At 37.9% G+C, this 72,089-nt stretch overlaps 1 protein-coding gene across 1 annotated transcript; it reads left to right on the top strand.

Moving 5' to 3' along the window:
- The first annotated feature begins 11,497 nt into the window (after positions 1 to 11,497).
- Positions 11,498 to 40,300, top strand: RASEF (RAS and EF-hand domain containing). The gene is made up of 17 exons (XM_064736030.1): positions 11,498 to 11,913; positions 22,091 to 22,237; positions 23,022 to 23,112; positions 25,588 to 25,683; positions 26,679 to 26,756; positions 27,268 to 27,383; positions 28,065 to 28,133; positions 29,010 to 29,094; positions 30,432 to 30,523; positions 33,317 to 33,551; positions 34,565 to 34,702; positions 34,790 to 34,937; positions 35,841 to 35,922; positions 36,958 to 37,072; positions 37,926 to 38,045; positions 39,030 to 39,106; positions 40,192 to 40,300. Exons 1-17 carry the CDS (start codon positions 11,546 to 11,548, stop codon positions 40,298 to 40,300), a joined length of 2,166 nt encoding a protein of 721 aa, XP_064592100.1. The 5' UTR covers positions 11,498 to 11,545.
- Positions 40,301 to 72,089: the final 31,789 nt, after the last annotated feature.

The raw sequence follows: 72,089 nt of genomic DNA, 5'->3' as shown, positions 1-72,089 counted from the left end.
GCTACCTGAATTTCACTTGTGAAACACTGACATGCGAGCACAGACCCTCTGTAGCGGCCAGCAGAGAGGCAGCAAGTGGAACAAGATGTGAACCCACGGTGTTAGCTGTACGGATTGAGTACACAAGGAAGGGTCCAACGCATGGAAGAAGCGCGGGCTCACTGCAGGTGCCGCCTCTAATTTGCAGGACCCTGGCATGTCCTAATGTCTGGTAACCACAGAAAGCAGCTGCTTTGGGCAGACTGCCAGGCATGTGTAAAATCCCATCCATACGGACAAATCACAATTTCAATTTGTACAAAGTTTCTGGGAAAAAAAAAGGATCTCTTAAAGGAAGGTGGTGCACGTGGATTACACATGGTAGTGCCCTACTAAGCGTCATCTCCTTCTTTTTAGGACTTCATGCTTTGAAACCCACAGTGGGGCGGTATCGTGTAGGTCTTATGAATTTGAAAAGCAGTTTTCTGTGCAAAAAGGAGGAAATATCTGATCTTTCTTAGAGTATGTAATTAATAGTTACTAAAGGCTGCATTTTGTAAAAGTTTTTGGGAATTTCATGATATTTTTAGTTGGTTTCAGTTAAACTAATTGTGAGAAATTGAGCAATAGGAACAAATTTTTGTCTGTTTGAAGCAGTTCATACTTGAGAAATCAGTTTATGCATTACTTGTTGGTAAGGATGACATACTTCAGATATTGTAGTAATATCATCCATTTCCACTTGTGCTGCACATTCCAGGGAAGGATTTTTTTTCATAATCCAACAGTTTTTTGTTTTTTTCTCTGGCATATTCCTTAAAAAAATTACACTAGCAAGAAGAGAGTACTAGTAATCAGCTGCACTGTCCTCAGAGCAGTTCTTCAGCATTCTATGCAAGGAATGTGTGTTATAAATTAGGCTGATGGAAAGAAATCTTTGCCCATAAATCTGATTTTCTTCAACAAAGAAATCATGCATGTTTTAAAAGCTCTGAGGTTGCTTAAATATTTTCTGTTAAGGATCATCTGACTGATTTATTTATTTAGACTGACATGATTCTTTGATTCTATAACAGAAAATTGTTTTTATAGGATGGACTGCTGATCCTTCATTTGATCTTCCCATTTCATACCACAATATTGGATATGATCATAAATTAGTGTATATCAAAGCATAAGACAGGACTATGCTCCTCACAGTCACCTGGAATTGTTCATGATGAACTAGAGCCCTGACCAGTCTAAAGGAAACCCAGCAGGGTACAAGTCCTTGCCACAGGAGCATCTAATTCTCCAGACTGCCTCTCAGGAGTCTATCTGATTTTTTTCTGCATGTGGTTTTACATTTCTTCATGGCAGGCTTCAGTTAGTTTTAGTGGTAGGAAATACAACATAATGAAAACATTATCTTCCTTTGTAATTATGACACAATCTTTAGTCTGAGTTTCCTCTTCCAAGGTTAGGTATCTAAAACAAGTTACTTACATGACAACTTTAAGATTGGCCTGATTTTCACAGCTGGCAAACACAATCTGTGTAACCACTGTATGTTTCACAGGGCTAACTGAATTTCACAGTTTAAGAAAACAGAAGCACTGAGTTGATTTTGGAGTGGCCCACAGTGACATTAGCAGGTGCCTGAAGCAGTCTGGATTGAAATAGGGCACAGGGGCCCTGCAGGCAGCCCTACAGGGCTGTGCTCCAGCAGCATCTAGGCAAGCCAGCACAGGGAAAATTCTGCTTTCCTGAGCTGGATAACTCACTCACAGTTATCCCAGGAAACTTCACCATGACTGGTAATATGTCCTTTAAGGATATCTGGCTTTAAACTAGCTTTGTTAAGCACTGGACTCAATGTTCCAAGTTGAATCCTTCAATTGAATCCTTCAATTTCCTATATGTCTACATATGGCTGCATGACAGGTGGTTGCCAACTGCAACCAAATATAAACAAACAAACCTGACAGGATCCATATCCTGTAATTAAAGTTTCAGTGGCTCTCCTGACACTTCTTCTCCAACTTCTCTTTCATCACTTTCAAATACCTGCTCCTCTGCTTCCATGTAGGTCTTGTATTAAATATGAATCCTCTCTTCCTTCAGTCCCTTGAATTTTGTAAGACAGAAATTACTCCAGTCTTGCAAAATACGAAGACAGATGGAAGTAGTTATGCAGTGCATGGAGAGGGGAGCTCCTCTTGTTCTTAAAATAATAGAAATGGCATAGAAAAAATGGCATTAGAGAATATGAAAGAACTGATTTTGTCTCTTTTCTTCTTCAGATGGAATGAAAATACTTGGAAGAGGCAAAAAAAAAAATTGTGATAATTTCAAAAAAGTTTTTTTATCAGAGAGAAGGAAATATGTTAACAGAAACTGGTAATAACAACAAAGAATAACGTTTGAAGTAATACAAGACATACAAGTAACATAATTCTCTTCAGGAGAAATGCTCTTTTGTATGCTCCTAGTTTCAGGAAATAATCACACCGAGTTTCCAGTACAATGCAGGTTCAAGATTATGATGAGAAATTTGAACAGGGACTTTCTTATCTGGGTGTACATTTGCCATGTGAAAGCAGCTGTAAAACCTATCACCTTGTCCTGTGTGACTCCTTTGGGATGAACGGACAGTTTAAGCTGCAGTCTGGTTTGTTGCAGAATACAGAAGGTGTTCTGTGAATAAATCTAGTTTTTCCCTAACTGTAATGCGTATTTTCAAGGCAGTTTGATCACTATGAAGCTTGAGTTGCAAGTGAGATCCCTGGTGGCTCCTGTTACACAGCAGTAGCTTTAATGGTAAACTACTAGAGAAACAAGTGCAGAGTTGCAACTAAAACAATGTCTTTTGCCTTCTCTTTTATGTCACCCTTAGGAAAAGTAAAAGAATGTAAGATGGTGTTACTTACCTATTTCTCAGAAGAATTGTAAAGGGATTTTAAGTTGCATTTGGAAGACCTTTTTCAAACTCCATATATTGAAACTCTCCCTTTGTTAAAATTTTCTTCAATCTTGATATTTTCCAGAGGTTTTTCCTTTGACAACTTATATATTATTTCCTTTTATTTCCTTTGATTTTTCTAAAGCATACAACATTACATTCAAACGTTATCAACAGTAATAATGTTGAAATATTCTGTATTTAATATTTATTTATGGTTTTCCAAAAGTAAAGCTGACTCAGCCTTTAAATGGTGTTATGTGTAGGTCTCTACGCCTATAGAACCTATGAAGGTGTTTTTAAAGACACCTGGAAGAATGCAGGGTTAGCTTGGTTTTTGTTTGTGGGTCTCTCGGCTTTTGTTTGTTGGCCAGCTTTTTCTTGGTCTGTCTGGAATGTGTGAAGCTCAGTTTCTGCAGAGATGCCACTCTAGGTGCCATTAAAATACAGTAACCACAGAAGACAAGCGAGGGCTTAGATATCCTTCAGTCTTAGACTATGGCTACAGCATTTCCTTTCAGATTGTGAGGACTTAATTCAAGTATGAAAGCATTATTATTGTAATTAAGGTCAAAATGCAGTCAGTTTTTGTTACTCTTACAGGAATTTTTTTGCACTTCAGGATGCTATATTCATGTTATACTAATTCATAATGACTGTTGTTATTCGCTTTTATATGCTGTCCATTACTTTTTCAAAATTTCAGCTCTCATAGGTTTTTTTTACAGCATTATGATATAGTTATTTTAAGTAGTGTATTATGTTTTTATTAAAATAACATAGCACAGAAACTCACAAGAGATTTTTTAATAAAACAATGTGTTTTATTTAAATATCACTTTTTAAAATTTATCATGAAAGTAGGAATAATTATAAAAATCTATGGTACTGTTACAATAAGATCTTTTAACAAATTGCTAAGAGTATAACTTTTTCTGTTGCTCTGGATTGCTTTTGAATAGTTTTCTTTTTTTTCTTTTTTTTCCTCCCTCAGATTGCTGTGTTCAAAATTATCTACTGGTTCATCCTTAGTTTTGTTTGAAAGTTATCAGCTCACACAGACTATTAGAATTTAGAGCTGTCCTTACTTTTACTGAAGACAGTCACATGATGTGTTTTTCCTCCTGTATCAGGTGGGAAAACTCGATGGCCTCTTTGTGCTGAGAGAAACCCCAGGAGTCAGCAGAGCGCATTCAACTGTCATACAGCTATAAAGTGGTATGAAATATAATATCCCAAAGCTTTTAGCCATGTAGTATAGTCAGCTAAAGCACTTAGACATCACCATGGTTAGAGCCTAGTTCAGCGCAGCTGAGCTGAGCTGTTATTTGTGTATGGCTGTTTCAGAAATCAGGTGCTTTTGGAGGAGGGTCAGACTGTCACCAAAAGCATTTATGTTACAAACAGAATTAACTTCTCATAGGAGTTCTTGAGTATTTACTTAGAGGCAACTTCATCTGTAGAAAAAAAAAGTCATTATAATACTTATTTTTGTAGTCTTCTCCAGTTGTGTAAATATTGAGGAAACTGCATATACAGTCTTAATGGATTCAGGCTCATCAGAACATAATATTTTTCTTTATGCTTTGAGGACAGGTGAAAAGCAACCCTCTTTTAATAATAACCCTTTAGTGGAAGAAATGTTCAATAGAATTAATTCTCTTTTTTCCACACTAAGAAAAGAAGATTCCTTAAATTGGTAGAAATGAAAAATTAGTGTGGCTTTATAACTAAGTGATTATTTTATGATTTGTTTTACTTTTCTTCTCTGAGTCATGTAATCTTTAATCTCCTTTCATTTAAATCCCCCATTAATTTTGTTTGATGTTTCCCTGATGTCTCCTGTTTAGAAGATCCTTTAGGAAGGCTTTACTACATCTCCATTTTTATCCACCTCTCCAATATTTTGTGGCAATATTTTTTGGTCATTGTAATAAGTAATAACTTAAGGGTTTTTATTACACTTATTTTATTTCTCTCATGATAAAAAACCCTCCTTAGGTGAAGAAAGGTGAAATTGGCCATGTTCACAATTATTCAGCATTTAGATTTGACCTACTGTCAAAGTGTGATGTATTCAGGAAGTAAATTGTAATAGGATTATAATCTCAAATGTTATTCTGACCTTTTATAAATAAAAAGGCTACACAGGTAATTTTTCTGCTCTTGTAAATTAAAAAAAAGGACTGTTCTCTGGCAATGAGGTCAGTGGACACGGCAGTGTCTACCTTATTATTGAACTGGATGTGCCTTCCAAAACAGAGTGGCCACATTAAAACTGGATTATCCCATCTCCCAAGCAGTGTTCATTGAGACAGAATCATGGGAGATGCTAGCTGTGCTGTAACCAATGCCAGAGGTTGTTCTAAACAATAGAACAGCATAGGTAGGTGAGTTTCAGCGTCTTTGTCTGGGAACAGGCACTTACAGAATCATTAGTTGCAGTTAAGGGGACTGACAGACACCATCGGGTTTTGGCTAGGGAATGTTAATTTTCTTCACATGGCTACCACAGATCTTTGTTTTCCATTTGTGCTAAAAACAGGGTTAATAACATAGAAATCGTTAAAGCTGAGCAGAGCTTACACAGAGTGAAGGCTTTCTCTGCTTTTTCGTATGGCCCCACTGGTAAGGTCTTCAGGGGTGTCTAGGAGCTTGTGAGGGCAAACAGCCAGGACAGGTGACCCCAGCTGGCCAAAGGGATGTTCCAGACCATATGACATCATGCTCAGTACATAAAGGAAGAAGAAGGGGTGCTTGGAGTGATGGCATTTATATTTCCAGGTCACTTTATGTGTAATAGCGCTCTGCTCTCCTGGAGATGGCTGAACACCTGCCTGCCCTTGGGAAGCAGTGAATGAATTCCTTGTTTTGCTTTGCTTGTGTGTGTGGCTTTTGCTTTCCCTATTAAACTTCTTTATCTCCACCATGAGTTTTCTCACTTTTATGCTTCCAATCTGTCCCTGATTTTGCTGGGGGAGGAGTGAGTGAGTGGCTGTGTGGGGATTGGCTGCTGGCTCGGTTTAAACCTTCTCCCCATCCAAAATTGTTGTCAATGGGGCATTGATCAGGGATGTTTTCCCCAGGAATATTGCCCAGAAGGCTCGAAATGTAGGAATGTCCAATGGCCCTATGGGCACTGAGCTGCTCAAAAGCAAACATCCCTCTTGGGATCCACAGGAAAGACATTCTTCCCTCATTCTTAAAAGTCCTTAAAAGTCCTGCCCTGTTAATGGTACACAGAGGTTGCCTAACATGAATAGCAGAATTGATGTGAAACAGTGGCAGACACTTTTGCTAGGATAACTGACTATGTGCGTCTTCTTTAAGGAGGAACCTGAAGGTAAGAGCATTACACACAAGATTAGAAATTAATTCAGTCTTCCTCTCTGTCTGAACAGATTTAAGTATTTCTTGCTCTAGTTAAGCAAATATCTTTCAGACAGCAGCTCAAGTGATTGGCTACCATTTAGTCAGAATCTGTGAAAATAATGTAAGATTTTTTTGACCAGACAGAGAGAAATAAAAGATGGATTAGAGATCAACTGGCATATGGAAAATTGTCATCTAGCATTTTCACCAAAGTCTATTTTTGTCTAGTTATAATGAACTGTAAAACAAAGATGCTTGGCACAGTGGCTTTGAGCAGATGGGTGCTTCTCAATTCCATCACTGTCTCCAGTATCTTTGTGGTTAGGACACTTGCATGAGGAAAAAAAACGGTAACCCTAATTTCCTTCAGGCAAGGCAGTGATTTAAACTTGAATCTTCTGTTTCTGGGGAAATGTTCCAAAACATTGAGCAAGAAAGGGAGATAGGTAGAGGGTGAAACAGTGACGATTGTGTTCACAAGGGAAACCTGGACCTTGCTGTGTTTTTGAAGGAGCTCTGGCATCATTTTGCAGAAAAAGGTCAAAGCTAATCCTAACTGGAAGGAGGCATGTCTGTTTGACCTAAAACTGTTTATCTCTCCCTTCAAAAGGACACTTACATCCTCTGTTTTCAGCAGTGCTCATTGTTAACAGGATTTGCACATGGGGAATTGCATTTTGAGATGTCCTTTTCTTTAAGAACAAAGAAGCTTAATCAGTAGATGTGATTTGACTATTAGAATTGAAAAAAACTATATAGACTACCCAAATCAAGGAAGGCTTCCTATAAACAAAATGAAATTTGTAAGTATTTTGTAAGTAATCATACGATTCATAAGTAATTGTATTGCTAGCTGTTTGTGTTATTCAAAAACACTACAGTTTTTGAGAATTGGCAATATAATAACATGTCTTTAAAACAGTCTTGTAATGTTATTTTTTTGGGGGCTGGAGAACATTAGACCAGCGTGAGAGTGATAGCTAATATGTCCAAACTAGGCCCAGCAGTCATTATCAGTCATTTCAGCATCTCCCTGGCTATTCAGTTGATCATACAGACAAGCTTTTAAAAAGACTGCCAATACTTAATAATTTCTGCAAAAGCACCTTGGGTACTTTGATATTTAAATATCAAGGGTCACTTTTGTCTTTTTCAGGCTGAAGATACTTCACCCGAAAGGTTTATACTTCATGATCTGGAGTCATCATCTGAAGTTTGTTAAAGTGTTATAACACCATAGAGTCTTTTAAAACTTCATTGTCTGAACTGCTAAATGTTTAGGAGAATAAAAAAAAATCTGTATATCCTGAGAAACATTTTTGGCTTTTAAATGTACCTCTTCTTAGACAAAAAACTTTTATTGTCACTTTTTGTATCATTTTATCACAAAGTCAAAGCACAAAATTATGTTCTCTCAAAATACTATTTTTTAATTTCCTGGACTAAGTTTTTAAAGACATAGATTATGCCTTTTGAGGGTGAATCATATTCAGTAGTATTAAAATTATGCAGCAGGGAATGAGAGCATGCAGAAATGTTCTATGATCTGTCCAGACTTGGCATTTAATATGTGCACCTATCCTATGTGTTTCACACAAAGTGCATGCCAGGATAGAACCAGGTAAACAGTAAGCTTAATGCTATCAAAGCACAGTTTAATGCATGAAAGCAAAGAAAATGCCATCTAAGTAATAAAGAGTGCAAAGGAAGACACATTGGCAGTAAGAGGATGGCAGAAAATGGAAACCATTAGGAAGAACCACTACCACAGCCCATCTCATGGAGAACTCCCAGACTCTGCTCTGCACATCATCACCCTCCTCTGCTTGTCCTTCATGTGCCTGTGCACACTGTGCTCCCCTTCCTGATGGCAGGGGTGATGAAGAGGTCCTGGCCAAGTAGTTACCAAAGGTACAGATGGAGTGCCACACTGGAATTGTGATGCTTTGAGATCTATAGTGATTTGTAGAGATGCTAAAGTTTGTGCGGGGGTGGAGGGAAGAAATTGGAGTAGGTTTATATAAATTAGTTTTCAGTTGTGATACCTGTGTATGGTATGAACTGCTTTCAATATCACTGGTTGATTCTATTTTATTTATGCTCTCTTGATGTCATGTGCTTTCCAAGTAGATTGCACAATTTATGCTCAGCTGCGTAAATTGTCCTAATGTAAAACAGAAAAAGGTGACTAAGAGAGTAATTGCAACCACAAAGGGATACATTTTCTTTCTTAGCCAATCCTAATGTTGGGAAATTTAGCTAAAATGTCCAGAAACTATCCAGAATATACATTCTGTCCTTGGCAGAGTAGAATAGTATTCATGACATTGTAGATAATGCCCAAGTCCACAAACAATAATGATGAAAAGTAAATCAGTGAATAATTGTTCCAATTTATGTTTTATTTCCTAACTTTTAAATGCTGGATGTTCCTAGTTAAAAACCTTCCTTTAATATGTATGTAAGGTTCCTAAGACAACATATAGAGAGGGATGGGAAGAGGGCTGTTATTTCAGGCATTGAATCTGCCTGGAGCAGAGTACTCTAGCTTTTTTGGGCTTCTGCATAGCTCCCTTCAGAGACCACGTGTATTCAAATAGCATTTCCACGTTCCACAGCTTATCCCAGTGATCAGCTCACCTCCTCTGCTTCTTTGCTTCCTGGGACAATAGGTCTTGATGTCATGTGTTGCCAGCCTTTCTTTTCTGACTTACCTGTCTCTTCCAATCTGTAACATTTAACCTCTGTCTCTACAACAGAGTCAAGATCCACTTTTTCCCACTCAGTAAAATAGGACACTTTAGTAGTGACACAATCCTTTCTCGTTCATCTGTTGCCTTAGGTGTCTCTAAAGTTCCTAAGAATGATTTAATTTTCTCTTCTGCCTCTTCAGCCAAATAGATGCTTGAGCTAGCTTGTGAGATTCATGGCACAGTGAAGCAAAACAGATGATAGACTGAAAATTGAAGGCATGCTATACCTGTATCTTCAGTATCTTATGCATGAATTAAAAACTTCTCTTATGAATTTAAGACTACTATGCCACATAAACAGCGCCTTGTATTTGCATATTTATTTAATTTAGAGCTGGATTTAAAGAGCAGGTCATTCTAAGAACAGGGACATGATCTCAGAAGAAAGTATGCCATTGCCTGCTGGTAATCCTGGTCTCACCACTCTTTGGTCCATTAAGACCATTCTTTGGTCTTAACAAATAAACCATTTATTATCTTTGTGTGGTTGTGTCAGAACTATTCAGCTAACCCATGTCCTGCCAAGCAAGCATGGGCTGTGTAATATCGTGCACCATTGCAAGCATGATCTGTTTTGCAGAATATACCTATGCCATGGCAGTGCTAAATGATAAACTGTGCTTCATGACAGTGCCTGAGATTTGTGCGACAAAACTGCTCTAACAGAAAAAAGACAAGGAAAAAAAGCCAACAGGGCGTGTCCAAAGTCTATGCCCTCTGCTTAGCAGCCCAAGGTAGTGACTATTAGTAAAGATACACACAAGAGTACGTGAAAGAGTGGGTAGGATAGCTGACCAATGTCAACTCATGACTCTGCAGCCACAAAAAAAAAAAAAAAAAAAAAAAAAAAGAAAAAAATAAAGAGAAAAAATAAAGCAAATAAGCCATAAATAAAGCACATAAATAAAGCAAATAAGCCATAAATAAAGCAAATAAGGTGAGCACATTGATTTGAGCGGGAATGGGAACACCCTGTCTGGCTAGTCAGACACACTCAGACCTGGATGAGGCTGCTCCAGTTCACCTCATGAACTTGTCCACTCTGAAAGCCAAATGTCCCAGCTCCTATAAAGAGAGCTGGGTTGTATATACAAGTTTCTCTCTTTTGATGGCTGAACAACCCCTTAATGACACACTTTAGTAATAAAAAATTGGTGGATAAATAAAAGACCATAGAACTGGAAGAATACTTTTGTTAAATTAATTCTGTTTTACTAAAACACTAAGAAACTGATGATGAGCCACTTTACTATTATTAGTAGTTTTGCAATTGTGTGGTGGAAATGTAATAAAATGTGTAAAATCACAAATTTAGGTGTTTCTGCTATCTTATATTTTAAAGCTAAAATTTACATTTCAAATTGCTTAACAGATACATTTCCTTAAAGTGTGGGGAACATCTTACAAAACTCTTTACTCTCTAGAGAAAGACTGTTGGCTGTCTGCCTAATCCTGAAGGATTAATAATCAAAAGCTGCAAAAAAAAAAAAATCAATCCACTTGAGGGCATTCTACGTCTTAGGCAAAGGAGCTTGATAGTTCCCATTTACGTTATGTACTTCATTCAGAGCAGAGGTAAGATGGACTATTTGTGCATTTTTGGTCAATAAGGAAATGCTGCTTTGACCGTTACATTTGTAGTCTGTTTATCACAACTGTGGTACAACACAATTTACATTTGCAGATAGACATTAACAAGAATAAAGGCAGGGAAATAATAATTTTAAAATATCCCTTAGATTGAAATGGAATCTGAGTCTTGAATTTTGACTTCAACAAGGAAAACATCTTGACTTCTGTCAAGAAAGACACTAGGTCTTCACAAAGCACAGAAAAGCTGTCTCCTCTAGTTTATTGATTTGAATAAAGCTTTTGCATTTTCAGTTTAAGACGAAATTTAAATATTTCATCTAATTTAAACATGAAATTAGGGATTTTAACAGTCCACATTTCGAAATCACCGCTGGGGAGACATCTGTGAGCACATACCCACAAGGTATAACTCCAAGACTATTCGTGCCAGAGAGAACTTATCTGTTCAAACTTTGTGTTATCATGTGGCTTCTGGGTTTTCCATGAACTTGAAGAGTATTTTTATTATGTTGGAAAACGGCCGTTAGGTTTAACACCTTATACGGTGACCGCCCAGTGTCGGGACTCACGTTGGAGTGCTGCAGGGGGGTGAGACGTTTTTTTACCCTGCGTTGCTGTCTGTAGTTACCTGTGCCGTTCGTAACATGCTGGGTCAGAGGGGAGCCCGGGGCCCCTAGACTCCGTGAGGAGCGCGCCCAGCTGTCCCGGGGGTTCCGCAACCCGGCCCGGGACCTGCCCCGGCCAGAGCCGCCACCTGCGTTCCGCCTCCCGGCCGTGCCCGGCCCAGCGGGGCGCCGGGGCGGAGCGGGACCCGGCCCGCCCCGCCGAGCCGCAGGTAGGGCAGCGGCCCACGCCATCCCATCGCGTTCCGTCCGCGGTCGAGTCTCCGCGCCCCCGGCGCTGGCCGATGGATCCCGAGGCGGCCGGGGACGAACTGTCCCGCCTGCGCGCCCTCTTCCTGGCGTGCGACGCCAACGGCTCGGGCCGCATCGAGCGGGAGGACTTCGCTGCTCTCTGCGCCGAGCTGCGGGTGCAGCCGGCCGAGGCCGAGGCCATCTTCCAGCGCCTCGACAGCGACCGCGACGGGGCCATCACCTTCCCGGAGTTCGCCCGTGGCTTCCGCGGCGCCACGCGGCAGCAGCCCGCTGGCAGCGAGCCGGGGGGCGAGGACATGGAGGAGGAAGAGGCGTCAGCGGTTTGGGTCGCCGCGGGGCTGGAACAACCCTGGAAGGACTTCGAGGTGCGGCTCGGGGACGAGGCGAGGTACATCCCCAGGTAAGGTCCGGACCCGCCCGCCCCGTCCCACGCCGATTCCGGTGGGGGGAGCGGGCCCGGGCCACAGGGTCGACGAGCTGGGCCGTGGGCACCCCGGCCCCGCCGCTGCCGAGCTGGCCCCGCCGTCCTGCGGGGCGGGAGCGGCTCTCCTGGCGGAGCCGCCGCCGGCGCTGATGCAATCCCAGCCGGGGAGCGACCGAGTAGGCTGACCCCGAGCCCCCGTGGCTGCAGGTGCAGAGAGCCCTCCGCACACCTGCCTCCCCGCTGCGGTGGTTTCCAGCGGTGTTCTTCCAGCTTGCCGCCGCTCCTGGCTCCCTCTGCCCTGTTATGCACGTGGGAAAGTCTGGCTGCTAGAACGCACGAGATGTAAAGTTCTGCCGGCTCCGCAAGAACTTTCTCCTCGTGTTGTTCCCCGACCGGCCCCCAGCATTTTGCTTCCAGCCCAGTCAGTCTTTTCCTGGTAAAGCCTCACCAGCAACATCGTTGCCTCCACGTTAACGGTGTTGGTAAATATTGCCCTCTCTGTGATGAGCGCCCTGAAGTTTGTGAGAGTCTTTGTTCCCGGTCTCAGTGAAATGAAGACGACTGATGGTAGCTTTGTTGGAGAGGAAGCCCGTTTACCGCGGGTCTGTCAGTACGCGGCTGGTTCTAGTGTACAGAGACACGTTTTGGTGACTCTCAGGAATCTGCCTGAAAGCTGAGGTGTTCAAAATAAATTTGAAATTGTTGGCTATAGAAAGTACAGAGTGGTTCTGCTTCATTTTAACGTTGTAATTTATGATGGAAAACAAGTAATCTGAGTTTCAGGACTTGGCGGCTAGTCAAGAGAGTTTAAAAAAAGTTGTGCACTTGAATATAGATAGCTCCATGTTTTTTCTATATAGTGCTCTTTAAATTCCTACCTATACCAATTTGGTTCCAGCCACATTAAAAATACTTTGGATTATGAGGCAAAATTTTTTTTCAGAAAATTTTTCAGTTAACCTACTAGTCATGTGTAAATCCAGAGTAAATTTTCTTTTCTTTGGGGACTAATACACTTTAGTCTTATTGGACTGCCCCATTTCAGACAGATCAGTATTTTTGTACATGTTTTAATTTGTTCATGGTGCTTTCCTTGTTAGACACTTGCTTTCTAAAGAACAAAAGACTGTTTGAAAGCTTGCAGACAAAGTTAATAACCTGAACTCAGAAACTCAATAGGAGCTGGAGAGAAATCTGACTCATGAACAGTGGTAACTTGTGAAAGCATCTGTCTCCTCTTGGCAATAGTTCCGTTTCAGTACCTTGGTTACTGTTTGCAGCAGCAGTTTCAGTATAGTCTGTGTCTAAAAGGATAATAGGAAGGGGAGCAGCTTTAATTGGCTCCACTATGCGGACACATCTGGTAGTTTTGCTAAATTCATCCTGACATAATGTAATTTGTGTTATGGTTCTTTTACATAAAAACTGAAAACTAAGTTTTGATGGTTAAATACTATCAGGTAGGCAGTAATTTGATGTAAATGTTTCTTATTCAGATTCAGATTTGAACATCCTTCACAGTTGGCTATATTTATTGAATATGTGTCACTGTCAACTGAAAAGCAATGTGCCCTTTGTTTTTTTATTCTCCCACATCCTGAAGTGCTAGAAGCAGGTGTGTTCTACAGCTCAACTTTTTCCATTTGTAGTTCATGTCTTTTTCTGTTGAAATGTACATGTAAGGTTTTTTCCCATGTAAGTAGTCCCACTAAAATCATTAGGACCACTTACATGAGTAATAAATAAATTGAAATTCTTTGAGAATTTCAGTAGAAGAATATAACAAAATCAAGCAAAGTACAAGCTGGACTTCAAAAAAGATATTTATCTTTTTGTTTAAATGATTTAATTTGTTTTAGTTGTTTGTCACTTCAAGTTTTTATTCAGGAAAAAGCAGTACTTTGAAAACTAGAACAGGCTTGGAACACACCTGAATCTTTAGTGCTATAAAAGAATTGGTGTTCTTATTGCTGGGATTTATTGCTCTTCATAGATTTGTTGTGGCATTGACATCTGTGAGAAAAGTAATTACAAAAGCCTGATGAGTGCAGTTGGGAGTCCATGTTTTTTAATCTCAGTTGTATAGTTTTTATCTTGATCCGTTTGGGGTTCAGTTCCTCGGAATGCTCTGCCTTGTGGCCACAGGCTGTGGCGCAAGACTGTGGCCAGCGAGACATTGGCACATGTGCTTTGATGCTGTTGGGGTGTATACAGAGAGAAACAAGGCATAGCAAATGGAAGTAGTGAGCTAAGGGTTGAAGTCAGGAGAAGATGACACGTTAAACATCTGTAGTCTCTGTCCCTCTTCAGCTTGAGTGGAAATCATGGAACCCATGGAAATCAAAGGGAAAATGTCCACAATGCACATGGTCCTGTCTCCATTGTTTTAGAAACTGGAAGTTCAGTTTCTGTGACTGAACTTTTAGAAGGCATAAATACCCTCCATAACGGGGTGTGAAACCCAGTAACAGGTCTTTACCTTGCCCCAGTCCTCAGTGTAGTATCAGGCATTTAATGCAGAATTGTTTACTGCCAGATACTAGAATAAGCATACATTAAAATAAGCATATTTTGAATTTAATTACTTCTTTGCAAAAGGTAATTTTATTATGGGATGGATCATACTTTTGCTGTTTGGTGTATCAGTTGCACAGTCCTTTAAGATTATACTTCAAAATATTCAAGTCTGTGCTGAAGCTGTCGTTTTATTGTTTGCAGTTAAACAGGCAGAGTCACATTAAAGAGTCTCTTTACAGCCTTGCTCCTTTCCTCCTCACTTGAACAGATTTTTTGAACTAAATTAAGTTAGATTTCTTGGTTAGGTGGTTACTGTGAGTCAAAGTATTGTTTGCCTTAGTCTTTACTTGTGCTTGGTGGGCAGTTTGCCTCTAAGGAAAAAATGGTGGAAGGTCTTTGCAGGCTGATAACCCAATATGTGAAGTCAGACTTTAGTGGAATTTTACAGAGGGTTGTTTGTTGTTTTTTTTTTTCTTCTTGTTACTGTTTTGATTTGTTTGTTTTTAATTTTTAATTTCATTTAAAATGCAGCTACCCTTCTGCATTGCTACATTCAATCAGGAATAGTGAGTAATTAAACACAGAATCATGCAGTGCCTTTAGTTTATATGTATTTATAGTGAACTGCCAGTTGGAGATCTGTTTTATTGAGAAGTCAGCCATGTTCATTAGTTTATTCTTCTAGGAAGTATTTGCAATGGTACGGGAGTGGACAAAAAATAAAAGTACCTTTTTGGTGCTCCAGACAGTGAGTGCTTCAGTGCTCTGCTGCCCTGGAAATGTTTAGTCCTTGATGGTGTTACTGGACTGTTGCATTCTTTCTTGTGGCCAGTCTCAGTTTGAATTTCAGTGGCAAGACTTAAAGGTTCCCTCCATGCTCCTGATAGACAGATGTTTCCTTTCAGTGTGTGGGAATGTCTCCCTAATGACAATCCTTTTCCATTCCTCAGCTTGAGCAAGGAACAATCTAACATCCTCTGATGCTACAAGAAAAATCCGATATTTACGAATGCTATGGCATTTCTCTCTCTGTAAATAACAGGCAAAAAACTTCCTGGAAAACAGATTTTTAAATTTCAATGTCAACGACTTCAGTCATGAAGAACAAAGGCTTGGGACTGTCAAAAAGATTAAGCCCTACCAGGCAACTTTTGTGCAATATTTGGCAAATTGGATAATCTTATTGGAAAATGAACTAAATTAATTAGAGCATGAATGGGTGGATTAATCTGAAGCAGAAAGTTTGTATCCCTGTTTTGAGTTAAATCTGCTGCCGCTGAGAGGCCTCATACTCCATTGCTTTGCTTTTTAGTCTTTGTTTTATTTATGTGCCTTGTACTTTCCGCCAAGCTGACTATTCATCAGACTCAGATTTCAGTGCTGCCTGATTGTGAGATTTTATGCCTCATACAATTCCAAAGTCTCTTAATGTGATTATAATAACAGTGTGCCCCCAGTCGTGTCATCTGGAGCTGTATAGAAAATGTGGATCTGGGGGATGTGATAAAATGAGAAAAGCTTGCTGTTCTTAATGTGAGCTACTTAAACTGTGAAAACAGGCAGTGCTCATGGGATATACTGCTGTACTACAGCAAAGAAGAGAAGCTCTGCTGCATAAAAAACCCATCCAAAACCTGTCTTGCTCTTGCTGTCATAAATTAGGATGGATTTTTGCCAAAGTCAGTATAGAGCACAGTATTAATTTTTGTCAGAAATTTGTGTTTACTTCCATGAGATGAACAACCGTGATGTCAGAACTGGAGAGGTTTCCTTGGAAGTTGAAGCATGTTCGCTGGAGAGGGGATAAAGGCAAATCCTGGGGAAAGCCAAATGCTGTCTCCTTTTTATTCACCACCATGCTGGAGAGGGGGATCTGTTCTGTGGGAATGTTGTGTTGTCTTTTAATACATATCATGACAGGAGTTTGAGAGATGTGCTCTGCTGGAAATGTGATGAATGCCTTTCTGTGAGCTAGAAGACTTTCTGAGCTACTTTAAATTTTACTGCTCTTCTGATTTTTGCTTTAATCAAAACAGCGTCTGTGCCAACAAACTTAAGCTCTGTAGCATTTGTTTTCCTGGATTATTTTCCTGGTATCATCATGTGATCATTTGCCATAATGTCTTTGAGGTGTTCTCCTTTTCCCCAGACTTAATCTTTTCCTGCTTGTCCCACAGACTTTTCCACTGCTGCTCCACTGGCTGTAAATCACACCTGTAAGGGAACAGCATTCATGCTTTGGAAATATTAAAAATCTTTCCTCTGGGAATCAGACCTTGGCTAGGCTGTCTCATCTGGAGGTTACTGATTTGATCATCTTCCTTTAATGCAGCCTGTTTCTGAAGGGACAGAAAAAGAAAAGGTAGTATTAAAAAACCCATTGTGCTTCAAGTGCACAAATATTTTGAATTTTACACCATGTTAAAGTTCTGTGTAGTGTATTTTTCCTTCAGGCACTCAATCTAGAGTAAGTGTTAGGCACTCAGCTGTGACTAAATTAGATCCTTTCTAATCTGGATTAGATTTGGTTGTTCTTTTCTGCTGGCTGGTACAGTGGCATATCCAATGTGTCTGCTTTTCAGCAAAAAGTACCTGTTGATCTCTTGGGGAACACATAGGCTGTTGGTCTCCAGTGTAAGGACAGGTATCAGATACATAATGCTTGAGCTTTGTTTTGTTCTGACCACCCAGCTCTGACCTTCCCAGCTCAGACCACCTTATGCTTCATCTCTTCATGTCCATACCAGAACAGAACTTCTACAAGTGATCAGAGCAATTTAACCAGCTGATGTACAGTAGAAAGGGATCATTAAAATAGTGTTCTTAAAGCAAGTACTGCCCTTAGCGTCAGACTGGGTGGCCTGTGTAAAACAGTGTATTCTTTCTGGTGACCACACGTGTAAGATACTGAGCAACTCTGGGGTTGTTATTAGTTGAAAAATTCTATCATCTTTCTCTGAACTCTGAACAGAGTGTGGATTATGAGTCAAATGTTCACTGTATAGTCAGCAAACCAGAAATAATACTACGAATTGATAAGGATTAAAATAGTTGTGTGGATTAAAGGAAATTATAACACAATATAATCTAAATATCTTATATAGCCAGAATTAGTGTTGTGGGTTTTTTGGTGTGAGTTGTCCCCCTGTCTCCCTTCTTCTCCTCTTCTGTTCAACCATGGTATTTTAAATCTATCATATTAGAAATTATGTTATAATCAGAGCAGTTTTATTTTCTTTATGCAGTTTTCACAGGAACTCTCTGAAACCATGTGAATACTGTAACTTTGCTTAAGTTAACTCATGTGAAGCTGTGCAAATACTGACTAATTACTCTTAGTAAGTACTAATTTTACAGATGGTTTATGCTATAAACCATACTTTGAGGTGAGTAAGGTAAAGCCAAAGTAGTCCTTGGCCACTTTGTGGATTACGAGTATTTGGTGTCTGCACTTTGCAGAAGCAACAGAAATAAATGCATATATGAGTAGTATAATCATAGTGCCAGGTGAACAAAGTTACAAATTTTCATGCCATATATTAGAAAATGCTCTTTCTATGCATTAGTATTTGTGAATACATTTAAGTTCCACACTAACTGTTAGTGCCGAACTTACAGGTGTGCAGCCAAATACACTGAAAAATTAATTTAGGATTTCAAGGAAAACAAGTTTTAAAGAGCCAGTCCAAGCATTTGAGATTAGTTTGCTGAAACATTTTGTCTGGCAAAAGGACACACTGTTTAGAGTTCAAGTCAGCTTGGTGAAATACATTTGTAAAATCTTCTTTGATAATTAATTTTGAATAACTAATGAATTTGCGGAAAGAAATACCGTGTATTCAAGAAGTGGCAACAAAAAAATTGGGCAATATTCATTGCAGCTAATCTGCCCTGCTGGAGCAGTGTCACTGATATTCACCAAATCATGTGAAAGCAGAGGAACGATTAAAAATAGAAAAATGACAATTTGGAACAAATAATCTTCAAATACTTACTGCATGTTGATACAGAGTCCATATAATTGCTGCTATCTTTATCATGGATCCATGGATACTTGGAGTGACTAAATTACTGACAATCTTTGCAGTTCATGAAAGTGTATTACATCTTCCTGAAATCATAGGTGATTAACTAATCCTGCTAATTTTTTTTTGTTGCATGACTTTGCATTTTGTTGCATGACTTTGATTTCTCATCTGTTTTGTTAATGTGTTTTTTGGTGGTTTTTTGTGATTTTTTTTTTGATTGATGTAGTAGTTGTGAGTCTACTTTTTAATTGAGACATTATGTATTGGTGCTGTAGAAGCATTCATCTAAGTATCATTGAGAATTTCGGTGACCAGCTGTGATCTTTCCAGGCCCTTTCTGGACTCTTGTATGGTTGTGGTTGTATTGATATTGGATATGAAGACTTCTTGAACCTAAGTGCTGCTTCCTGAAACGGTGTTACTGAAATATTTTGAATCCAACTGTGTGGTAGCTGGTCATTGGGCTAAACATTTTTTTCATCCCAGAGGGAGAATAAAGCCTCACAGTAACTACTTTGGGTTTCTGACTACTGCATCTTAGAGCAGACTTAGCTGTGTGGCAGAGGATCAGCATTACAGGCCTACTGATTTCTAGCTTAAATTCAGGCATGTGTATTTCCAGATCACAGAATATTCTGAGTTGGAAGAGACCAACCAACAAGGATCATGAAGGCCAGCTCTTAAATGAATGGCCCATACAGGTATTGGACCCACAACCTGGTGTTATTATCACCATGCTCTAACTAACTCAGGTTTGCATATACTTGGAAAAGAATTACAGAGTGGTTATGGTTGGAAGGAGCCTTTGGAGATCTTCAGTCCAACGCCCCTGCCAAGGCAGGGTCAGCTAAGAGCAGGCTAGACAGGAATCTGGCCAGTTTTGAATGTCTCTAGAGAGGAAGACTTCACAATATCTTTGGGCAGCCTCTTTCAGTGCTCTGCCACCCTCAATGTCAAAGAGACTTTTCCTCATATTGAGGTGAAACTTCTTCTGTTTTAGTTTAGGGCCATTGTTCCTTGTCCAGTTGATGGACACCACTGAAAAGAATCTGGCACCATCCTCTTGGCACCCACCTTTCAGATATTTATGTGTTAATGAGATCCTCTCTGTCTTCCCCAGATTAAACTGGCCCAGTTCCTGCAGTCTCTCCTCATAAGAGAGATTCTCTAGATCCCAAATTATCTTTGTGACTCCCTGCTGGACCCTCTCCAGTAGCTCCTTGTGTCTCTTTTACTGAGGAGCCCAGAACTGGACACAGCACTCCAGGTGTGGCCTCACCAGGGCTGAGCAGGGACACAACTCCCTCCATGACCTTCTGGCCTTGCTCTTTCTGATGCAGCCCAGGACCCCTTGGCCCTCCTGGCCACAGGGGCACTGCCAGCTCATGGATGGCTTGTGATCCAGCAGGATCCCAGGTCCTTCCCCACAGAGCTGCTCTGTAGTAACAGCCCCAGGCTGTGCTGGCACTTGGGGCTGTTCCTGCCCAGGCACAGGACCCTGCACCTGCCCTCGTGGAGCTCATTGAGCTTCTCTCTGCCCAGCTCTCCAGCCGAGCAAGGTCCCGCAGAATGGCAGCAGAGCCTTCAGGTGGATCACCACTCCCTCAGTTTAGTGCCATCAGCAAACTTGCTGAGGGTACATTCCATCCCTTCATCTGGCTCATTGATAAACAAGTTGAACAAGACTGGTTCCAGTATTGATTGATCCCAGAGAATGACATTGACTACAGGCCTCCAGGTGGATTCTGGAAGTGTCCTTAACAGTTTTTTAAATGCAAATCATTAATTGAATAAATACACATTTGAGGAGCTCTTTAATGTTGCATTATTTATACAGAGTTTGGATAAATAATGATGATCAGATAAATCTGTTATTGCTACTGTTTATAAACTTCAGCATTACTCTCTTTAGAATACATTTTGAAAAAGAAATTGTGTGCATACATTGGAAGATACTGAACTTACTAAATACAGGTAATACAGGATTAGCCTTTGTAAAGGAGATCCTTTGCAAGACAAAACCACAGAAATTTCTCAGGCATCAGTAAATCTTTATCTCTTTGTGCTGGTTTTAGGTTTCTCTATCTCAAAATGAATGCCAACATATCAGCTGGAAGCAAATTTTACAGTGTCCTGAAGTTGTTAAATTGTTTAAAACGGAATTTGAGCTATAGTAACATTTGTGGTACTGTTTTATTAAAGTAAGTTAGACATTCAGTGGAGAAATCACATACGAGAAGCAGAGTGCTGCAGCATTGATAATCAAAGCTGTGGAATTGCTTCAAGTGAGGAAAAAATGAAGAGAATACACACTTGTTGGATTGCACAGTTGTTATATCATGTGTATGGTGAATATATTAAGTAGTACTACCTCCACTGAAGATAGGAAAACTTTAGCTGTCTGACAAGGAGGATTGGTTAATCAGAGTTGAAGCTTTCATTCACAACAAAAAGAGAGCATGTATTTGTAATGTTAGATATGGTGTTAGACTTGAACTTGCAAAACATTGTTTCTGGCTTCTGATAATGTGTATTTCTTAATTACTGGCCTGTTTTCTCCACCTTTCTAGACTTCATCTTCTCTGTTCCTTTTTTCCATTTGGTTTTTAAGTTGTTGAGTATGTGTTCATGTTCTAGCATATAGTCTATGTCAGTCACATTCAGTTTTCCTTAGGACAGCTAAATTCTGTTCCAGAATATTTTCTGCTATGTTGCCTAATGTAATCCAGGAGTTGGAACGTAGCATGTAAAACAAAGATTTGCATGACATACCAGTAGCATGAACAGAAATCAGTGGTATTTGTGTAGTAGACTTTGTAATAGAGGTTTGGCTCTTACGCTGCTATTTTTATTTTGGTCTTGTAAAGGTTCTTTGCTCCAACAATTAGAAAAGCATGCAATCTATGTAAATTAGTCCAGATTAAATAGAAATCAGAATATACTATTCCTGCATTGAGGCAACTTTTCACTGTGAAATTCAGGAGAGCTTTTAACAACTGAAATACCAACGGAAATGTTTTCTTTCTTCTTTATGAGATATATCTGTCATTTTTCACATGAGAGTAATATACAGAATTAACTTCTTATAATGACAGATTTATTTGGATGTAGACCAGAATAATTTGTGTGAGACTGAGGAGCTGTATTCTTATTTTGCCTGCAGTCCACCTGCCTCTGTCTCTTCTTCCCCTTTTAACTTAGGTAGTTGGCATTCATACCTGTTTTCAGTTCTTATGCAACCTCCTGAAATCTTATGTTTCTTCACAGATTATGATTAACATTAGAGCAATTGAGAAACTTGATATACATTGTGGGCTACTCCAGTGGCATTCTCTTCACTACACTATGAACAGAAGTAGGCAGTTTGTTTTTTTGTTGGTTTTTTTTTTTCTTGCAGTAGCAATATTAAACTAGAGAAGTGGAAATGGTAAACATAATTTAAAGAATTTAGACATACTGTCTTGAGTGTTGAAAGCCTGTGTCTAGCTTGCCAAATTTTAAAAATAGGTAAAGAGGGGAATATCTTAATTTGTTGTAAGTTTCTCAAACCTGTAATAGAACTTTGTTCCAAATAAGTGCATTAAAATGTGCATATCTCTCTTTTTCAGACAAGAGCAGGTCAGTGTTCTGTATCAGAACATACACATAGCAGAACCAAGATTAATCCAGCCATATGAGCATGTCATTAAGAACTTCATCCAAGAGATCAAACTTCAAAGCACAGAGATGGAAACTCTGGCCATAGCGGTAAAAAGGTATAGTGAATTGTGTTTCTAGTTCAGTTCTGTGGTTTCTTTTTTATTCCTCTTCTCATGCTTTTATTGATTAAACTATTGAGAGCTAATGCTAAAATATGCCATGCAAAGTATTTCTGTAAACTGAGTTCTGAAGTTAGTTAGTGTGCATCCCCTTGTGCATAAGCACATATAGCAGCTTGCAAATGACTGCCTCTTCATACTTTTGATAAATTCTGGACCAAATTTTTGCAGACTCTGTTGTTAGTTAAATGCCTTAAAACATTTTGACTCCTCTTCCTTGGCTGCAACTTTGAGTTTTATCATACATTCCCACTATACTTTAATTTTAGAAATCATATTTTTGCTTTGTGAGTTTCAAGGACTGTATTTACCTGTTTTAACTACTTGGCACTGTCAGTCTCACATCATAACTGCCAAAACCAAGCAGATTAGCTCAGAACAGAGATCTTGTATGTGTGGGTGATGCAAGTTGCTTTTGAAGTCTCTTCATAGGATAATGAGGGGCACCTTTCATCTTTGTAAATTAATTTTAAAAGTGCAGATGTATTTAATGCTAATCATCAGCTTGCAGCTGTTATTTGAAATCTAATTTGCCAGTATCTTCAAAATAATTTGGGATTTAGGTTCCTAGCCACACCCTTTTCAAGGCCTGGGCAATGTTAAACTGTTTCCCTGGCTTTCTGTCTAATTTTTTTCAGTTGAGGTGGGCAGATAGTTTCTCACTGTGTTTCTTTCAAGCCGGAGGGCAATTCCTAAGAGAATATTTTCTTCTAAATTTTAGGGCTCAGGACAAAGCAGCAGTTCAACTTAGTGAGTTAGAGGAAGAGATGGAACGACGGATACAGGCTGCAGAGCATAAAGTTAAAAAGGAAGTGAGTATTTTATATTTACAGCATTTCATAATTACTGAACTCTCAGTGATCCTAAGCAGGATTGATGGCCACGTGTGGTTTTGATGCTGATGGACTGACTCAAAGCTGTTCTAGGCAGGGCCTGGATGAAAAAATGCTATGCATGAGATGAGAGAATGCATGATCTTAATGCTTTCCTAAAGGTGCTTAGGTGTAATAAACCAAGAAAAAAAAGTCTGTCCCTTTTGTGGAACGGACTGGCCAAGAAGAGTTTCTTTCTGAGACCAGTATTGAAAACAGACTGGAGAAAATTATATTTCAGCACTAAAGAATGTAATCTAGTTCTCCTAGTAAAATGATTTATGTATCATTTAATGCTTTGATTATTTGGTCCTGCTTTGTATGTCTGCTTGGAGTAATGATCTTTCTTTTCTCCATTCTCCTGCAACTACATTTTAGAGACTTGAAAGAGGGGTAACTGTGATAGCAATGTGTGAGGGCCTGGGCCCATCAAACTTAATGGGGAATTCTGTTTTGATCTGCTCAGTTTTATCCGTTGTTTCAACCCACTTGCAGTCTATATGAAAAGGAGTAAAAATCCTCTTCTCTTACCCAGGGAGAGATATATTAGAGCCACATGTGACTAAATAATTCAAAGGAGAATGACCAGCTTGCTGGTTTGTTTTGAATTGTTACTACATTCATTTGAGATAGGCCAAACTTTATATGGGCATAACAGTTTGTGAAAGTGTTTTAATGAGGGCATAAGAAATGCTTTAATTAATACTTATAGTATGGGCATAATTATTGCTTGGTTGGACACGTGGTATACTGAACATCTATATGTATTTGCTATGGGTTGTTTTACCAGAGTACTTGCAGAAGCAGAAGTAACAAACTGCTGTCTGACAACTTGCTGATTTTAAGTAGTTCACACTAATTGATATGTGAAGGTAAATGGTATTATGATAGATTTAGTTCAAGTAGCTTTTTTTCCTGTACAGAAAAAAACAGTTCTACCACACCATAAAGGCTATTGTGTTCCTAGAAACAAAATATAATGGCATAAAAATCTTAAAGATATCACACCTGCCAAAAAAAAGTGTGATTTGATGTGTTTAACTAATGATAATGCAGCTCTTAGTAGAGATAAATTTTCACTTCCAGAGAAGCTAAGTTGTTAATGTTTAGAAGACAATTACATTTTCTCTGAAGAATTACTCTCCTCAAAAAGTGACAAATCACTGAAATACCGTTTTTCACTGCTTAAAAAAGATGACTGGGATGTGTGTGGTTGCAGTTATGTACCGGCATTATGCAGAAGTGAATCTTCTGTGTATTATCTACATGTAGTCTGTGTTCTCAATCACTGTTTGCATCTAGCCATAGGTATGAGGGATGGTCTGTTAACTTGTTTTTCACAAGGCTTTTTTAATTTTCACTCTCCAGTGTTCCTTGTAGCTCCTAACTCCACATACCGCACCTACTAAAACGCCCTGAGTGTAAATGTTAAGTTATTTACTTTGTGGGAATGTACTAAGCCATTAATCTTAATGTCTGTAATCAAGGCTATTGTTTGTCAGAGTGATCTCACTCATGCCACCGGGACACCTGCTTCTGCATGAGCCTATCCTGTATTTTGTTTCTTCAAGGGAAGCAAATAGTTACCCAACAATACTTACAAGTCTGTGAAGTTGGCAACAGTAGGGAAATCCAACTTAAATTGATTACTTGGATTATTGTTTTAACACGTGAATGCCAGTGTCACCTACAGGAAATTCTAAATTCTAAACAAAATCTATGCCTGCCTCTTTCATGTGAAAACTCAACCTGTTTTGTTGGCTCCACTTCTCACTGCTGCATTCTGACTTCTTGTGTTGTGAAACTGGAGCCCCTGGGAGTGATTGGAGTGAGTGAAACACACCAGTCAGTAGCACACCACATCCTTGCAGGCAGTACTTGGTGCAGTCTCTTAAACACAGGCACACACCCTGCTATATGCCCTGGTAAAAGATGGCATTGCTTCCATTTCCATCTGCTGACACCATCCTGGTGATGTGGTGGTATTGAATAGACAGCAGTGAAACCACCTTCTTGTCTCTGTTCCTGGGATGGTACCATTTATCTAAAACTAGAGATGCTGTCATCTGCTTTTACTGACATGGGCCTCTAATGTTCTAACACTTGCAAGCAAAAAAAAATAAATAGAAAGAAGTAAAAAAGTAAGTGACATTGAGAATATTAAGCGCAGGAATCATGAATGAAAAACACTGAATTGACCCATATCTTTACTCTCATGCCATTATTTTATTTCTGTGAGTGTTTTAGAAGTGGACTGCAATTACAGAATCAGAACCTATGGATCTTCAGAAAGGGACAGAATAGAAAGATACATTTGTCTAAGCAAAAAGCATGTGCTTTCCAAACCAATTAATGAATTTTTTGATAAACATTTGAAACCTGTCTCAGCTTCTAATGAGATTGAAAATATTGCAGGAGAAGCAAAAGGCTGAAGAAGCACTAAATGAGCTGAAGCGCCAGTATGACACTGAAGTTGGGGATCTTCAGGTGACAATAAAAAAACTTAAAAAGGTAAGTGAGTTGAAGTCTGGTGAGTTTTTTTAAGTATTTTTAGAGATCTTGACCTCATTAAATGCTCCCCTTAAGATGGATAATCATAATTGTAGGTTTCTAATTTAATTTGTATTAGTAAATGGCAACTGCAGATAATTTTTAGGTTGTGTTGACATTCTGTGCTATTGTATTCATGCTGTGTAATTTGTTGAAATACTTAGGAAAGGGAACAGCAATTATTACCTAAATTTTGTAGCTTAACAATTTTCTAGGTCCTTCAGGTTATTAACATTGCAGTTACCTAGTCTTATGTTTGGCCCATTAGAAATAGTCCAAAATATTGCCACTAAGTATTTGTAATTTATAAATAAAGATGGAATTTGCAACACGGATACTGTAATTTACATATAGTGCCTTTTAGTACCCAACTTTATGTATAGTGTCTTTTAGAACTCAATTGCAATCTGAGATAGTAATTTGATTTCTAGTAATAGAGTAAAATGAAATCTCAGATGGGAATGATGTTTTGGAGTGTTTCGTAATTTAGGTTTTATTTTGACCTTGGTTTTTGTGTAAGTTTTATCAGAATTATAGCAAGCAAAGTGTATATATGTTTTGGGTTTTGTATTTAATTGCACTTAGAAGAACATTTGCAGAAATTGAAATTTCTTACAAGAAACATGAGAGCTTCTTGTCCAAGTACTACATAGATGAGGTAGTAATAATTTTTAATTTTTTTTAAGTTAGTGTTTTTCTGTTTCTATCTTAAAGACAGTCTTCTGTGTCACTAGTTATGAATATTTTATACCGAAAGAGTGAAAAAAACATATCAATTTTCTAGAAAGCCAGTGATTTTTGAAATAATGCTGTCTAATACATTCAGAAAAACTGTTAAGTTTTAAAAACTTTTGTAACTGTAAAACTTTAACAATTATTTATTGTGATTTTCATAAGGCTTTTTTAAAAGCAGAACAACCAAATAAATTAATTGTGAATTTTTTTAATACTTCAAGTTGGAGGAGCAATCCAAGTCTGTCAATCACAGGGAAGATGTAGTTGAACTGAAAAAAAGGATACATGATATGTTGCTGGTAAGACAATGTTATTATTATTAACATATTAATTTAGCCTCAGTTTTAGTGTCTGCAATACAGATTGCTATACTTGTGGAGATTTGGGTTTTGATTTTTGTTGAGGTTTTTTGCTTTTTTTTTTACATTTAGTAATGGTAATCTAGAAAGTAAACCTTTGAAGTCATGGATAAGTGTATGTGGATCTATTAAATTGAAAAAGAACCTGTTTAAATATATACATATTCTATATAGGACATTTAGAAATGGTTTGAGATCCTGTGGTCCCATTTTTTTTGTAACTGAATGGAAAATAAAAAGTTAAGAGGTTCTCGCGTATTAATTTAATAACTTCTCTTTTGATTTAGCCTTCTTTAATTTTCTTTCCCTCTCTATGCCAAATTTTATAGTATTTCATTTTTGTGTTACTTTTCTTTTTAAAAACTATGGTTTTTATTCTACTATTATAATATATCAACATTTTGTGGAGGTGACTGTGACAGCTAACATCTAATATCTTCCTTTTTTGAAGGAAAATCAGAGACTTAGGAAAGATCTCTTAGAAGCGCAGACAAATATAGCTTTCCTGCAGAGTGAATTAGATACCTTAAAAAGCGAGTATGCAGATCAGTCTTTGAACACTGAGAGGTAAGTTAACCAGAATCTATTCTCTGATGTAATTATTATGTATGCAGTTAGCAACTGTTATTTTCTAAGTTTGCCTTAAAGGGTAGGTACATGTTTGATACCGTGTCATCAATGCTGCTCATATTTCTTGTTAGATTTCTGAAAGAGCAAGTTCTGGCTATGATGCAAACTCTCTCATCTTGCAACAATATCCATTGATTTTAGTGGGACTTTGTTTGGAATGAAACAACAGTACAGAATCAGAATTTTTTTTTTCTTCATGGCTTGCACTCACATGAGGACTTGTATAAATTTTAGTTTTGGAAGCCTTCCATGTCTATCTTAACCATTTGTTTTTCTAAAATGAATGGAAGCTACTTCTAGTTACTCTTTTAAAGGAGCATAAAGGGCAGTTTCATTATGTTGTTATCATCAGATAATACAAATTATATTTGAAGGGAAAAGGAAACCAGTTCCCATGGTTATTTTGTACAACTTTCATTTTCATTCACAGTCTTTATAATTGCAGAGATTAATGAAGTCACCAAATTATCTAACTTTGTGTAAAACTGCTCTCAGCATGTTTCAGCATAAATGTAAACTCTGCCAAAGGCAGTATGGTGAAAATGTAAGACTATCCTGTTAAGCATAAGTTTATTTAAGTTTGGTGTTTGTTTTTTGGTTTTTTTTTTTTTCCCCCAGGGATCTAGAAATTATTCGAGAGTATACTGAAGACAGAGATAATCTGGAAAGACAAATTGAAATACTTCAGTAAGTTTTTAGAAATTCAGGGTTTTTATTATCACACTTTGTCCCACCATATTTGGGATAAGTATGCAAAAGATTGGATTGAAATTTGGGGAAGAGTTTCAAATTAAAATTCTGAAATGGCCTAAATTAGGTGTTGTTCTCAACTGTCATAAATGTTACTGTGGTATTAATTCTGCAGTGGTACTGACCCACTAACACTCTAGTTGTTTTCTTTCCATTTCTTTTCTTAGCCCCACTAACTTTCGTTTCTTTCTATTAAGCTGAATGTGTGATTTGAGTCTGTTCATGTCTGTCCAATAAAAATTGTTGCCTGGCTCCTTTTTCTATTGGCTTTGCTTCTCCAGTAACTCCCTGTCTTATTGTTGTCTGGAAAGTACTAAGAGTGTGCAGTATTATGCAATAGGTGCACAAGAAGGGTCACAATGAATAGATTTTTTATATCTTTATTTAATATCCTTATTTTAAAAAAAATTCCTTTTTTCAAGCAGATTAATGATATTTGTCTTCAGAATCACCTCAGCAATATTTAAAGGGTAGTCATTTTGTACAGAAATAGCTGGACTAGTTGTTTTATTGTGTGGGTTGTTTGGGTTTTTCTTGGCGCTTTTGTTTTTTTTTTTTTTTAATCACCATTCCTACAGTACCTACCAGAGACCATGCTGTACCAGTGAAAATGGGCTTCCTGGGCTGCCACTGAAGCCTAAAATTCACAGTGATTTGTTTGAGTATCTGTCAGTGTGTTTCCAGTTTTATGTAACTCTTCAGTATTAGCTAAAGAAGAAAAGGGTTTTTTTAGAAGTATTTTGAAAATTTTTCTTTTGGAGAGTTTTTCATGTTTTCTTGAGTTCTGCAAGTTGAACTGTGTTTCCTTGTTAGATCAGCTAATAGAAAATTACATGACAGCAACGATGGTTTAAGAAGTGCACTGGAAAACAGTTTCAGCAAGTACAACAGATCATTGGTATGTATTTATGATTTTGTTACATTGTCATAAAAGGTGAAAGAATCAGCACAGCACAATTAAACTGGTACCTCACTGGGTACTGAGAAAATAGCGGTTTTTTTCAGTGGACTCACTGTGGGAATACTCCTGTGTAGTTCTGTTAGATTTTACTTACACTTTGTTAAGTACTGGAAGTTTTGTTAGAGCACAGCAGCTTTCCAAGTGCTTTGGAAAATTACTATTTTAAAAAATATTCTGTGATACTTTATGAGGTGAATAAATCAACAGTTTCTCCTGCACTAGAGGGAATATATTTGTGTTGTGTGTGAATATGAATGGCATGGACTACTGATAGAGACCTTAGTCAGACCATTTTGGGCTCTTAGAACTGCATTGGAGTCTCTTGTAGCAAATGTCACTTGAAATCCTCCAAACTAGAGAAAGGAAGGCTTTAAAGTAAGAAAAAACCTACTCTACACTGTCATTTTACTATCCTGTGAAACCTGTTAAAGCTCTTAAAACTAATAATTGGGCATCATGAGGAAAGCATATAGCTTTTTTAGAAGGATGGGATCAGAATAATGGGCCCACAAAGACAATACTGGAGAGGAAGGAGGAAAAGAGGGGTCAGTTCACTGCCTGTTTGCAGTATTCCATACCAGTGAACATGAGTGCTTTTTGTTGATACAAGCTACCAGAGCGTGTTGCTTTTTGTTGATACAGATGCAACAGATGCAACAATGGATACCATTTTCAACTGTCATGCGTGGAAATATAAATGAGCATATTACATAGAAGACACTGTTTCCAGTGAATAAATGGAGGCACAGCAGAATTTACAAAATACTTTTGTCACATGGTATTAGTTGAGACCTTTCCTTCATGATCTCTCTTAGGAACTAGGAGGTAGCTCTCCTGAAACTAGCTCAGCTAGTGACAGTTCCCCTTTTTTTTCAGTATTTTTTTCAGTAGTCAGCATGCCATGGTCTAAATATCACTTTTCAAAGCTTAGTATTTCATAGTCTTGAGGTCAGAGTCTTCAGGTAGTCAATGAAATCATCCTCTTGGAAATTCTGTTTCCTTTTGTAGTTGAACATGTCTAGTATGTTCAGTATAAAGGCAGAGGTGAAGCCTAAATGCTATAGGTAATAAGCCTTCTGACCCTCAGTCATATATGAAGTATGAGGTAATATATATATATGTGAAGTATATATATTTTAAAAATATAAATAAACATATATTAAATACATCCAATTTGTAATTTTGATGATGCGCACTTTTTTTTCTGAACAAATCTAGATATAATCCTCTGTGTTCATTAAAGGTATAGTGCATTTACTATGTATCTGTTGCAGCGGTTGGCAAATACCTCACCAGGAAGTACCATTTCTAGGAGCAGTCCTAAATTTAATGGTGAACATTCTCCTTTAAACCCACGGTATGACAGGTAAGCCTGGCTTGCTTTTGTTAATTTGAGAATGGCTTGTCTTAGAAGATGAGATTAGTGTTAAGTAACAGACAATGGTTCTGTCTGATTTAGAACAAATATGTGACCTTAGCAGATGATCCAAAATATACTAAAGTCAATAGGAATCTACTCAATGACTTCAGAAAGCTCAGAATAACCCTCTTCAGTAGAAGCCATAAACTTATGGAGACATCAGACAGCTTCTTGTCTGATCTTGGCCTCTTTTGATTCTAGTTTGAGTCTCAGCCTCTTTGTCTCCGAGAAACTGTAAAACTCTTCTGAGGACCTTTGTTAGCCTTTCTCAGTACTTGAGAAATAAAACATTTTTCGTTTTGTATGCCTTTTTTCCCCATATAATAATTAGTACAAATGTGGGCCTGATTCTTCAAATCACCTTATCTCACACTGACATGCAAGAGTAGTGGATGCACTTGAATATTTATGGGATAAGAGTACAAAACCACGAAGTTATCTAAATGCAATTAGATAGTCAGAGGTACTTAGTTTTCTACTTACTAGATAAAGATCACTGAGCAGAACTTCCTCATCATTTCAGAGACTCCCTGAAGACAGTGGGTACTGGAGGCAACCCTGAGTGCTATCAGTCATGTTATGCTTTCACACTTGTTTTTTTAAACAGATCCATCAGCAAAAATGTGTGTCCTTAATCAATTGATGGATTATTTTGTCTTCTTTTTCTTTCAGTGGTACTCCAAACCGTGGAGAGATCTCTAATAGAGGTCTTAGTAGTCTGCCAGAAAGAAAAATATTTTGGATAGGAATTAAATTGACTTCACTTCACACTTACAATATCCCCATTCATTCAGCAGTGTCCTTCTTATTGTGTTGTCTCCATGTGAGATGTGTTTGCTGGTTTTAAAGTTTTGCTTGTCAAAAGCGCTTTCCTGATTCTGAATGCACAAAAACCCAGTTCCCTAATGTTGGACCCTCTGAAAATTTTTAGAGGTATCCACTCTAAGCTGCATATTGCATTCAGTGATTTTCTGAGGGAGTAACTAAAACCTCTCTGGAGGCTTGGTTATGTTGTTCTTTTTGAATATTTATTAGTACATGCCACATGGTGCAACCCTTGCATTTCCACAAAAGTGAGAAATACAAGGCACTTTAGAAGAAAGTGTGGTAGGAATATGTTATGTGGTAGGAATAAAGTTTAGTCATAACATGTGTGACTTGATAGTATCAAAAGACAGAAAGAGATGTGAATGTCCCAAAACCTGTTTGTTTTCAGTACTTTGTCTCCTGACATCAGACCAGCATTAAGAGGTATTGGTTTGTATACTGACATGATTTAAGCAATCTGTTTTAAAATGTTTGTTTTTTTTTTTTTTTTTTTTTTTGTCTGTAAGATTCATCTTGGTCTAACTTGTTTTAAGCATATATGAAATTGCCAGCATTGAATTCATAGTTCAGTGCAGTTGAGAAGTGCCTGCTTAAGAACTTTATTTTAGGGAATTCCTGACAAGCTTAACTTTGTTATAGCATGCACTCTTCCTCAGTAATTCAGTGATTTGATATAGGCTAGTAGGTGCATGAATACAAAGACCATGTATGCTTTGATATCCTACAGCAAAGATCACATGCATACATGTGATTATTCATTAGCCTGAAGGGGTGTAAATTAGATGGTTCTGAATGTTACTGCATAGGAAAATGATGCCACTGTCATCCTCATTTGGCCAGGTGCAGGGAAGAATTTGATTCAGTAACAGCTTCATAATTTGGTGATTTTCCCCCGTGTACTCTCCTGTGTTGTGCCATCACAGGCGAGTCCCTCTGGGAGCCAGCTGTTGTTACAAGGATTGATGCTGACCTTGTCTGGTTTAGCAGGTCTGTGCATCACATCCATTCCCAACAGGGCTAAGCCAGACCCTCTCTGCTCTGCTATGACTTGGCGACCTTTACTGCCTCACTTTCGTTGATGCCTGTCCCTGTCTTGCTGAAGGAGCATGATAATGATTGTAGCCATTGTAACCTTTTTTATGATATTGGTTTTCTTAGGGTTCACTCTATTAACCTTCCTTTTTCTGTGTTTTTATTTGCATAAATAAAATCTCTTTTTTTCTGTAATCAATACTGTCATTGCTGCATTAATTAAAATATTTTTATATATTACAGTATCCAGAAGGAAAAAAAAAATTACTTTTAAAGGAAGGTAAAGGGAAAAGAGAGGAATTCTGTGTAAAAGTTTAGGTTTTGCATAGTGTATGAAACTGTAAGAAATTTTTTCAGTGAATTCTTCCACCACTACTGATCTCCTGAACTTGGCTACTCCATCTTCTGCATTTGTAGCTGTTTCTAATTGGCATGCACATGCATGCCTCTGTGAACAAATGTATTAATTTAAATGAGATACAGTATGTCAAGGTCGTTTGATGTCTTAGAGCAGGCCAAAATTCACAAAAACATCATATGTATTTTTCTTTTTCTCATGTCTTCATAGTACATCACTTTCTGAGTGTCTTTTAGGTAGGCTTTTTAAAATTAACAGATAGTCATAATTACTGACAGTTGGAAAGTGATCATCAGCAACACAGATTAAATAATTTGATTTGAGCATCCCAAGACATATGACTGAGAAAGAAACTCTTTATAAAGGCAAGATAGGGATTGGCATATGTCCTAAACATAACATTAGCATTTCTAAGAATTGACTGTTCCAGAAGGGCTCAGATTTTGTTGGGAAGAGCATTTGTTATTGGGATTTATAATATGGAATAATTTATTTTTCCCCCTCCAATATTTTCTTATTAGGTCATCTCATTCTTCTTGTGTCGATGAAGATTATGATTCTTTAGCCCTTTGTGACCCGATGCAAAGGATAAACTGTGAAGTTGACAGCTTACCTGAGAGTTGTTTTGACAGTGGTTTGTCTACCCTGAGAGATTCAAATGAATATGATTCAGAAGTGGAATATAGGCATCAAAGGATTTTTCAAAGGTCACAGTGTATGCAAGAAGGCTTTGGTGGTGATGCTTCTGATACAGATGTAAGTGCCAGATTTACTTCTTCTCTGAGAAAAGCCTTTGATTGGAGACAAAATTAACTTCCTGTTTATAAAATAAAATGGATCTTTGCCCACAGGCCAATTAAAAGTAAATATTTGGGTCATACATATTTAAATTAATTAGTGAAGATATTTTGAGAATAAATAAGTAGTTATCTTTTTGAATTTACATTTTTTGATAAGTTTTCAGGTAATAATTTCATCTTTTAAGTTTATGCAATTTTTGAAGTTTGTCAAACTGTATGCAGAAAGGAGCTCATTTTCTAATGATAAAAAAGGAATAGAAATAAAGTAGATTTCTATTCACTTCCTCTTACTGTGCTGCGGCAGTGGAGAAAAAAAGCACATGTGAGATAGAATACTGTTAGTTCACACATCGGTTTACAGGCTAAAGTCTTAGAGAATTAAAAAAATCTAAGAAGGTATTACTGTGTCTGTTTTATTGCTGGTAACATCGAAAGAGTTTCTGAGGACTACAAAATAAAACTAATATCAAGCACAGTGTAATATGGTTTTTTTTTTTTTTTAAACCTGTTCATTTAGTAGACGTTAATCTCTGTGGAGACTTTGCTATGAATAATATTGATTACAGCTGTGCTCTACTTGATTTAGCTTGAGTATTAATAGCATAGAGAGTAATGTCTTTGGGGAAATTCTTAATATTTGCAAAATAAGCTTTGAAATTAAGTATTGTCCTAATTGTTCACTGTGACTTTGTTATAAGTTGAAATTTTCTTATAGAAATTAGTTTGCTGTGTTAGACTACTGAAAGAATGGATGCCAAACCATAAAAACATTAAAAGACAAAATGTAGATTATACTAAACAGAAATTTATGAGAAGAGAATTATCACCGTATTTTGATTAGACTTGCACAGCTGTATCTGGTCATTTATCTCTGTTTAATCCAAACTCTTAAAGTGTTTTACTCAGTCTTAGCTGTGCCTTTCCGGAAAAACATACTTTTCTCACCAGAGAACTAACTCATACTTTCAGGTTCCAGAGATCAGAGATGAAGAAGCATACAGTCCTGCTAACAGCACTGCAGTTTTAGACTGGAAGCCCTCACGACCAGTGAGTCGAAGCAGCTCAGTTGCTTCAACGAGGAAATACATATCTGCTCTCACCCCTCAGGTAACCAGTTCTTCAGAATGAAGAAAAGAATGATACTGAGGGGTAGGTTTTTATGAGTTGTTACAGAGGGATTATTTTTATTTTCAGTCAGATGCAGCTGAATGCTCTCCAAAATACCCCAGTACAGAGAAGGCTTACAAGATTGTTCTTGCTGGAGATGCAGCAGTGGGAAAATCCAGTTTTCTTATGAGACTTTGCAAGAATGAATTTCAAGGCAATACCAGTGCAACTCTAGGTATAGTTGGTGTTCTTCTTAAAATATTGAAATTAACTTCATTGTCATTTTGCAGTGAAGAGGATGAAAAGCTTGTATTTGTGATTCCTTGCTAGGGATATACACAAAGAGTTTCTTATGCAGGCTGTGAGACCTAATTGAGTACTAAAGCTTAGTAATAACAGCTGTTTGTAGTAGAAGATAGGATACTGGTCTAATTTGGTTTTTCTTTATAAAGCCTCTTTCTGAATAACACAAAGCACCGGAGAAGGAATGTCTGTGTAAGGAACTTCCAGTGTGTGGATGAGCTTTTCTGCATTTTTCATTGCTTTCTTGTTTTCTCAACGCTTCATTCTTTCTGTAGTGTTTCGTACTATCCTTTCATGTCTTTCCTACCATTTTTTGTTGCAATTTCTTCAAAGTGTTATTGAAGCTTTGCTTCAAGTACAGCAGAAGGATTTCTGACCGACTTCTGTATATTAGTGTTCTTGTCAGCTAACAAACTTAATTCTTAAGGATTCCAAAGACTGAATTTTGTCTTCCAATCAAATCATACTTTTATGTTTGCTTTATTGCCTCTTGTCAGGATTTTTGTTCTAATTTATCATTTTGTTCCTTGGTATTTGAAACCAAGTTTTTATGTGTATTTTCACTTCTTCGATAAAACTATTTAGCAAAATAAAGCAGCGAGAGTTCTTGCTTGTTGTTCAGACTTGCAATTTATATCAATTCTTCTCCGAAAATGCAAATACATTCAGGGGATTATTGCAATTCAGAAGTATGGGCATGACTGACTGAAATCTCACAACCTATTAAAAAATACGAATTTTGGATAAACTGTTATATGTAGCCCCTACCTTTTATTTGTGGTTTCTTTAAGATTATTGATGGGTTATTTTAGACTATAAACATGATTCTTTTCAGGTGTGGATTTTCAAATGAAAAGACTAATTGTTGATGGAGAACCTACAGTGTTACAGCTGTGGGATACGGCTGGGCAGGAGAGGTTAGTGATATACCCTGCACTTTACCTTATTTGAGTTATTTTGTTTGTAAAAGTCATTTGCCTTTTTTTCATCTAGCTGGAAAAAAACATTAATTGTATGATCCATATGTAAGTATCTGTAAAGAGATGCAATTTTTCTCTGCTGAGACCTCAAGACAGCTGGAATGCTTATGTGTTATCTTTGATGATGCTTGAGGTGTCAAGAGAAATAGTTGAGGTTCACTGCAGGATTAATTAACTAAATCTGTGTGTCCCTCCTTGGCAATACTACATGGTGGAGCAGATGCATATGGTTTCTTCTGTTTTTAGTCTTTAGCTTTTTTTGTTTTTATTACATCTATATTTTTAAACACTTTTTCTTAGAGATTCCCTTCCTTTCCTCCCCATCTCCTATTCTTTCCATGAAAATCGTGGTCCTGATTTGCATTGTATTTAGTATATAAAAACTTCTTTCCAAAGAATTTGGAATTTTGCTAAAATTATCTTTGTATATTGCTGAGTTTATATCCATGATTCTTCAAAATATTGTGTAAAGTTTCCTCAAAATCCTATGACATCTTTACTTGAGAGCCATTACTTATTTACCAACACCTTTTAGGGCTTTTTAAGAGGTTAATCTAGTGCTGTGGAAGTCAGTTTAAGATGTTCATTGACCAAGATTTGTGTTGGCTGTATGTATGTAGGAATCCAATCAGCGTTCTTCTCGTGTAATGAATTTGTGAAGAATATTTTAATACTTGTTGTAAATACCTAGTTACTATACTTGGTTGAGGAGATTGTATATTGAAAGATTGTAGATTGAAAGTTCATGACAAAGATGGCTGTAATTGATCATGAAGTCCTCAAATAATTTTATTGGATTTCTATCTTTTTCAAAGAAGTAAAGTGAGCAATCAATTTAGGAAGTTACGTATAGGTCAATCATTGAATCATAGAACCATTAAGGTTGGAAAAAACCTAATATCTTAGTGATATTAAACTGAACTATTATTTGATAATGTGGCCTTATGCAAATATTTTCTTTTTTTCTGAAAGATTTCGAAGTATTGCTAAATCATACTTCAGAAGAGCAGATGGTGTCTTACTGCTATATGATGTAACATGTGAAAAAAGCTTTATTAATGTGAGAGAATGGGTGGATATGATTGAGGTAAGACCCTTACATATGTTAGAACTTAGAAACTATGTTTCACTACATTATTGGGTTTTTTTATTTATAAAATTATATTAGATGTAAATTGTAATTATCCAGACTGGAGGCTGTCATAGAAATAAAAGCTACGTAGAAGTCTGAAATGTATCCTGATATACTCAGTTAGAATTCAATCTGATACATCTTTGTCTGTTAAAGGATGTTGTGCAATGACACTCTTCCCATTCACTTCCTTTTAAAATGAATGTGACAGCATATTTCAGATACCTTCTTCTGGATGGCTTGAATAGTCCTTGGAGTCTTTGTATTTTAAACCAATATATTAGATATATAAAATAGCTATAGCTTCAGTGAAATTTTCAGGAATTCTTTCTACTTGTGCTTCTTGGTTTTTTATTTGAATATGAATTTGCATGTAGTGCAAGGGGTTTTCCTCTTCTGCTGCGGATGCTTAATAGGAGGGAAAGTGGCAAGCAAATTACTTAGTTCATTGTGAAAACATTTTCTTTTAGTCATGGTATAGGAGTTGGCTACTTTTCCCTTAGTACTTTTGTCATACAGCATTTAGATGCAGTAACCAATTCCATTAGATGAACTTAACACATTAGATTCCTTTTTGGGAAACAAGGCTTATGGGAATGGAGACACATCTTTACGGGCTGATAGTTAAGCTGACTGCTTACATTTGGAGTGGTTTATAGAAAGTTCTCAGCATAGCTTCTGTAATTTGTCAGTTTTTTTCTACTAGTGTACAAGACTTTGTGGAAAGGAAATTGATGTGACATGATGATGTTGGCCATTTCTTTGTATTGTGAATGTTCTAGCAATAACAGGATGCAACTCCTTACAGGATGCGACTCATGAGAATATTCCAATTATGATGGTCGGAAACAAGGCAGATCTCCGTCAAGATATTACAGAACAAGGGCAAAAGTGTGTGCCTATAAACTATGGAGAAAAGCTGGCTATGGTAAGGTCCAAGTGCACCTCATTAGTATAAAATGGTCTTAGGAATTTTTATCTGAAAACCATGTGAGAAACTAGTAAACAAAGGTAATTTTATGCTCATTTGTCCAAGTCAAGTAATGAGGATTCATGGACACTTAGCATTAAACTATTGTGTTTTGATGGTGTTTGCTGGGTTAAATCACATCTCAGTGTCTGCTGAGCTGAAGTTCATTATTGGCTCTGAAAGACTTCTCAGTCTTTCTCATAAAAAGGTGGATGGACAGACGACTGAATTTTTCTGCTGCCAAATAGAAGTTGTTCAATAGTTCAAATATGAGGCACACTATTGACTGATTTGTGTCTGTCCAGATTTTTTGTGGAGTGTTTTCATCTTCAAGAGACTCTTGTATTCGTGCCCTGTGTGCAGAAAGAAAAGAAAAATTCTCTGCTGTAAATGGAAGTGTGAACAAGTTTTTTTTGCATGTATTTATGTGGGGGAAAGCAATGCACAAATCCTGTATTTTGTAGAATAGGAGGAGTCTTCAGGGTCTTGAATGGATGAGTGCTTGCACAAGTGATTGATTATACTGGGATAGATACCATGTCTGTTACCTGTGGAATGATGTTTTTTTGATTAACCTACAATAACCAGATGCTATAGTTACAGTAGCTAGGTTAAGTAACCTGTCCTGGCCACTTTCTATTTTATAGTCTTGTAGACAAGAAGATTGAGTTTGAGCATTAAGTTTATAATATGGCTTTTTTTCAGTTTATTAATTCAGAATATAACAATTATAAACCAGAAGTATTTAAAAAACAATTACTGTTTTATTTCACAATACTAAAGAGAATGTGTTCGACAATGAAGTACACTAGCAGAAATCGTGTTCATTTAAATGTACTGTCATTCTTTGTGTTATTCAGGAAACAATTTGTAATTAAATGTACCCATTCACATGGGAGTCATCTCAGATCAGTTAGCTTAACATTTTATTTTTACTCACAGACTTACAATGCACTATTCTGTGAAACAAGTGCTAAAGATGGATCTAATATTGTAGAAGCAGTTCTTCATCTTGCTCGGTAAGTAACTATGTTTTATTTTCACCTAAACGCATCTGAGTATATTTTATGAAGAGGACATTTTATGTGAATGCACATGGAAAGGTACACGTATTGTTTTAAAATTGTACCAATGCTAAAAAAATTTTAAAATAATACTCTGTTAAATCATTATAGATAAATGCAAGATGGGATGTATTCTCAGTTTAATGAAATACCATTTTTGCTTGAAAATGTTACAAAGCTCTCTCAATAATTAATATTTAAGCCAGGACACAGTTACAGAGCCCACAATTTTAAGACCTGTTTGCTGAGTGAATTGTAATTTTAATTGTACATGGATTTATTTTCTTGATACTTCCATAATTTATTTTGAAATGTAATAATTCTATGTGTAATTATTTTTTCATTCTTTTACACATATTAATATTTATTTTTTTATGACCATTCTGATTGCATATATTTTCTTTGATATCCCCTTCTCTAAATTATTTACAGATAGAAATTCTGTTTATGTACATTTAGCGCCCTGGTATTTCTATAATAGTGTGTAATCCAAATACTACAATTCTACTAACTTTTCAAGCCATTTTTGGTTAAAGCATAATTTTGAAAGACCTGTAAGAAAGAAGTATGGTTCCAAGAAAGTGTTCTGTAACCCATAATCAATCATATTTGCACAGCTTTTAAGTCTGCATTTCTAAAAGGCATCCAACAGCATGCATTTATTCTATGAAAGTAAATTCGTACTTGAAACTGAAGTTATTTGGTTTTGTACTTAGAGCTATAAACATTCTCTTTTTTATGGTAACATACAGAATCAAATAAAAACTTCTCAAAAGAAAATGGAAGATAAATCAGAACATGGGGGAGTTACTAGATAATTAAAAAAAATCATATTTTTATCACTATGAATTGAATAGAAATGTCAATATGATTATCAAATTGGAAACTTGTGAGACACGTTGATTCTGTGCTAATTTACAGTGTATTAGCCGTACAATAGATGGTGATGAACTCTGCAGCATATTGTGGTAAAAATAGAAGAATGAACATGAATAGAAATGTGTTAATTGAGTGCAAATTTTTGGTTTTGTTTTTTACAGTGAAGTGCGAAAACGAAGTGATAATCAAGATGATACAAGATCAGTAACCAGCCTGGCTGGGACACATGTCAAAAAGTCAGCACTCACAAAAAACTGTTGTAATATTTAAATGATAGATAATTTTCCTTAACTAAATATCTTGTATATTTAAAAAAACCCAAGTTAACAACTAAACCAAAATATTTTAGTAGTGTTTCCCTTTTATTATGGATTTATACATTGTATATTTAGAAGTTACACATAATCTTCAAAATCCAGACTGTACTTTCTACTCATTCAAATTTGTGGAATTGCTTCACCCCATAGTCTCTTTTTTCAGTTTTTTAAAGTAATATTATTCAGTGCAAGGAGCTCAGAATCAATGCTACAGTAGTCACTGCATACAATATTGTAATATATATTATTGTCTCTACATGCATGTTTCTTTATGGCATTCGTATTTCTTATATATAGAACGTAGTAATATCCAATATCACTCACAGGTAAAGAAAAAAATTACAGCTTTAGTGAATATAATCTCTTTTTGATCGAGTCTGCTGATCTAGTTTTTGACAGCCTTAAATATATGTTGATTAAACATTTCTTAAGAAAACTCCAAACTATTAAGGGTTGCCTAGGTCCAAGTAATCCCTCATTTTAGGGGAAGCAGAATGATCTTTATCAGGAGAAGACAGTGGCAGGTGCATGGTATTCTGTTGTAGTTCCTCAAAATTTGACTAGTTAGAATGTATTTTATTTCGAGTGTTGGGGTTTGATTAAGAAGTGAGAAATAGACTTTATAACTGATCCTACAGAGCTAAGAGGTGAAAAAAGCATTTGTCTGGACTATTACAGTCCAAAATTCCAGAGAGAATGTAACACCTGTGATATGTAGGATTGCCGAAATGAGTTATGATCCAATATCTCTCTGCCTATTTAAGTTAGATCCTTATTGTTACTACAAACTGGTACAAGTTGTAATTTTTCCTTTGCTTTTTCAAATATCTTCTATTCAGTCACTAACTGAAAGATTGTAATAGTATGTAGGAGTCTGATTTAATATATATTTTAATACATTTTTATAAGTTTTAAATCAGTAGGTGAAAGAATTGCTGCACATGCACAAGCATTTGTATAAATTTTTCTGTAAAAGAGAACCCTGGAGTGAACAGCAATCACTTTAATGAGAGTTCTTTCAACTGATTTTAGAAAAGTTCTGAGAAACTTACCAGAGGGTGGTAGCTTTAGGTGTCATCATCTCTAAACTGAATTTTGCTTAAAATAGTTCCCGAGAGTTCCATAATGTAGTAAAAAATCATGGGCATTTCTACAGTTAGCGGTCAAAATCCAGTTCTTCTTAACTTTCACTGATTTTGATCAAAATAGGATAGGACCTTTTCAGAGCCAGAAAACTGTTGTCTCTTCTGTTTCCATTAACAAAACATCTCCAAGCTGAAGCCTAGTTAAGTAAATCAAACCTGGGTAAAGTTTTATCAATTGATGGAAAAACCGTATGACTAGCAGCTGTTTGCTGCATTTTATCAGCACTGTATGGCCTGTAGTGTGTTATCTCTTGTATAAAACATAGAGATCTGATAAACAGGAAGGTTCATAATTTAGAAATAATAAAAAGGTTTTAACTAGGAAAAGAATTTGTTTTAGGCATCCTTTCAAATATGTAATCAGAGCAGCTAATCCTTGGGTAATTATCAGAAATTTTTTCACCAAGAGAGAGAAATCTAATGCCAGAATGAATAAGACATTTTCTTTCACTGTATAATAGTTCAGACCTAGAAGACAAAACATGTTTGGTGAGGGTTTTTTGAAGTACTAGGAGAATCTTCACATGCTACCTAATTCGATGCAGGAGATTTCAGGGTTGTAGTGTCTTCCCACACAGCAATACCGGATGCCTCACTGTAGTTCTGAGACTTATCTGAAGCATGTGGCAGAGAATGCAGGACGCTCAAGTGTATCAGGAATATGCCTAATCACATACATATTGCTTACTGTTAAACCTATATTAATAAAGAAATAGACAGCTTCAGTTAGCTTCTTTGAGCAGAAAAGCCAAATTTAACTGACTGTTTTGGTGAGGGCCTTTTCTGTGTTGTTTGTGTGAACCCTTCCTTTTGTCCATATGAATGAAATGGAAGGAAAATTAATTTGGGAAGTGTTTGCAGTAGGGAAAAGATAGGAAGGTTATATAGTCCTTGGTTTGTGAAGTGTGAGCCTTCAGCATGTAGGCATTTGCATTTTCTCGGGGTAAGATCAAGATTATAAATTGTTACTTATGTTCCAAAAATGTTTCTCATTCGGTGTTGTTAGCTTGGAGAGCCTGGACTAGGGATCAGTGTTTTATGTGTGTGTCCTGAGCTACTGTGTTTGACCAGTTCCGTGGTCTTGGCCTCCAGTAAATGAGGTGCAATGTTTGCTTAAGCATTATTGACAGACCTGCATGAGCAAAGTGTTTTGGCTGGACGCAGAGAATCACATAAAGTGATTTGCAGGCAGGATTTCTGGAGGTGGTTTTGTCCAGCCTTCCAAGGACTCAAGCAGAGATGGACTTTGGCTAGTCCTAGATTTGGTTATCTGTGGGGTTGGATAGCCTGCCTGTGAAAATGCTCCAGGACAGAGGTATACTACTATCGTTCTGGGCAAGATGTTCTCATACTTGTCCTCCTTTTCTGTATAAACATTTCTCTTCTTGTCCAACTTCAGTTCCCCAAATGACTACAAATTTCTAACAGTTTTCCCCCACTATGTGGAAGAATTTGACTATAATCTTGGTGATTTCCCTTTCAGTATCTGTAGCTGTCGCTTGGCCTTCTCTCCACCTGTGTCACAACATCAGGAGTATCTCTTGCAAAATGTCTCTGGGTTTCACATCCCAGAATTAGCAGCGTACGTGCATGTGTAATAATTGCTTTCATATCTAATATTTTTATCATACAGAGGGTGCCATGAGAGTATCCGTGTTTGTAGAGAGGCTGGTTGAAGGATGTAAGTTCAGGGACTTGCCTCCATACCAGTTTTTCCCTCTCTGCAGGCCGCTGATGTTTTCAGTACTTTTGTTTCTCATTTATTTTAATAACCAAAATCTACCTTATGTTATTTAGTCAAATTATGTAGCCTGCATCAATTTATTAAGTTCTGTAATTTTTTTGTGTCATGTAAAGCAACTTTAATTTGCAACAGTGTTGTTTTCTAAATAAGATTCAGGGTTGAAGGTTGTTAGCTGTTAACAAAGTTTTACCTTGGAGTAAATTTATGATCAATGTCTAGAGGACTGAAAATGCACTATTAAATGGGGATATATCTATAGCTCAGTTGGAACTCATTTTAGAAGTCCTGTCATGGTCAGTTCCATCATATTTTGAATGTTCACATAATACTGTGTTGAATTTATGTTAAAGCAAAAGAACTTGGACTGTTTAAATCTAGAAATTAAAGAATGTATTTATATGTGGAAATAATGAATGCATAATTTTTTTCTGTTGTTTCACTTTAAAAGGTTACCTTGTCTTCAGCCTAAAAGGTAAAATAACAAACATCAGCTTTATGCTCTGACATGGTTGCACTATTGTCCTTTGAATGTTTTTATGGTTTTGTTTAGTACATAAGAACTGTTTGTTTAATCACACAAATTTATTTTTTTAGTCGGTGAAAGTGTTCCCTTAAGACATTATTTATTTGAAAAAGAAAAGTCTTTTATGTTTTTCCTCATGATCTGTAAATAAATTATTTTATTCAGTTGACATGGAAACATTATTTGATCCTGTATTTTTGACCCTTTTAAATTGTAATTTATTACGCATTTCTGAGGCAATAATTCCTATGACACACTCCAAAAATGTTTTGATCACGTAAGTTCTTGTAACTACTTTGTGCCTGTTTAGCATATATTACTGGCTTAATAAGACAAACTTCAGCTTCTAAGTTCTGTTATGGCCTTACATATCTTAAGTATTTTTCTGTGTAACTACTTTCGTATTGACTAGAAAAACCTCTGTTAGGAAAAAAAATTACAGTTATAAATCTGTATAAGATGCTAAAATGTAGTTTAAGGAAAATATCTATAGGCCACTCCTTTAAGGAACATCATTCTGCTGTGTATACATGCAGATCTCCAAATAAAGTAGTAAGTTCTGTGCTAGTGCAGGCAGTCCAAATATATATCCTTTTAAAGAGGTTTTCTATTTTTTCCCCTATCAACTGTTATTCAGCAATGGTAGGGTAGCATTTTAGGTAAAAAATACTGCAGTCAGCAATCCCCGATTCGTAAACCAAAGAGAATAATACATTCTTGGTACTTCGTTATATTATAAAGAAACATATTTTCAAGATGTTTCTAGTTGTGTTAGAGAATTGTAAAAATGGACTAATATCTCATGTACAGTTCCAGTTGCCTTTACCACTACCTCTACCAGACTTGATATAGTGTGTAATTCTTTAATGCTGTCTGGGCTACTTATGGATTAGAGAAGCTTTTTAGAGTGCCAGTTTTTTTATTATTTATCTTCTACTGTATTACTATCAGTCCTAATCCTTTCTTATTGGTCTTCTTGGGACTAGTAATACCAATATTTGTCATTATTAATTTTTTAAAACTATTCCTTATTTTGAGGAAACTTCCTGTAAAAGAAAATGTGACTCAATATGTAAAGTGTTACTGAGTCTGTACAAAGAAGTCCTTTCTCTGCAATTCTCTTCCTTGAGTTACAGCTTCAGATAGCTGGACTAATACAAAATTAATCATGAAGTGGCTGAGTAACAAATAAAACCAAGCTATGGAAGTTTTCCACTGAATGTAAAAGGAAGTATGTAAAATGTGAATCTGTTTTTAAACTAGTATGAGGAAATTGTACCCATTGTATGTTCATCTCTCAATAAAAGTCTGTATATACTATAAATAATTCTAAATTATGAAAAGGTTTTTAAAATTTTATACAACTAAAACTGGATTTAGTGCAGCTTTGTCTCTCCTTGAAACAACTGATCATTTACTGTAAGTTTCTATATATAGGTTTGAAACTGACACCTTTCCTGTATTAAAAATTACTGAATAATAAAATGTGCTTCAATAGCCATTTTCCTTCAGTGTATTTTCTTATCAGTACATACAGACAGCAGTCCAGCACAACATCTGTTACCTGTCAGCTTAATGTTGTTGTTGTTCACCAACTTCTGCAGCCAGTTGCGTGCAAGAGTGATGCAACTAAACACTGGTATCTGGCTGCCTCCAAATTTTTAGCCTCAATGAACAGTCATTGGCTTTGAGCTGAGAGATGTCTTACTGTGATTCTCAAATAAATCTTATGTACTTCTTTACAAAGATGCTGTATTGTACTGTGAAAATGCTGTGCTGTAAATTGGCTGTACTTCTTTACAGAGATGCATTAGCCATGCTGTCCCTAACCACCAAGATGTGATATTGGTCAAGTAAGAAAGAAAAGAAGATAAGTAGCCCAAAATAACAAGCCTCTTGCAAATGTGGTCATGTAAGACTCTTGGCATCAAGCAAAAAATACTTAGGGGGATGTATATCAAAGACAAAAAATGCCCCAAAATAAAAATTAAAAGCTGCATCAGGTAAAATTGGCCCATTTAGATGTTACCATGGAATCACAGAATCGTGCAAGTTAGAAAAGACCTCCAAGACCGAGTCCATTGGGTAAGACCAAGTCCTGTTCTTCCAAGCTCACATGTGACTTCACTAATGATTGAATTTGGAGCTAAAGCAAGAATGTGTGCTGCTTTCTGAAGCAGAACAATAAGCCCTGGAAGAATGGGATGGGGATGAGGCGTGTGTCACTGTCAAAATGCTCTTTTCAAAACCCAATTTCCTTTCTTTTAGAACTCAAGACATCATATTTTATTTCCTCTTCAGGTATTTTTCCCTTCTATTTTTGTAAGCTGTTCTTCACCAGCCACAAAAGCAGTAAGAATTAAAATGTGGTTTTGCTTCCTTTATTGCTTCCACTAATTAAAAGTTATTGTTGAAACTAAAACATTTAGCCATATTTAGCACCTGATGTTCTCAATGTATAATCAGAAACTATATTTATAATCTTACATTGGGGGCTATATCTTTACTGACATAGTCAGCAGGGAAGTCTACTTCACCAGCTAGTGGTATAAACCAAGGAAAATTAGGCATGCAACAACAAAAGCTGGTCTTACTGCAACAAAAACCACACACCTGGTAGTTTAAACTTTTCTGTTACTTTCTGCCAATAATCACAGATTTTCTAAGAACTTGCTATTGTTTTCATTTTGAAAAAGGTATTTTTAAAAAATCTTACTTAAAAATAGGAAGCAAAGACAGAATCAAGGATGTTGTCCTTAAAAAATGGAAAAAAACCTCATGCATTCCTTATGATCAATGACAAAATGTAAGATACAGGAAAAAAGACAGGGACTATATTTAGTACACAATGCTGACTGCCTCATGTTTGAAAGTAGCTTTCTACTTCAGTCTGTATCCATTCCTGTGGAGTGTTTCCTTTTTGTAGCTTTTAGGGTATTGTTCTTTTCATGTCACAAACATATTTTTAGAGAGATAGCTGTAGTTGGATTAGAAAATCTTGAGGAATTTTGCCGTAAATTTATCAAAGTTCTCTTTATCAGTTGAGTAAGTTAAAGTGCCTGAGATTTGCAATGGTTCCACAAAACAAATTCACTTAAAATTTATATTCTGAATAGATGAACATTCTAAGATAAAATAAGGAAGCAAATTAACTGTGAAAAATGTCTAACTAAAACCAAGTCTGTGAGAGCAGATGGTACTGTATGAAGCTATGTGTGTAAGTGATGAAAATAAAAATAGAAGCTATTTATTGAGTGAAATGTTTTAGATTAATCTAAACCCCAAACTGTGAATTATAGTACCACTTTGTGAAGTAGTTGATATTTTCCAAAATACTTATGCTAGTGTTTATGCTAAACTGAAGACATTGTTCTGGCACTATCAGAGCTGTAATATTAAACTTTTCCATTAGAAAACTGAGTTCTGGGCCACAAGAATCCTAGCTGAACCATACACAGCCCTTGCCAACTCTTGCTGTTCTTACTCATTATACTTGATCAAACTGGTGGGAATCTGAACAAAAGCTGTATACATGAAGTAAATTCTACTAAGATATTCTGGAAATGCACAAGAGTACATATGCTTTTCCCACATTTGTTTCCAAGTCATCAGAAGTGACCAAACACAAGTGATAGTGTAAGGCTAAGCAGTGAGTAGTAAACTTGGTTTGTATAGCAATGTTCCAATTCTGGAAAATCACTTGTAGGGAGGTATATACGTACACCTACCTGTATACATGTAAACATTAGAATATATGCTCTTTCTTCTTTTTTGTATATATACAAACATGCACACATATATCTATATGTGCTGCATGTATACATGCATGTGAAACAATGACTTCTGCCTTTCCCTTAAAACAATTAAAATCCTGGATCACAGAAGCCTTTCTGTAGTGGTTTTCATAAAAGATAAGGGTGACATCAGTCATCTTGACATGTTTTTTTCTCAGCGTACGTCTGCTCTATATCCAAGGCTGTGTCTTGCTAAACATGTACTGGCAATCACTTTTACTTTTGAAAAACAAAGAATTTTTAGTACTTCATTGCAAAATGTTGTGGGCTACTTTGCATATAGAATCTCAGAATCATTGAGGTTGGAAAAGATCCTAAAGGTCATCAGTCCAACAATTAACCCAGCAGTGGCGTCACTAAACTGTGTGTAAGTGCCACATCTACTCGTTTTTTAAATTCTTTCAGGGTTGGTGACAACCAGGTCTCCAGATGTTGGAAGCCAGGGCTCAGGGAATGTTTCTCTGCCTGTCCTGGGAAGTCCTGATCCCCAGGAGAACACTGCTTTTAACCTTCGTCCATGGAGAAAGCTCCCAAGACTTTGAGATGAATCAGAATCTATGAGTGTGTGAAATAGATAGTAGTGTAGTTTATCACAGGGTGAAAAGAGTTTTGGGTTTTCAGTTTGGAGGTAAATAGAAGACAGGATGGGGAATTTTGGACGTTGTCTGATCTCCCTCTTGTTCTTCATCTGCTCCATTTTCTGCAGTGTTGGTAGCACAGAGTGATTGGTTAGGAAGAACCACAATACAGATGTTGTGTGGACAGACAAATAGTTATTGGTAGAAAGGTAGAAATAAAATAAGTTCTAAGAATTAATTGGATTAAATAGCTTTAAAAGACCTTGAACCAGTGTGTCTTGTGACTTTTGGTGTCTTCTCTTTGTGTGCTAAGTCTGGCATGTATACGGTGTGCTGAACTTGTGATAAGAGAAAAATAAACAGCAATATGAAGACCAAAACCTGAGCCTTGTCCTTTTCTCATTCCTGCCACAGAACTTTTTAGGGGTCTCCCCTTTGTATCCCATTCTGTATTTACCTGAGAATGTGTATCAACTTTTGAGTATAGAAGTGCCTCAGAATTAATTTCTCTCAAGATTTACATGAAAAATTTACATTGCAAGGTGGTCATAAGGAGCAATAGTGTCTTTTCTATAGAATCAATGGACCATTTGACCATTACAGTTCTCACGGAATAGCTGTGCTTTTTGAAAAAAACGTGAATAATTGTAACATCAAAGTGCTGTGATGGACATAAAATCTGTCCTTACATGGAGAAGATACACAGATCATTTTATGTGCATAATGGATAGTTTTGGAGACTTTTCCTGCTAAAGAAAGTCTTGTGTCTTTTCATCTCTCTTTTTTTTTTCTCTCTCAGTGTATTTACAAATAATGAGGTACTAGGGTGCGTGGAAGTCATGCAGCCTGTGTGTAGTTGCTTTCCCAGAAAACATGATGACAAATCAAGGTTCAAAATAAATATGACACTTAAAGTGGAAGAAAAAAATAGGTACTTTAAAGTCTGAAATATCTTTTGTGATTAGTTACTGATAGGATTTTGTTGAATAAAAGTAGTAAAATTTTACTTCCAAAGAATACATTTGAAGGCAGATGTGGAGCCTTAAAACCAGTGAAGCATGGACATGCTTATATTTTTAAATGAAAGATGTATAAGAAGGTTTAATCTTAATCTTTTCCTTTAAAGATGAGTTCTAGAAATATTTTGTTAAGTCATAATATCTTGTTAAATTCCATCTTTTCCTTACTTTTACCTTAAATTTGAGATTTAGGATTCAGGCAAGGGAGTACTTAATCAATAATTTAAAATATTTTCTTTTTAAGGAAAGTAACTTATTGAAAAAAATATAAGCAAATATTTGAAGATTAAAAGACTGTTTGCACAGCATATGGAAAAAGACTCTGTTTTTCTCCCAAGTTCTGAAGTTTTCTCATTCTTACTTTCATATAAGAATGGGAAATGATCTTTTTCTTTGTCCTGTGTCTCTACTTGTCTGTCCATCCCATACTCACTATCCTCTTTCCATGCTTTCCACACCCTTTCATTCATACTTTCTGATTTTCTTTCACCCATAGCTGGTTTTTTGCAAACATCCATCCCTTCTGTTTAGCAATGCCAGGACTTTGTCTCCTGACATTCCCAGAGTGTCGCAGAAAATTTTCTCAGATAACCATGACAGTTTCTTTGCCATGTTAGTAAAAAGCAGCTTAGGTGGTAGACACTTCCTCTGAGATATTTCTGGTAGGGAAATTCAGGTAGGGATATTTCAGGTAGTGTGTTTTTGTCGCTACTTCTTTTCAGATCACAACTTTTTGGTGTCATAGAAAAGTGCAGTGCAAGAACCTAGAGGAGTGCACTTATGTGTCCCAGAGATTGAGTATCAGTTAGATAGCTATTTAGTATAGCACACTGTTCTGCCAGGTTCATTGCAGAACTAAAAGGTTTACTAATGACAGAGGAAATAGTTTGCTGCATTCATCTGAAGTGTTGTAATTCTGGGGTAACCAAAAAAAAAAAAAAGGAATGCGTGTGCTCGTCAGAGCACAAGTGCATAAGAATCCAAAAGCTGTTGGAAAACTGAAAGATAAAAAGTGCATAAGCATGTTTTTTTTTTTAAATATTAATCTGATTCAGAAGAGAATTTTACTGAATCTAGCTACAGAAGACAAGTTTTCAAAATCAAAAAAATGTGTGTCCTCATGACTGACTGATCTGCAAGGCCTGGGTTTGTGCTCTGATCATGTTCCCCATAAGGAACACACTTGTTTCCTGGTGAAACATAGGTTTAAGATCTTGCATCAAGAAACTGCATCAAAGGCTATGATTTTCACAATTTTTTTGCAATACGGACAAGGTCCCATCAGAATACAAATCTATAAGCAAAATAAAGAGAAAATAAGTCACAAAATGTTGAGAATTTGGAACTACAATATTAAGGACTATCAAACAACTTGTCTATCATATAACACACTTCTTGTAAAAAAATACAGGTTAATTTTTAGCAAACATTAAAGCAGTCACTTATTCGCACTGAAATGCTGGGCAATTTGTGGAATGAAAGCAATGATACATATTTATGATTTACACTACTTTTTGTGTGAAATGTCTGAAAATGTTTATTGTGAAAGTCCCTGGTAGTGTAAACACTGTCACGTCTATAAGAAGTTTCATACCTAAATTACATCCATTTGTTATTTAACTAATTGTCATGTAATATAGCTTTCTTGCTTTCAGCTTTTCTGAAATGCTTGTCATGCACAGGTTTTACTGACATACAGAAGTATTGCTGATTGTAATTGTATTGCATTACACATTTTATTTGCAGAAATATGTATTTATTTACATTCAAATACTTTGTTTAATCAAGCGATATTTTAAGGCTAAGGTTAATTTAGATTTCAGTCTCATTAAATTCTGTCATAGTTCAATGATCAGAAGATCACTTATCTCGAGAGCAAAGAAACCTTTTGCAGCAAAAGCTCTCTTCCCCAGTTGCATCTTCTGTGTTGTCACTGGAGGGCAGCAGTGTCCAACAGAAAACTATTTTACCCCTCAGGTTTGGCTCGTGCTGCAAAAGCTGACATTCTAACCCCCCATTTTAGAAATACATCCAGTTCAGACGTGGGTTTGTATAGCAGAGCATTTGCCCTGTGCTAGTTAAATCCAGTTCTGTTTTCGCTAAAACAGCCTTTCTGAGCTGTTTATTACTTGCTTGTGAAAACTCCCCCAAGGCTAAAATTTCACATTCAAGAATCTTATACCACCTTCCCACCCTCCTTCCCACACCCACTACTCCGGACCTTTGCTGTAGATTGGTTTGGCTGTTCTCTTCTTGGAGTCTGTGGTGCAGCAGATACTGCTGTGACTGTGGGTGCCAGCTGCTGCCTTGCAAAAATAGTTGGATGAATTTCATTCTTTGATTTCTTTCATTTGTCTTTTAGGTTACTATTATTATGAGAAAAACATTGCTTAGGGCAATTTTCTGTAGTGACAAGCATTTCATTATAGCATTGAATGGAGGGAAAAAGCCCCATTCTACCTCCTCTGACTGATGTTTTACAGAATGAGGGATGTGTGCTGTGTTTTGTGTCCTAGACCGTCTTGTGGACTTAAGAGATTACTTCTTCTAAGGATCTCTTATATATGTATCTTGCTAGCCTGAATATGTTAATTTTGAGTAAGCAAATAATGAAAATGTAAGTAGAAGACATTCACTTTGCGAATATCCTGGTTAGAGTTTTTGGTAGTGTAGAGGCATGCATTAATTGACAATTAACTCAATTCAACTAAAACAGCTGTAAATGTTAAGACTGGCTAGTCCCAAGGTATTTATTTATTCTTTGCTTCATTTCATCGATGCAGAAAGGTTAGTTCTTTACCCTGCTGATCAGCCTAGGTTAATAAACAAATGTTTGCAGTTGGAAACAAATAAGCTCCATGCTAGCCTTACTGTGTGCAATGGAAAACACATGCAAACATAGAAAAAATTACTCATTAAGTGGTGAACCTCTGACCCTGGAACAAAGACACTGACCTGATGCTACAGGAGTTTTTGCCTTTACTATGGAGGCTGTGGGCTGAGGTGAGAACTGTCCTACCACTGCTCTCACTACCCCTGCTAATAAGGTCTAGGCTAACTACATGTGGCTGTGGAGATCTTGATGCCCCCATGGGATCATGGTATCCTTGAATTAAAAATTTCCATATGCTGTATAAACTAATATATAAGGCTACCTATAACGTCCCAACCTGGCAAGGTGCTGGCTGGTGCTGGCCAGTGCTAGTGGGCTAAGGTGGGATAAGGATGCTGGGAGCTGGAGAGTGAGGGTGAAGCCCTGGTTTTGAGGGCTCACCCAGTGTTCCCTCTCAGCAGAGTGGGAATGGGAGGGTGAAGCCACAGGGCTATGCTCCCAGCTACTATAAAACATTGTCCCCTGGCTTGACTGGTATGCTGAGTTGGTGGGTCCTGATATCTACTGCTGGGGATAAGCCCCAGGGTGTATTTCTTTGAGCCGACCCTCTGCCATATTGTGTGTACAGGTCCTTTCTGTGGGAGAAAAGAGAGCATATATTGCTCCATTGCAGACCAGTGAGACTGTGGTGAGTGTGGAGAGGAAATCAGTGTAATGAATGAAATAATTTGATAATTACTGGAAGGGAATAGGCTCAGAGGCTTGGGGAGAGATGAGAACAGAAACCAAAGTGGGTAAGTGGAGGCCTAGAGGGAGTGCTGTTTATATGGACTGCCTGCAACAGCACCTATTTTTGAGTGGGTATCAGGGCTGTAGACTCCAAGCATGCTCTTCTGCAGTGCCAGGTGAATTGCATAAAGAAGGATAGTACTTTGTGCTCAGCCAGCCTGTGTGTGGCATGTGTCCTTGCTGCACCCTGGTTGTTGATGCTGCCTTGAGCTCCTGCACACCCTGGGGGAGCAGGGCGCGGCCCTTCTTTGGGACTCTGCTGTACAAATTTATAGGGATTCCCACTGGTTTACGTAAGTTTTGGGGTTTTTTTACAACAGAGAATTTCAAGATTGTTTTGTGTCCACTATCTGGAAGAGGCCCAGATCTGACATAATCTATCTCTCTGAAGGACACGTCGGTGGCTGCAGCTGCTGGGGACTGGGAGCTGGGGCATTCAGGCTTAAGCACCCAATGGACCTCTCCAGGCACCCTGGGCAGCAAATGCTGAAACACCAGACAAACTTTTGTATAAGCCTGACTGTGTAAATGTAGGATCTAATCCCAAATTAAAGGGTAACTGTATAGAAGCTGCATTACAGACCCGTTGGACCCCACAAGGAGTTTGTAAAATGGTGGGGGCTGAAGCCACTGTTAGGGCATGGTGCTTCCAGAGACAGAGTGTGAATTGTTACTTTTCCTTTGCCTGAACTTAAACCATAAGGAAAAAGGATTTTTTTTTTTTTTTTTTTAGGTCTAACAGAAAGCTTTGATTTCTGGGGTTTTTTTCCTGTGATTTTTGGGAGGAGTTGAGTGAGATAACAATAATTTAAAAGCTAGTCTAGCTATATCTCTTGCAGAGATTTGATATCAAATGTCATATATATATATATGTGTGTGTGTGTGTGTGTGTGTGTGTGTGTGCGTGTGTGTGCCTATTAATATATATACACACACCCACATACACATTTTTCCAAAATGAGTTGCTTATGAGGATTCAAAAGCCATGTTTGTATGATTGTTTTTGTGTTGCTTCAGTAACTCTGGAGCATTTATCCATGTAATAGCATGGCCTTCTGCTTCACTGGTTATATAGAACTCATGCCTCAATAACTTTGTTTGATAGGATTCAGATGAAATGCTGCTTAGTATATTTTGTGTTTAAAAGCTTCTTTTAGCAAATAAGAAAAGCAGGCATTTAAAAAAGACATAATCAGGTTGACAATAGGCTAATTAGGTTTAAATATATATATTAAAATAGATGGCTGAACCACTTATTTTTAATTGATGTAAATGTTGTTTTTTATTGTGGTACAATTGAAATATGGACTATTGTCAAATATGGTTTTTGTAAATGAAGAGATCTTCATCTCTTTATAAAAAATAATATCCTAATTGGCAGTGTATTTGAGGAATTGATTATGAAAGTTGTTTTAGAAAGACAAATATCCATGTGACTTTCACAGAATCTTCACAAGTGACCAGTTACTACAGGGCACTGTGGTGCTAATTTCAATTAGCCTTCAAGAATAGGCTTAACCCTTGTGTTACCAGTACTCCAAAATTATTAAACTGACAGAGTAGAATTGGCTGTCCTAGCAGATAAGTGAGACTCTATCGGACAAATGTTAAGCAAGGGGCACCCCTAGAAAGGTAGTCCCCATATTTCAACTGACTCACTGGTCATTCTCCAGTTGCTTTCTTGCAGGTTCTTGGAGTTCAGCAGTTACTTTCAGTGTGTTCCAGCAACAGATGAAGGTTGATCTGGAACAAGTAAGAAAGTAGCTTTTTGAATCTGAGAGTCTTACCAGCTGTGTCTTCTCATATGTCACTGAAATTCCATCTCAAACTCTGATGTTAGTAATTCCTCAAGTATGGCAAAGCGGAAGGGTTGTCTTGCAAGTGAGCTTCCTACATTAGAACTCTAATAGCTTACATTCCAAATCTAGAATTCAATCCAGACTTGAAACGACTGATTGCACCTAGGGAAAGAGGGATATGACAGGTAACAGTTGAGCAAATGAAATCAGCAAGATCTATTAGATAATGTTTAAAAGATTGTTAAATTCACTTGGCTTATCCCATCAAAACTTAGTAAATAAGGGACTAAGAATGCCTGAAAGGTTTTTTTCCTAGCAAGCAAATGACTACCAGTTAGAAAACTTATTTGGAGAAACATGACAAATTGTGTTTATTACACTGTCTCCAGAGTACTCTCCAGCGTCTAAAACATGTTGCTGTTTGCCAGAAATAGCTGGAAATCTACACTGGTGATTTTTTCATCCTTTTTTAACTAGCAGGAAATGTGCTACTCAATGGATATGGAATTGACTGGATGGCCACACTCAGAGAATTGCAATCACTGGCTCAAGGGGAGACCTGTGACCGGGGGTGACTGCTGTCCTCAAGGGTTGGTGTTGGGGCCAGTGCTGTTAAACAGTTCTGCCAGCAACATGGACAGTGGGATGGAGGGCACCCAAGTTGTGACCGTTCAGTCAGGAAAACTAAAGGCTCCAGGTAGATCTTGTAGCAGCCCTTCAATATCTAAAGAGGGGCTATGAGAGACCTGGAGATGGATTTTTTTTTTTTACAAGGGCTTGTAATCATAGAACAAGAGGAATGGCTTCAAAGAGGAAATGAGTTGACTCAGATATCAGATAAAGGAGTTTATTACCATGTGGTGCTGAGACAATATTTCAGGTTGTCCAGAGAATTTGTGGGTGATCTGGAAGTGCTCAGGGCCAGGCTGGCAGAATTTTAGGCCACTTGATCTAGTGGAAAATGTCCATGTCCATGGAAGAGGGGCTGGAAATAGACAAATTTTAAAATCATTCCAACCTGAACTATTCTATGATTCTATGAAATATTGACATCAGATATTTGCTATTCCATTTTTCTGTGGTAATCTTGAACCTGCTATTTCAAGTACTTTTCCATTCATGATTCAGGAACATTTCCACAAGACGTGCATATATACTAGAGCTACGGGAATTAATCTTTTGGCAAGGTACCATGAGTAGGTACACTTTAAACACTTGAAAAAGAGAACTTCCTGTTCGGTCATTTAACCTCGCAGATGAGTAATTCTTCCTTATTTGGTCTAATGGGGGTTTTTTTTGGAGCTCATGCAAAAAGATAAAGCTCCTCTCGCACTTTGAAAATTGTTGCAAGACAACTTTAACCGGAATGGTGAAATTCTTCATTTATAATTTGTTTTTATCTGATCGTTTCTTTCAGTGTGTGTTCCCATTCCCCCCATCCCCCCCCACCTCCCCCCGCCCACTATTAACAGTTTCAGTATGAAGCTACACTGGTTAATAAAGTACAGAACAGGAACCACTGCCTGTATTGCAAAACTCTGTTTATTTTGAGAAAGCCCTAGGCTGTGTGCCTCCACACAAGTTGTTTTTCCTGCTGTCTGAGTAAATCAGGTATTGGTGAGGCTGGGTCCATATCAGTTAAGCTCACCAAACAGCTGCTTAATCGAACAGTTTCTTAATTAAAACTTTATTTCCTTCAATTAGAGACAGCTGAATGCCCAGCAGTGAGGAGAGAGAAGCATGTGGGTTGTGGAGCTGGTCTCTACTATATATTGGAAACATGTAAAATGTATTATAGGGAAGCATAAGAGCTAAAATAAATTGCTTGAAATAAATTATTCTGAGTAGTAAGCCCTGCTCAGTGGTGAGCACCATTTGTCAAGAAGAAAACATGGTTTTTAAACCTTGCTTAGAATGCAAGTATATGTTGTGAACTGTTTCAAACTGCTGGAGCAGTGATCTGGGTGTTGTAGTTTGAATTGGTTAATCTTTTTTCTTCCATTGTTTCAGGTGATCAAGGGAACCTGACTGGGCCAAAGAGCCTGTAGTACTCATTGTTCACATGTCAGCCTTAGATTCATCTTGCACAAGAAGAAATTCTTACATTTTATTGCTTATGTTGTTGACATAAGTAGCTAGAGATATGGTGTTACTTGAATCACTAGAGTGTGTTACCTAGAAACCCTGGGTGTGTTGACACCTGAAATTCTTGTAGCTGACCCCTGGGGTAAAACATTTTTTGAAAAACTGTTGCAGAAGATAGAACAACCAAATGTAGGCCTAATCTTTTCATCCTGGATATAGCTCTGTGTGGCAGAAGACTTAGTTCTCTTTTGGTTTAACGGGAAGATATTGCAAGATGCATAGTATTATCTCTGATAATTTTTTTCATAAGAGTCTCATGTCAATAAGTACAGAATGCCAAGTTGCTGTCTGAAGGGATTTGGAAATGTCAAGGAAAGCTAGAACTTTCAAAGAATTAAAATACAAATCTTAGCGTGAGCTTGGACAAAAGAAGATTTCTCTGGTTTCCAACTAGTTTTTCTTCAAATCTCTATACTTGTATCAAAAAAGAAAATGTAACTTTATGATTGTTTTCTTATATTCTGCAGAATGTATGTTGTGAAGTGGCTAGTACTGTTAAACAAACAACCTGATACAAATGGATGATTTCCTTTTTTTTTTTTTTTGATAGCTTTTTCATGGAAATGGTTGAGTAATTTCTGATAATACATCGAAATAAATTTAATATAGCCTTAAGCAGAGAGAAGCATGAGAAAAAAAATCTTAACTAGAAAAATTTGCTGTAACTGTAAGCAAGGGATAGAATTATAATAAGCATAATGCAGTCTTTCTTTTTCTTGCAACACAAAAAAAGTAAAACTGAAATGAAAGTTTTAGAGGAAGAGAAGTAGAGTATATATCAGAGTCATTACTTCTATACATGATAAAAAATATGTAAAGTCATACTTGTGTGTGATTTCTTACTGCATCAATATCCAACATGGAAAATTCATAATTAATTTTGTAAAATAATTTGATAGTTTTATGTGATTCTCTTTTTGATTCACATTGCTGTGGATGCAGGTCTTATTATGTGGTGGGAAGGATGTGTATTATTTTTGAGGGGTACCTAAAGTCATGTAGTCCTTTGTCCTTCATCTTCCCTTTTCCCCTTCCCTATGTAATTTCCCAGACAGAACCTTTCTAATAGAGATGAAGCATGTTTTTTCACTTGTGGAACAGCAACACCCTAGCTCTCTGAGACAGAACCAGCCAGCAGGAAACAAAACAAGATCAACTGGACTGTCTGTTGTCCCCCCAACAGAGAGAAGGCAGTAGGACAGAAGTTCAAAATAAAAGAGTGAATGGAGACAATAGATAAGAGGGTCTGTACATGGAAGGACAGTCAATGGATGATGAGAATGGATGAAGACCCAGCTCCATTGGAGGTTTTACCAGTGTCTGAAAGACCTACACTTCCTGCCACAACCACTTCCACAGCAACAAAAATACAGGATATAATTGTAGGTTATTACCTTAAAATTGGAATGGAGTCCAATATGCTGTGTGAACCTGGGGCCAGGGTTAAGGATATCACCAAGAGGCTTCTTGGTAATGCCCCTGGACTACTGATCCTTGCTAGTCTGCCATGGGGGTAGGGATGAATTTGCAATACATAGGTTTTGGGTGATCAAAATGTCCCTCAAGGGCATTCAGATCATTGGTATGGAATAATTACATTCATGGACAAAGGACGGGCTGTGAATGCTGCCTACCTGGATTTATGTAAGGCCTTTGACCTGGTTCCCCACATCCCTCTGTCTAGATTGGAGAGAAGATTTGATGTGGGGAGTCTTTGGTGGAGGGGGAGTTGGTTGAATTGGGTTGGTTCCCCAGAGGGTATGGCCAATGGCTCTCTGTCCTTATTAACATCAGTGTCAAGTGCTGTCCCTCAGACGTACATATTGGAAACAGTACCGTTTGATGACTTAAACAATGACATAAGGAAAGGGAGCAAATCTACCTCTAGCAAGTTTGCAAATGACATGAAGCTGAGTGATGCCATGGACACTTCTGGAGGATGGGAAACCAGATCCAGAAGGGCATGGTCAAGTTGAAGGAGTGGGACCATGGGAATCACATGAGTTTCAACAAGACCAAGAGTGAGGTGCTGCATGTTGGTGCAACCCCCAGCTCCATCACAGGGTGTGGGATGAACAGATTCTTCTGAGAAGGATTTGGGGGTGCTGGTGGATGAGAGGCTGGACATGACCCAGCAATGAGTACTTGCAACCTGGAAAGCCAGACGTGTCCTGGGCTGCATCCAGAGCAGCGTGGGCAGCAGGGGAGGGAGGGGATTCTGCCCCTCTGCTCTGCTGTGCTCTGGTGAGAGCCCACCTGGAACCTGCATCCAGCTCTGAGGTCTACAACACAGGAAGGACAGGGACCTGTTCGAGCAAGTTCATAGGAGGGCCATGAATTCTAGTAATAGCACACTGTGTCCAATCAAATGCTTAATGCCATAACCTCAGGAAGACATTAAGATAAAGGCTATTGGAACTAGGGAAATTCACTATATAAATGTAAGGTTTCATGCCTACTGTACTGTGTCTATTTGAGATAGAGGGTTTCTTTTTGTTTGTTTTTGGGTGTGGGTTGGGGATTTATATGTTTATCTATGTATCTTTTTTTGTTTTTAAATAGCAGGCTGTATGATGCTATTTTGAATTTGTTACTGAAACACTGTTGCCAGCAACTCATATTTTGGCTGTTGCTGAGTATTCTTTGCCCAGCATCATGGTTTTCCCTTTTTCTCACTTTCTTCTCTCACCTTCCTCTCTCAGGGTTGGACCTAGGCAGGAAGCTGGCCGGAGAGCTGACCCCAAAAGACTAAAGGGATGGTTTAGGCCATATAATGTCACAGTCAGCAATGATAGCAATAAAAGCAATAAAAGGATTGTCATGGGTTGACCCGGAAGGAGTGAGAATTCTGGGAAGCTGTGGTCAAACCAATGAAGGTTTTGAGTTTCATACTGACACCTGGTGTAGCCAGTGGGGTTTGGACACACCTCCGAGAATACACAGGGGTTAAAAGCAGGGCACTGCCCTGGCATTTCCTTTTTTTTGGACATCGCGGCCGAGGAGTTCAGACCTCTCTCCCTCGCCCGGCCCGCTGCTGCTGGGCGGGGGAGGGGCCAGCCATGCGGTGAGGCCTGGGGGTCTGGACAGAGATGGTGTTGAGGGGGCTTCGAGGATGGAAGGGTGGGGGAGCCCCAAGAGACATCGGGCAGCCAGCCACCCCCCCCCCCCTTCCCCCCCCCCAGGAGAGCAGGAGAGCAGCCAGCGAGAAGGGGGGGAGGACTGCCCGGCCGCAGCGGCAGCGTGTGGGCAGCGTGCGTGGGAGCCGTCCGACAGACAGAGACTGAAAACTTTTAACCCTTTCTTGCATGATTGGGGCCTTACAAAAATGCTAATCCTCCTCGAAGCTGAATAAGAAGGGAGATGAGAGATGATATGAGATAAAGACTTTGGCCCGGAGATTGTGGAGATGATTGGATGGGGAGAGATGATTTGGAGTGGCCTTTTAGCTGGACTTTTCTTGTAGCCATGGACTCAGTTGTTCCTGTGACACAGACTGCATTTAGGGGGAGGCAGTGCCTCAAAACCAGGAGGGTTCATTTGTGAGGACCCCCCGGCCCCAGGGGGTTGGAAATATATGGGGGGGACAGTTGTCCCAAAAGCAGAGACTGTGCCTTTTTGGAGTGAGACAAGGCATCCTTGAAAGACCACCCTAAAAGCAGCTCTGGCCATGTCTCGGTGGTGAGAGCACTGAGCATGGAAGGAACGTGTCACAAACGGCAAATGGACTTTCCGGGCGGTGCCGGAGTGACAGGGAAGCACACGAGGGTCTCCGTGTGTCTCCACAAGAAGCCTATGGAACAAGAAGGACTCCTTTCCCTCTTCATGAACTGATGTTTGAGTATACTAAAGTGTCGTGCCGGACTGGGCAGTTGGTATTTTTGAGAGAATGTATTGGATTGGGAAAGTCAGGGAGTGGGGAGGAGGAAAAGTGGTTTTTTGTAAGGTTTTCAATTTTTTTTCTTTTCCTTATAGTCTTTCCTATTTTTTCCTGTAGTTTTAGGTAATAAAGTGTTATTTATGTTTAAGTTGGAGCCTGTTTTGCTTATTCCTGGTCACATCTCACAGCAGACACCAGGGTGAGGCATTTTCATGGGGGCACTGGCTCTGTGCCAGGCTCAAACCATGACAAGGATAGAAGGAGGGATTAGGAACATTTGTTTTTTTGGCTTATATTTCCCCAATTAATCATTGTGTGTTATGGTTTGCTAAGGCTCTGCTTTGCAGGAGGTGGCTAAACATCTTCTAGCCTATGGGAAACAGTGAAACTGATCTGCTTCCACATGTAATTTTAACTCCCCTATTAAACTGGCTGTTTTAATTCATGAATATTCTTTTCTCTGTTCTGTTTTCTCCTCTTTCCAAGGGATAAGGGAGTGACTGGATGGATGTGTAGGTATTTGCCCTACCCACCACAGGATTTTTTGTTGCACAATGGGGCTTAAGAGGTGCAAGATAACATCAGACTGATTGTAGTTTGAATTTATAGCTGTTATAACTGCTTAGCTGTTTATTGGCAGGCTCTAATGCTTGCCATGAGGCTGATTTACTTTACTGTATGTTGGAGCCTGTGGCTTGGTGATGACTGTTTTCGGTTTTTGCTGTTTGATGTTCTGCTTATCATCTTTGCCATGCCATTTTGATATTCCCATGTGCCTGGGCTGGTATATGAACCTGGCAATGCTTCCATTCATGTGCTGCTATACCAGATATGGATGGAATAGCTATGAACTAGATCAAAAACCCCTGAAGGGACTATGGTTCATGAATAAACCCATGCTGGAGCAGGCACATCCTCAGAGGAACTGCAACGCGTGGACGATTTATGTTGGCACGAGTGCAGTGTGTGGATGTTGTTGCAAAGGTAACTCTATCACCTGGTCCAAAGGGAAAAGGGGTGCAGATTGAAATGGATATACAATTAACCTTATCATTTATACATATTGAACTGATTGTTTGAGTTGTATGTTGTAGGAAGTGGTACAGTGGGAGCAACCCAAGTGAATGGAGGACCAACCTCAGAAGGAGCTGGGCAAGTGAGCTGGTGACAGCCTGAGCTGTCATTGCTTCTCAACAACAAGCAGGCCTTGTATTCTGTTCTGTACTCTATAGAAGGCACCCCATCTATGGTCTGAACAAACCCAATGGACTTTTATCTTCTTTCTCCTATTTTCTCTTCATCCTAATAGAGAGGTGAGTGAGCAAGCAGCTGTCTGCATATTTGTATATTGGCTGGGATGAACCATCACATTTACCTGTCTGTTACAAGATACATTTTAAAAAAGTTCTCTCTGGATCTGTTTGTAACTTCTCCCTTGCTGAAGCCTAGAGTTCACCCTTTTAGAAAGAAGTTAACAATTGGATGCTATTGCAAACAGAAACTTAGCCAAAAAAGGACCTTTCATGTGATCCAGTAGAGTGTTTTTTGTTACTGATAGAGAAATGCTCCTTCTTGATTTCTTTTATGTTTTAATTGAGTTATGTTACTTGGTTTTGGTATATTTTCAGCAGAAACACATGCTGAGTCAAAACTCAAACTAGTACTTAAAATTAAGAGTATGCAAGAAATCACTCAAATTCCTCACAGTTTACAAATGGACAGTGAATGGATTATTTATGCAGACTTCAGTTTTGGCTTGAGATGCTTTAATTTTCAATTAATCAAGTGGTAAATACACCATCAAAGAGAAATTGCTTATGTTTGCAAATGAGCTTTATGATGATTGTGGAATAAGGATTTGAAAAGAGTTGAGAACCCTCCACTAAGAGTTTTATAATTTTATAGATATGACAAAAACTAGACCTCCTTTCTATCCTGTAGATTAAAAAGGACCAGCACTGAACAACATGACTAACACCCGTAAAATCAAGCTAGCTATAATACTAAGGACCATAAATAAATGGATGGGAAGTCAATGAAACTTAAGTCAGCTTATTTTGCTTTTCCACTTGTTTTGGTTCTGAATAAATAATTATTCAATTAACAGAGTATATGGTAAGGACCTGAGCTACTCTTGAAGTATGCTCATAACTGACAGGACTTACAAAATATTTTCCACATCAGAGAAGGGTAGCAAATTTTAGACAGCAAATGATAGAATATGATAGCAAATCTTTTTTCCTTGTAAGAATATGGCAATGTCATTTAATCCCAGTGACTGATTCTACTGACTATCCTTCTTTTTGTCACAAAAAAGAAATATACAAGGTGTAGCCAAACAATTTAATAACTATCGATTTGACATAAAATTTTCTAACATTTTTATGTTATTTTTATTTTTGTCCCTGTTTACACGAAGAAAAGTTTATTTTGTGGCAATAACCATCTGAAACTAAGGCTTTTTTGACAGACAAAGCTCAGGCTGATGTGTGCAATTCTTTTCTGCTTAAGTATGAGAGTTGCAGAGCTGAGTTTTTTTTTTTTAGGTGTTTATTTATATACATTATTGTTTTTAAAAAGGGATTGCTAAGTGACAGAGGTTTCAGGGTACATCAGGTATAAGAATGAGCTTTATGTACCCTTGCCAAGATAATCCTTCTTTGTGGCTTTCTTGCACAAATCTTTTGGTTGAAGAGAGAGGGATTTAGCCTTTTGGATCAAATGTAAACATGTCTGTTGGCCTGCATTTAGAAACATCTGATAACTAAGGCATAGAGTATCCCACCTTAAGCTCACTCAAACAATGATGCCAGTATTCAGTGGTTCGGAATTGTGTTAAAAGGCAAGACCCAATAAATAAATAAATAAAAGAACAAAGGAGGAAAAGACCTGCTGGGCATGAGGTAAATTTTCTGGTTCATCTTTTAGCAAATAGGGCAATCAGTGACAGCAGAACACGTGCTGGGGCAGTCATTGGAGCAGAAATTACATGTGGGTGGATAATCTTTTTCAAATATTAAAGAAAAAATTAAATAATGTTTGAAAATAGTAATTCTTTCTCGTTGAAAAACTGATTGCATTAGAAAGCATTGATTTACTTTTAACTGTGAATCATATCTTTGGTGTGGTAAATAATCCTAGACTTCTTTGCATAGAAACACATTTAATTGAGATCAGCTTGTGGCTGCTTCTCTCATTACTTCAATTTCTCTATGTACAGAGAAGAGTAACCTTTCGGAAAATGTGTAATATTATGATATCTGATGAAAACTACAGGAAGATAACAGAATGAGTAATAAATCAGGCCTTAACAGGGCAATGGATGATCTGTGATTATAACTTTGAAACGTGAATTGTTTGCAACACCTTTCCCTTGACAGATTTGATACTGTAGGCGAAAACACTTGGTCAAAATCTTCACTGCTCTCCTTCTGTAGTGTCTATGTCTTTTCATTTTTAACATGACAATATTCAATTGTTTTATTCTTATACAATCCATTAATATATTTGACTTTTACTGACATACTTGAGGGCTCTTTTAATGGGATTTTTGTGTGCACAAAATCCATGGATATCTCACTAGACTGCTTTTGTTTTTCATAATGGCTTTGTCATGGCTTTCTTATGTTTGAACAGAAGAGCTACTACAGAGCTTCTGCACTTGAAATTCATGTCCCTAATAGTCAGTAAGTTGACAAGCCCTTCAGCTGAAAGAAATGCTGAAGGTAATACATTCTTCCACAACATGTAAGGAAATCTTTCAGTATAACAGACTCCTTGAAAAAAAGAAACTTAAATTGATTAATGATGGTTCTAACTAATTATACAGTAGTTTTCCTCTTCAAGATACTTCAATCATTAATTAATTTTCAACACCTTACTGTCCTCATTTGTTCCACCATTTGCTACTTCACACTTTACTCCTATTTTCTACCATCCCCTAATTTTCCATTGCAGATAATCCAATCTCACTGTGTTTTTCTTACATTCATTTGGTAGTTATCTATAAGCACCATCTGATTCTTCAGTATATGTTTCAATGCACACTCATCATTGAGCATAAACCATAAACCTATAGAACACTTAACGTGCTATATTTGAATGTGCATCAGATTCTGGAAAACTTACCATAAATTGACCTGAAATATTTTCAGTGGGTTCTAGATTTAGCACTGCTGATTCATTGGGAGGTTATCATATATAAAAATTGCTGCTATATAAACAAGTAGATGCAAATAGCTTCAGCAGTGTAAATAAATACTTACAATTAATTCCCCTTTCAACTTGAGATCTTAAGAGTGTGGAAATATTAATGAAAGTATTATGAAATGATCAGTTTGCATAATAAATATGAATTTTAATTCCCTAGAATATTAGAAAGAAACAGAAAAAATATGTTTTAAAAATCAGTAAGTCAAGCATTGTAAATCTGTTGTACAGCCAAAATATGGGACACAGCATAGGAAAATAATGCTTTCTTTTGGGGTTTTGTGACTGGCTCCCGAGAAAAGCATTGCTTGCATCATTTTTCCTGCAAAAAGGATGGAACTGAAATGCAGATATATGTGACCTCTATCTGGATTTATATAGATAATGGAATGCTTTGGGCTGGAAAGGACCTTAGACATCATCTAAATACAATCCCCCTGCTGTGGTCAGGGGCACATACCAATACAACAGGCTGCCCAAATCCCCATCTAACCTGGCCTGAACACTTCCAGGGATGGAGTACCCACAGCTTCTCTGGACAGCTTATTGCAGCACCTCACCAGCCTCACAATAAAGAATTTCTTCTATATACCAAGGCTAAATCTCTCCTCTCCTCTCCCAGCTTGAAGTATTTTCCCCTTGTGTTGTAGTGTGTTGTTAAGTTGTTGTGTTATTCCCCCAATTTATGTATTGTTTCCCCCTATTAAGTGTAAAATGGTTTTGTCCCCCCAGTTTTTCCCGCCACAGCCCTGATGTCCATTAGGTTACCATGGTTACCCCTGTGTCTGTCACCCAAGTTATATAATTTCTCCTACCCCTTTTTCCCTTTTTAGTAAATCCTTTCTCCTCCCTGGGCTCAGTCAATCAGCCCCCCACTCCTCCTGGTTTTCCAGAACTTTCATTTCTCTGGAGGTGTTGGTTGGCTGGGGTCCCGGGACACCTCCCTTACCTTTTGATTATTGCTTTCCATGGAGTGTCAGTTCTGTGAACTTCGTCCCCTCACCTTTCCCGATTGGTTCCACCTGTACCCACCCCCCTCCTTTATAATCCTGTTTCACCCCCTGTTCGGGGCCACTTTCCCGGTTGGTTTTCCCCCGTTGGGTCCTGCCGCACCTTCAATAAACCGACGTTTAACCCCCGGTGAAGTGGTCAGCTCCGTTCCTCGCCAATACCAGCGGTGTGAGCCAGTCCGCAGCCAGCGCAGCCCGAGGCCATCAGACGCCGAAGGGTGCTGGCCAGGAATTGCAGAGGGGCGTCGGCCTTTCGCCCTCAGCTAGCCGGACTTTGAACTTCGGGCCACGTACGCCCCCCCGCACCCTTGTCTCATCTCTACAGCTCTTGATGAACAGTCTTTCTCTCTGGTTTCCCTGTAGGCCTCCTTGGTGGGGGAAGCTTACTATGATCTCCATGTAATCTTCTCCATGCTCAGACTTCCCAGCTTCTTCACTTTGTGTTCAGCCTAGAAGTGCTCCAGTTCCCTTTGGGAATCCCCTAAGTACAGCAATGGGCTTTCTTTCCTTTTTTGTAGGGAATAATAGGTGTCCTTTAGCATAAGGATCCATTTCATAGAGTAGAAATCTCTGACAAGTTGTAAGTCCTTGTTAGTGTTTCCTATCTGCTTGAGAATCACTATCTCTGCTCATTTATGATGTTATGAATACTTCAGAAGTAAACAGGTTTTTTTTCCATTCTCCATTGACTTAATTTACAGGAGCTGTTATTTCCAACATTTTAAGTAGTCTGTTTGATGTTTGTCTTCATTTCAATTTGTTTATTACAGATGTATAAAACTGTGCATGGTATTCTGTGTACCTGGTATTCTCCCCATTCCCAAAATGTGTACAGTTGCAGAAATGTTATCAAAATCAAAGGTTTCTACTTAAGGTAACAAACTATGAGGTGATTTGTTTTATTAACTCATGGCTTCAAAACGGGGAAAACTGATGGTTGTACTGGATGTTAACATAAACATTTCTGACTTTGTCTTGTAGGCACATTGCTTATACACTGCACATAGATTAATTGTGTTGCTTTAAGTTTTCTGAGGCTGTTCCACATGGGTTTATTGGCACTGAGTTCTCAAAAACTGCTTAACTTTGGTCTTGAATTCAGAGTTTTGCAATCCCTATCTAACTGTATTTACCTACTCTAGATTATGTTAGAGCCATTATCTTTCATCTGCTTTGCAATGTGCTGGTCTATAAAGCATTATTTACATTTATGATGAGAAAGACTACGATTAGTTTTTTGTGTTTGAATTTTTCCTTCCATCCAGCAAAGTGGGAAGGGTTTTGTGGTTCTGGTTTGGTATTTTTCTGATTATTTTTAATCACATGTTTAATTTATTTTTAGCAGCTGGTTTTCTCTAATGAACCTGTTGAGTTGAAGTCCATAAAGATAGAAGCCCAGCCCTTTTTCATGTTTAAAAATTATAGGAAGTTCTATTTATCAGTCAACCCCCACACCCTGTCTCCCTGCTCCCTGTGGGAAGGAGGGAGGGGCTGGGAAGAAGGTATTTCAAGGTATTTTTTTTATCATTCTCTGACTCTGTTAGTAATAAATTCACTTTGCAACTTAGTGTTGAGCTTGTTTAGCCCTTGATATATTTCTCTTGGTCCTTATCTCAGTCATGAAACCTTCATTAATTATTTCCCCCCCCTCCTTTACCCAGCTGTGGCAGGGGAGGGCGAGTGAGTGACTCTCGTGGGTGCCTGGCATTGGGCCAATGTCAAACCACAACAGGTGATAGGCATGCACCTAGAGAATGCTTGGCATGGTCTAAACAGATCAATTTTTTAGCAACAAATGTGATTAATAGAAATATTCCTCATATGCTCCTACCATAAATTATCAAGGCCATTCAATTTTTCAGCAAAACCCCCAAGAAATATAGTGTTCTACCATCTTTTTCCTGAGTCTGAAATGCTATCCAATGGCAATCACAATTGTTCTACTGAAAAAATAAAAATATGATTAAGCTATCATTAAGAATCTCTTAATTATAAAACTTTCTGGAAAGATTATGCAAGACTGAATAATGCTGATCGAAAGTGATGAAAGAGATGACATGTGATAGACATGGAAGCTCGTAAAGATGATTATAGCAGAATCATTGTCCTAGAATTGATGGGGTAAAATATAGATTAGATTAGATTTCTGCCTTAACCCTTTTTAACTAGGAAAAACGGACTGAAAGGAACTGATGGATGTTATTTTAGTAAACCGATAAGGTAATTACCCACAGGGCTGTGCTGTTCTGATAGACTTGCTGATGAGCAATATTCTTATTAAATTAAGTGTAAGAAAAGACTGGTTTGGTCTTTATAAAGAAACTGCTCATTAACATAAAACATTTTGCTTTCACTGAACAAGTTTAGAATTGAATAACTTGGGGGCTAATTAGCCTATCTATATTCTATGGTGATATTAAGAATGACATGCCATGCCTAAATTCTGGCCTGTGCTCTGTAATTAAGTGTAGCTGTTGTTCGGAAGAGTAACTATAGATTCCTCAGTATCATAATTGCACCTGTTTGTTGCTCTGTCAAGCCCACGGGTAGTGTTTAAATGGGCAGATTTCACTGAGGCTCTTTCTAGGAAATTGACTTAAATGACAGGAAAAAATTGGTCCAGCAAAATGATTATGTACTGGGATAGAGCTCCTGAAAATCTCCATTTTTAGAACAGTCTTTTAGACTTAAGACTTAGTCTTTTTAGAACAGAAGGAGAGGGGTATGAAATAAGCTCTTTGTCAAGGGAGAAATATTTGTTTAGTTGTGGGACTACTTCCATTTCAGACTTAACTAGCCTATAGCAAAAGAGGAGGGGAGAAGAAAACCTTCCTTTTTTCAAAAGGAATCCAAGAAGCTCTATATTGTCTTCAAGCTTTTTTGACTTTCCAGAAGGGAGGGCTTACAGGTATCATCTGAAGGCAATAAATATTGTTGTGTGTGTTGTCATTGCTCAATTCTTGTTTAAATCCAATAATAGTTCTTGAATTTGTATCAACATGTAATTATCAAGTAATCTTGATAATTACAAATTCAAGGTCAATATCAACAATACAACAGAACACTATCTCTAGATACTTATACAAGTTTTACAACTTTCTCAACACGTTTCTTTAATCTTCAGAAATAGTAATTTTCCAAAGTCCTAATGCCATAGTCAAGAGAATCTGTGGATCACTAGGCTTACCCACATTCTTGAACTGGTACTTCTATTTCACCATCCCTTCTGGGAGAGGTGTACATGCTGCAGCTCAGTCTGCATCCATGTAACCTTCCACAACCTGCTGACCATACCATGGTGAAGAAGAATACCATCTCTCTACAAGGTCACATAGGTTTTCCTGAGGTGGGAGGTCCAATCAACCCTCCAAGCAGAGCAGGCTACACTTCTGGAGTGAAGCTGCTTCATCAGGTCCAGGCAAAATTCACAACAGTGGTGAGGTGACATCTTGCTGTGTCAAACCCACTCTGAATGGCTGCTCTGTTACCAAGGTCTTTCTCTCAGTTGCTGTTAAAATCTTACCCTTCCCTTCAAGCTCATTCTTCTTTCTTAAAAAGTCTTCTGTTATTCCCCTGGCTATAATGTTTAATTTTGGCAGATGGTAATCTCATGCAAACCTTGCTAAATGCCTCAGACTGTTACCAGACTTTTGGCGAACACTTGGTGAAAATTTTGCATGGGCCATTCATATATGCTCTCCATGCTCTCATGTCATGTCATCTATTACTATCCAGATGACTTCACCAAGACGGACTTTGTGAATTCTCCATTCTTAGGTTCCAAAGTCTTGCATGAAATTAGATGATGACGTGATTTATACAAGTTGTCCTATTTATTGGCAGTAGTTAGAAGTAATGTGTCAGACCAAATAATGCATCTGGGAAAATCAGATGTTTTAGAAACATTATTCTTCTTGGGTTTTTCCTGATCTTTTTGTGTAACATGGTTCTGCTTCTTAAAAATCTTCCTCTGTGAGTTTTAGGCAAGGCCCACAAAGTTCACCAAAATGTTTTGTTTAAATCCAAGACACACATAAAAGGGATATTTTGGAAAGGGATTTCTTCCAAGTTCAGGGTAGGTGTGGGGATAATCAGAATTGATGTCTATTGTGTATGGCTGAAATGTTTCATCTTCACAAAGGGGTAATGATCAGCCTGCTTGGCTCCAGAGGCCAAAGGAAAAGCAATACACCTAAATACATCTAAACTGAGGTAGGTTAGAAGTAGAGAAAATTGAGATTTTTTCCAGAAGCCTAGATAGCTTCATTGAGAGCTCACCTTTATACATGTAAAGTCAATGGATAAAAAGAAATCTAATTTAAATATTTTCATGTGCTACCAGGTTCTTGCAATGTAATCTTCCCTTAAGTAATCCATACTTATTCTATAAGAAATTACCCCTAGCAACTTAAGTGTACATGAAAAAGCAAGGAACATAAGTATTTTTCTTATGCTGTTGGGCATTTTTTTAAATGGATATCACTAAAGCTAGTAATATAAATTCATTTTCAGATAAGATAGGTGCATGTATGTCACAGATTTTTCGGTTTCTATTGTTCTTGAAAATGGTGATTCTGATTTCTTGGGTGATAAGCATTTAATTTTACAGTGCTTCTAAATGAATTTTGGGTTTGGTGATATGATTAAATATGACTATGTTGAAGGCAATAATAACAAGGTCAGTTGGTCTCCTATTCAATATCAGTGATGCACAGTCTGTTGGAGGGGCAAATCCAGGATGAATTTTGTTAAGGTTCAGGTGGTGTTATTTGTTCATTATTTTCCACTATCATGAGCAAAGATAGTGATTTATAGTGACTCAGCTTGCACTTACCTGAAGAATGCCTGCGTACCCAGACATCTATGCACCAGCAAATTGTTACATTTGTGAATGGCAGCTACTCAGAGTCTATCCAAAATTTAATGCAAGAATTTCTCCATTCAAAAAAACACTAGTCTGAACTAGGGACTGTTTAATTCATTCATGATGAATGATGACTGATGTTCAGTTGTAATTTTTTACAGTGTTTTTCAAAATCTGTAGTATGCAGTACATTATTTAGAAACACAGTGTATTTCTTGGTTATGGTTCACTGCATCCATGTACTGTTTGTTTTTCCATGCGATGTAGTATAAACCCTGATCCTGACTCCATGACTTTGGGGCTTTCATGGCAGATAATTCTTGTGCAATTATTAGCACAAGAAAGAAAGTTGCTTTGTGTTATCAATGCCTTAACTTAGGATCAGAATCTAGTTCACTACAAACAGTTGTAGAAAGTGAAAGGCAAGTACAACTGAATCAAATTAATTACTTTTATTCACAAAGAGACCTCATTGACACATTACCACTCTTGAAAGTTGTTTTCAGAAATCAGTTTCAGTACTGCAAGTACTTAAATTTTCTGATTACATTAGAGAACCAGGGTAAATTGTCTTGGTTTGAAAGGAACCTCCCTTGGAATGGAGAGTATGACTCCCTTCCTCCCCAGATAATTATAGCTTTGAAATTAAAGGGTTTTCAGGCAAAGATATGGGAAAAGAAATACCGGTTCTTTGCTAGTGTGTGTGCACTAGTGTGTGCAGCAGTGTGTGTCTGTATAACCAGGCAAGCGAACAGCGGCACTGCTGGCACAACCAGCGAGAGCAGAAATCCCAGGGAAGTCTCTTCCCGCTCTTTGAGCGCTTTGCTGCGGTTCTGGTGGCGGCCGGCAGGGGGCGCCGCTGGCTCCCGGCGGGCGGGCGGGTGCGGTGATTCCCCCGCGCCTGCAGGGGGCGCTGTGCGCGGCCCGGCCGAGGCTCCCCCCGCCGTCATGGCGGCCGGGCTGGCAAAAATGGGGCCCAGCAGGAGCCTCGGAGCAGAGGCTGGAACGCCAGCGTGGGCTCACCTGGGGCAGCAAGCAACAGGCAGCAGACACTCTGCAGCTGTAGCTGGAACCGCGGGTGTCCCGGCAGGCAGGAGATGCAAAGCTACGGTGTGGCAAAAAGCCGGAGCTGTGGCAGAGGAACGGCGTGGCTGGGCAGTGGCAGCCCGGCTCCCAGACACAGCCAGGAGAGGCTCCCTTGGAGGGGGAAGGGGCTCAGGGTCCTGGGGCTTTCCCTGAGGCACCTGAGCAGATGATGAAAGTTCTTTTTTTAGTGAGGTGGTGTATTAATAAGGTCCCAGTGTAATGGAGGCTCTTACAAGAAGAGCTCCACTCATGGTAGAAGAAAGCAGGAGATGGAACCCCACAGTGGTGCTGAATGGTCCCCAGAGCAAATGCAGCCTGTCTGCCCCT

Source organism: Zonotrichia leucophrys, chromosome Z, assembly GCF_028769735.1.
Source record: "Zonotrichia leucophrys gambelii isolate GWCS_2022_RI chromosome Z, RI_Zleu_2.0, whole genome shotgun sequence".
Taxonomy (NCBI): domain Eukaryota; kingdom Metazoa; phylum Chordata; class Aves; order Passeriformes; family Passerellidae; genus Zonotrichia; species Zonotrichia leucophrys.
This window is presented reverse-complemented; position numbering and strand designations above follow the sequence as displayed.

Coding starts and splice junctions, on each gene's coding strand:
- RASEF (XM_064736030.1), top strand. CDS start 11,546: ATGGATCCCGAGGCGGCCGGGGACGAACTGTCCCGCCTGCGCGCCCTC. Junction 23,113..25,587: donor AGCATAAAGTTAAAAAGGAA/GTGAGTATTTTA, acceptor AAAATATTGCAG/GAGAAGCAAAAGGCTGAAGA. Junction 34,938..35,840: donor CAATACCAGTGCAACTCTAG/GTATAGTTGGTG, acceptor GATTCTTTTCAG/GTGTGGATTTTCAAATGAAA.